General features: G+C 41.2%; 1 long non-coding RNA gene across 1 annotated transcript; it reads left to right on the top strand.

Annotated features, from left to right (window-relative positions):
- Positions 1-13,630: 13,630 nt before the first annotated feature.
- Positions 13,631-67,164, top strand: LOC108411064. The gene is made up of 3 exons (XR_001856540.1): positions 13,631-13,764; positions 49,912-50,066; positions 66,937-67,164. It is a non-coding gene; the product is annotated as an uncharacterized LOC108411064 (long non-coding RNA).
- The last annotated feature ends 4,925 nt before the right edge of the window (positions 67,165-72,089 follow it).

Genomic DNA, 72,089 nt, shown 5'->3' with positions numbered 1-72,089 from the left:
TGGTTTGGGGCTCTAATTTTGCACATAAAGCAACTATTGGGAATTTCACAATTTGTCTATTGATAAACATGTTGATGCAAGACTTCCCTGGAATTGATAGCTAAAGCGCCCCCTGCTGTTCCTCCTGCTTTTACGATCTTTAGCCTATATAATATTTTTAGCTTGTTTTTAGTAATAATAAGCTGATTCAACTTTAGAAAAAACACACATGAAATAACATTAAGTTTTACTTTTAGGTGATAAACTACAAACTCATTTCCTAAAAAAGTTCCAGATATAATGCAATGATGTGCCAATCATGTAAACCGTATTTTTAAAGGATAATACTACAAAGACAACATATCAAATGTTGAAACTGAGAATTTACTATTATTTTTTAAAAATATTTGCCCATTTTAAATTTGATGCCGGCAACATGTTCCAGTAAAGTTGGGACGGGGTCTGTTCACCGCTGAGCTTCATCTCCTCATCTTTAACAGCTCTGTCAGTGTTTGGGAACTGAGGAGACGCTGCTGCAGCTCTGACAGTGAAATGTTTTCTGTTCTGATCTGATTCAGGATTTCAGCTGATCATCAGTTTCAGGAGCTCCTTTGTCGTATTTTTCATTTCATAATGAGCCAGATGTTCTCAGTGGTGACTGGTCTGGACTGCAGGCAGGTCAGTTTAGCGCCCGGACTCTTAATACGGAGCAGTGCTGCTGTAATACAGTCAGAATGTGGTTTGACATCGTCTTGCTGAAATAATCAAGGCCTTCCCTGAAAAAGACGTCGTCTGGACGGCAGCAGATGTTGATAAAACATGTTTATATCATTCAGCTTTAATGGGGCCTTCACAGATGAGCAGGTCACCCAGGCCATGAGCACTAATGCCCCCTAAACCATCATGAATACTGGCTTTAGAACTGAGCACTGATAAGAAGCTGAGTGGTCTTCAGCCCGGAGGACACAGTGTCCATGATTTCCACAAAGAATTTCAAATGATTCGTCGGACCTCCGGACACTTTTCCACTTCCCCTCAGTCCATTTTAAATGAGCTCAGGCCCAGAGAAGGTGGCAGCGTTTCTGGATCCTGTTTATATTTGGGTTCTTCTTTGTGTTTTAGAGTTTAACAGCATTTGTGGATGCAGTGATGAACTGTGTTCACAGACAGTGGTTTTCAGAAGTGTTTCTGAGCCCATGCAGTGATTTCCACTACAGAATCATCCATCCATCCATCCATCCATCCATCCATCCATCCATCCATCCATCCATCCATCCATCCATTATCTTCCGCTTCTCCGGGGTTCAGGTCGCAGGGGCAGCATCCTAAGCAATGAGGCCCAGACCTCCCTTTCCCCAGCCACCTCCACTAGCTCCCTGGGGGGATTCCGAGGCGTTCCCAGGCCAGCTGGGCGATATAGTCACGCCAGCATGTCCTGGGTCTTCCCCGGGGTCTCCTCCCGTGTGGACTAACCCTAACCTCCCAAGGGAGGCGTCCAGGAGGCATCCTAACCAGATGCCCGAACCACCTCAGCTGGCTCTTCTCGATGTGGAGAAGCAGCGGCTCTACTCAGAGTCCCTCCCGGATGACCGAACTTCTCCCCCTATCTCTAAGGGAGAGTCCAGCCACCCTGCGGAGGAAACTCATTTCGGCCGCTTGTATTCGCGATCTCGTTCTTTCGGTCATTAACTACTACTTCACTACAGAATCATGTCTGTTTTTAATGCAGTGCTGCCTGAGGGCCCAAAATGATTTGTACATCATTACATTTTGTTTTTATTTACATTTTGCACAGCGTCCCAACTTTTTTGGAAATGGGCTTGTATTTAGACATTTTAACCATATGCCCACCCCTGCTGCTGTGGGCTTTCTTGCTCTGTAAGATGCCGAAAAAAACACTACTTGAGTGGTAATAGCGGCCGAACTATTTTAAAGACAATAAAGCATCTGTTAATTTCACAAAATGACCACTGAAATGCAACAGAATACCGAAATGACAAACGTGTTACGTGCTCAAGCAGTTTACTCAAAGCTTTGTCCGGTTGTGAAGTCAAAAGGCTGATCAGTTTTAAAAAGCCACGTATTTTGCCACTTCATTTTGTTGTTTCGGCTTTTTGATAATGAGGGTTTTTGGGTAATCCATTGAGAAATGTGTGAGGGTCTGCTGGGCCCCGTGATACTGCAGCCGCTGTGCTCAGGCTCTGTAGTGCTGAGTTGCACTGGTGGCCTCCTGATCACGACAGACTGTGAAAAACTGCGTCTTGGCTTTCATCACTCTCCATCAGCGCTGCCTCGACTCGAGGGCCGTCATTTCAGCCTCTTTCCGCTGTAAGACCTGTATGAATCTCTCTAACTCCGACACCCTGGTCCCCCCCCTCGGCCCTCCCCACCATTCCCACCTGCACTTTGGTGCTCTTCTGTCCTCTTCACTGCGGCCATAAAAGGTACTGATTGTCAAGCTAAGAGTGCACAGAGAGGAGAGCCCGGTGCTCACAGAGTCCATTTCCACCTGTTAGAGATGTGGAGGGTGTTGGTGTGATCACTCAGGGGAGAAGGAGATGAAAATCTCCAGTGAAGGACGTTTCCATCAGTCGTCAAAGTGCAGAGCACAGGCAATCTAAGACAATCAGCGCAAATGACTGTGTTCAGGGTATTAAATGTGCCTTTAATGTGCCCCTGGGAATGGTCTTATTGTCTGTAGGTGGGATGTGAAGGCAGATTAAAAGCTTTGTGCTCAGTGTAGGTGGCATTCAAAAGTTTGGAACCCGTTCTGAAAAACAGTTTTCACAGACATAAGTATAAAATGATTATCATGTGATTAATATTCCACAGGTTTGAAACAATCAGTAACATTAAACAATTAGTGATAAATTGTCAATGATGACTAGAGCTGTAAATGATTCCAGCTGCACAGCATTGAACCCCTTTTTCACAATATCCATAAAATGCTAACTCCAAATGTTTTGAAGGTCTTTCGTCCAAACTGTGCACTTGTTCACCTGACCTTCACACCTATATGAGCTTGTTGGACGTCTCATTCCAAAACCACAAGCATTAATGTGGAGTTGGTCCCCCTTTGCAGGTATAACAGCTTCCACTGTTCTGGGAAGCTTTCCACAGATTTTTAAAGTCAATTTCTGCCTATAGCAAACATGTTTAAGGGCTTGCATTTAGATAATAGACAAGAATCCTGTAGAAAGCTTCCCAGAAGAGTGGAAGCTAATGTATCTACAAAGGGGAGACCAGCTCCATATTAATGCCCGTGGTTTTGGAATGGGACGTCCAACCAGCTCATTTAGGTGTGATGATCAGGTGTCCACATACTTTTGGCCACGCAGTGTATCATTCTCTGCCCTATTGTGCTTTCTGCTCTATTTCTGATTATTTATTATGATGACCTCACCACCACCACCACCACCACCACCACTTCCTCTCCAACTTCTGTTCCTTTTGTCAGTGCCTCCCTCTACCACAGTACAGCACATGAAGCTTCTTAAGACAAATGCTTCATAAGAAGTTCATAAGGTTGGGCCTCGTTCTCCAACATCTTCCAGAGTTTGTCCTTAAGTGTGTTCTCGATGAAGGTCCTAAGAAAAAACTTAAGAGTTTCTCAAATATTCGCTTCAGAAAATCTTAATCACTTCCTTAAGATGTTCTTAAGAAAATCTTCAGTGTTCTGAAGGCTCTGTTGCATTTTACAGCTTACCATAAATGATGAGATACTTTTGTATTAACCGTTATTTCTGTTATTTAACTTAATCCACTTAGAGGACGGTGCAATGAAGAACTAGAGGTGATGGCGAAAGAATAAATTCTCCTTAGAAAATGCCGTAATTATGGGGAGACGGTGGAAAGCAAGAGACAAGGATGGGCAGGAGCAGCAGAGGCAGCGTCTGAGTTCAAATTGAGATGCTCGCCTCATCAACTCCATAAGGTTTATGTCAAAAGGTTTTGTCAAAGGGCAATGTGTTTAAGGGCCTGTATTTAGACGGCAGACAAAGATATTGCTGTTATCGTTTTGGCGTACAGTGTGTTTGTACACAGTCTTTCTAGAGTTGATCACATTCTGAATTTTATATTCTGAAATATATGGAATAATATATTGGTTGGATAGTGTAGTGGGTAACACCTCTGCCTTCTTCACCTGGGCAAACACCCTACACTACACCAATAAGAGTCCTTGGGCAAGACTCCTAACACCGCCTTGGCCTCCCTGTGTAAAATGATCAAATTGTAAGCCGCTCTGGAGAAGAGCGTCAGCCGAATGCCGTAAAAGTAATGCAATTACACTCTCTCTCTTTCTTTAAGCCAGACCTAAGTTTGCCCATTTTCTGGTTTTGGGGAGCATCAAAATATTAACTAATTACTTTTGCAGTCAAATAGTTTTATAGAGACAGGAAAAGTTATCTAAAACCCTGCCTGTACTTTGTTCTACCTCGAGTGGAACCTCGAGAATATTAAATGATTAAATTAAATATTAAATATATTAAATGATTGAGATCCATTGTTTTACAATTTTGTTCTAAATCTTTGAATTACATTCGTATCAAGGATTCATATTAATAAACGTTTTGTGTTAAACATTTCGACCAATAGACTTTTTTCTGGGTCAGTGCAGGTAAAGTGAATAATCCGTGTTTGGAGATGAAGCAAATAATACAAAAAATGTTGCTGTTACGATCAGAAAACAATGTCTAGTACAAAATCATAACAATTCTTGGTCTTTGGCATAATTATTATATTAACGGCACAAAAGAAAGTATGCATTACAGCTTTGATACAGCTTGGTATTGGAGGTATCTCACAAACTTAGGCCTTTTTCGCTCATTTGTTCGTCTACTAATACTGAAACTTTACTCATCGCTCCAGAGAACACGTCTCCAATGCTCCGTGATAAATTTTTGCCTTTTAGTGGCAATTTAGAAACCAAATTACTTTGACTTTTTGTGCTGAATATGCTGATTTTGAGATTAGAGACATCCTAATGCTGCACTACAATATATCTTAACTTCTGTATTAAAAAGATTATAGAGGAAAATCCCCCAGTAATCCCACCTAAGTCTATGTAATCACTTTTCTCATGTGGATTTTCTTCCTTTTCTAGTGATATGTCTTCTAATGAAATTCAAGATTAATCTCTCTTTTAACATAATCAAACATGTTTTGTGCAATTTCCTTAAGTTAACAGAAAACTGTACTGGGTTTAAAGCAGCCCCTTCAAGCCCACCTGTATTCCCAACAAGCCCAGATAGTGAGATGACCACCAAGAACAAAGACATCATTTTCCCATCAGAATGATAAATTACCAGGGTGGTCCCTTTGGTGCCTTTGTTTACAAACACCACTAACACTTGATATTATATTCAAATACATATGAACACACATGAGGCAGACTTGTTAAACTTTGGGTTCCGGTTTGGGTACCACTAACAAGGGTACACCCCCTCTAAACCCCTCCCCGACATTCTTCTAGTCCGTACTCCATCAACAACACAAGCAAAACAAGCTAGTTAGTGAAAGTTATCGATACCTAACAGAACCTATTTTCTCTTTAAGAGGTACTGTTCATTTTCACTGCATGCAATCTGCTCTCGGCACACATCTACTTCACATTACTTCACATCCATGCGCTAACGACTGGCTTATTATCAAACAATGTTGACTATCAACAAGTGCATCAGCGCCCCCTACTGTGAGCTCTGCCTTCACAAGGTGTTGGTGTCATCATTTAGTGCCATCAGGCTGCCGAACAGCCAGTAGTGCTGGTGTATCGGTCTAGAGGCCTGCCACTACGCCTTTGAGTCATCATCATGATGATCTCCATGGACAATCCACACCTCAATCAGAGTCAGTCTGATCTTACCGCACCTTCAATCCTACAAATCTGTACTTTCACATATAGACTGACATGCTGCACATCTTTTATCGATATCTTGTATCATTTGGAAGATTTCTATAGCAATATTCCATCCCCTGCATCTCACTTACACTCACTAGCCAGTTCAGTTCAGTTGCTTGTTTACACAAATAGCTGATCAGCCAATCACACGGCCGCAGCTCACTGCATTTAGGCGTGTAGAGGTGGTCAAGACGACTTGCTGAAGTGCAGACCGAGCATCAGAACGGGGAAGAAAGGGGCTTTAAGGGGCTTTGAACGTGGAGTGGTTGTTGGTGCCAGACGGGCTGGTCTGAGTATTTCAGAAACTGCTGATCTGCTGGGATTTTCACGCACAACCATCTCTAGGGTTCACAGAGAACGGTCCGAAAAAGAGGAAATATCCAGTGAGCGGTCAGTTGTGTGGACAAAAATGCCTTGTTGATGTGAGAGGTCAGAGGAGAACGGGCAGACTGGTTCCAGATGATAGAAAGACAGCAGGAACTCAAATAACCAACCAGAATCTCTGAGGAACGTTTCCAACACCTTGTTGAAAGTGTGCCATGAAGAATTAAGGCAGTTCTGAAGGCAAAAGGGGGTCCAACCTTTTACTAGCAAGGTACCTAGTAAAGTGGTCAGTGAGTGTAGAATGCAGATTGTGAGCCGGACCCTCTTGTCCAGCATCAGTGTCTGATCTCACAAAGGTCTTTCGACCAGATGGACACAAACTCCCACAGACACTCTCCAGCATCTTGTAGGAAGCTTCTCAGAAGAGTGGAAGCTGTTAGAGCCGCAAAGGGCACATATAAGTTACTCCATATGAATGCCTATAAGTTTTGGAATGAGACATCCAACAAGCTCATATAGGTGTGAAGATCAGGTGTCGATACCTAACAGAACTGGCCATTTTTGGCCACAAAGCGCATCGTTCTCTGCCCCTGTCATGCCTTCTGCTTTAAATATGATTACTCTGACCTCACCACCACTCTTTCCAACTTCCTTTTCTTCATCCAGTGCCTCCCTCACAGTACAGCATGTCCTGGCTCTGAAGCTTTGACCTAGTCGCTGCCCAGCATGGCTGCACTTAGAAAAGCATGTTTTTTCTGTCCTGCAGTCCTATTTGGATCGGCATGAGCAGAACATGCCTGCAGCCATCTGGAACACACACTCTCCGTCACCACTACAACCAATACCAAGAAAGCAACTCCGAGCTCCTCGGGCTGGCTACCTGTTTATGGCTTCAATATTTATCTGAGTTTGGGGACCTGCGACATGAGAAAGGACCTGCGGCGCTGACTCCCATCTTCAGCACAGAGCTCGGCACTGATCTTCGGGGACGCCGCAATTCATCGTTAATTTAGAATCACAAGCTGATGTGAAGCTCCAGAACTGCAGACACGACCTACATGAAAATCTGATGCATGGCTATACGGGTCGTTCCCCATTTGGAGTGGGAATTCAGGTGGGTACAATTTTTAACTCCTTCCTCCTAAAATCACCACTATTATCATTTTATTACTGATTTTAAAAGTTCACAAGGTCACCTGATCAGCCAACGACTCGGCCCATTTACAAAATCCTCAGTTTTAACCAGAATGTCACTGGAGTCACCGTCACTGGAGTCACCGTCACTGGAGTCACCGTCACTGGAGTCATCGTCACTGGAGTCATCGTCACTGGAGTCATCGTCACTGGAGTCACCGTCACTGGAGTCATCGTCACTGGAGTCACCGTCACTGGAGTCATCGTCACTGGAGTCACCGTCACTGGAGTCACCATCACTCGCATCACAGTCAGTGGAGTCACCGTCACTGGAGTCACTATCACTGGAGTCACTGTCACTGGAGTCACCATCATTAGAGTCACTGACACTGGAGTCACTATCACTGGAGTCACTGTCACTGGAGTCACCGTCACTGGAGTCACCATCATTGGAGTCACTGTCACTGGAGTCACCATCACTGATGTTAATGACACATTAAGGTTATTTAGTTTTGGGATGAAAGAAATTCAGAAATATCTCCTGATAAATGAAAAGTTTGTACACCGTGGCTGTTTAGACTGTAAATGAAATTAGTGTAGAGTTATTTCTGATGTTTACACTGCACAGTAACTGTTCATGTGTTTCAGATAGAGATATTTTCCATATGTAAATTATTATTAATATTAACTTTTCTGTATCAACGTGCACATTCATGTTCAGGATAAATGTTATATTAATGTTATATATATAAAGTCTTACATCAAAAGACTTTGTCTAAATGCATGCCTACACACGTTTGCCAGTACTTTACCAGTATTTTAATCAGTGAAATGTAGTGATTTGAGCTCTACACAAGCCTAATGTGTGTTCAGCAGTACGTCGCTGGTGTCGGAGGAAAATCTCATCACTCAAACCTCATCAAAATCTCCAAAATGGTAACTTTACAGGAGAAGGAACAATCCTTCCTAACTTTTAGTGTAAGTCTATGGAACCAGAGTTTTTTCCAAGTCATTTTGGGGCGTTTCTTTTGGTCCATTCATCATGAAATTTACACCTGATGTAAAGAGCACCAGGAATTTTCAAATTATGTCAAGAACTGAAAAACGACAAAAATGGAGATTTTCTTCCAACAGCAGCGAGATGATAAGATACACTGTACGTCCAAAAGTCTGGAGATTCCCTTCATTTTAAAAGAAACTCTGGAGTTTTTCATCTTTTGCTGCAGTAATGTCCTCTACTCTTCTAGGAAGGCTTTACTAGATGTTGAACACTGCTGTGAGGATTTGATTGAGCATTAATGAGGTCAGGTGCTAATGTTGGATGGTCATCCCAAAGGTACTGGATGGAGTTCCATCACTCCAGAGAAGACAGTTCCACTGCTCCACAGCCGAAATAGCTGCCGGGAATTTTGGACATGTCAGCATTCCATGTGTACGTACTTATATTGTATACATGAAAATCGTTTTTTCTCATGGTGACCATGCGGTTCTCCTCCTCTGGCTGATTGACTTGTCTCGTGGTTGTGAGTGTGGGTTAACACGGTCACATGTAAGCCTCCGCCTCTTCCAGAGGCCGAGAACAACGGTGGCTCATGGAGGCTAAATCGCTTTGCCAGCCTTTCAAACGAAGGTGTGAAATGGAAGTGACCACTTGCAGTGACCAATGCGAATTAGCCCATGGTGAAGCGTTCCCCGCCCACCCCCAACGTCCACCCACTCATCTGTCCTTTAGCGGCCGCTTTTCTGCTGAAGACGAGCACTTTTTCCTTGTATGTATTTTTTTCACAGCGCATTGTTTTGATGAGCCTACCACCGGCGCCTGGGGGGCTTCTGACACACAGCTCTCCAGCCTCCTTCAACCCCCTCACTTCACTTCAGAAAGAGAAAGAAGAAGAGATAGAGAGACTGTGACCATAATGGATCCCCACTATTCGTTAGTATTGCACAGAGCTGGTTAGTAACAGGATAGACAGGTGTTACATAATCAGGACACTGAAACATGTAACCGTAATTCCTTACAACTGCAGAAGAAAGGCAGCGATCAGCCTACAGGTCAGCTTGGTTTTCCTTATGGCGACATGAACTCACTCTACCAATCTCTGTTGTCTCTGTTACTGACATAGCAAGCTGAGCAGGTAGTTGGGTCCATTTATCAAACATCTAAACGCTTAGGGGTACGTTTAGATAAAAGTATCTCAAATCCGATTTTCTCACCAAATCTTTTAAATTTCAATTAACTTAAAATTAACTTTTAAATGTGATCTGTACGCGACACCAGTCTGAACAGATCAGCTCCTAAACTGACCCACATGACCAAAAGAACAGAGCTTCACGCGGCCAGTCGCTCCCGGAGGATCAGCTTCATCTTGACCAGCATCACAGGAGCATCATGAAGCTTCACTGACTGACAGCTGGGCTCATCACCCAGAATGTGTTCGAGCCGTAAAAAGGGCGCGGTCACTTCTTCGGTTCTCATCCTCGGATTCTTTAAACTTCACTTCCAGACTTTTAACTTTTCTTTGACGCCGCAGCCTCGATCTCCTGCGGCCGCGTTCGGACATTTCTCCAGGAATCTCTTCAGACACGGCGGGTTTTTTATGAGTCTCTTCTCATTTGTGTGCTGAAACGTTGAGTAAATGTTTTTGAGTCTCAGCAGCACGACAATATAATGAATATTGAGCTGGATTGATGTAAAAGTTGCATGAATTCTGATCTGGCTGATCAGACGGAGTTGAACTGCTGCAGATTGGATACGGATCGGATTTCAGCGCCACATATGAAAGCGTCTCAAATCGGAACTGAAAATGTCAGATTCAGGGTGTTTATCCGTTCACACTGACACACAGACGGACCTCTGAGTCACACACAAAGAAGATGATCAGAGTTGGGCTACTTTCATCTGCTGTGTGAACAAAGCCGAAACTCAGTTTCATCACATCTGGAGCATCTCCAAAATCAGCTCAAACAAGGCTACAGACATCAGAGCTGGTGAGTGTGATGCTTTCACTATTACAGAATGGAAAGTAGCTGAGTTTTCCAGGCCAAGGCATATCTATGGCTCTATCTATGACATTCTGTGGTTTATTTCTTTTTTATTGCACAAAAAACACCGTGTGCGTTGTTTTATGCCTTAAGCCTCTGTATTCTGAGGACATTTCCTCGATTTAACATGATCCTCATCTGTTTCATATCTAAACGCTCCGCTATCTTCATCACTACTTTCCAAACCCGCTGCAGCAGCTTCAGCAGCTGGAAACTCTCTGACGCTGTTTCACACGAGTCTCCGATGTGGACTGAATGAAGAACGAAGGGTTTCTGGCGTGACTGTCAGTCCTTAGGGATCTCCTGAGTGTCCATTGTGTTGTGAGCAGGGTATAAACTAAAATGAGCAGGGCAGGGGGTCCTCCAGGACCGGGGTTGGGAACCCCAGCGTGATTTGTTCTGCAGAAGTCAGCAGCCCGCCACACATCTGTGAGAGGCTGATCATACAATGTTTTCTGGCCCGCAGCAGGAAACATGTTGACATCTTGTATTATAAAAGCAAAATCTGTCCCTCGCTTTGCCCAGAAGTGAAAAATGGAAAGACTTTTGGAACATTTTTCCACACAACAGTGACCAGGAAAAAGACGGCAGCAGAACAAAAGGCTGTCAGGTAAGTTCTGACCTCATATTACTCACATGGTCCAACCATCTGAGACTGCATCATGCTGAGGGCGAGAATACTTGGAGAAAGTATGACCCTTCAAAGCATATTTCACAACCAAACACCCTCCCAGCACGACAGAAACTCCTCCCAGCATAATCGAAACTCAATCCAGTCTAGGTGAAACTCCTCCCAATTCAACCAAAACTCTTCTCAGTGCAACCAAAATCCCTCCCAGTACAACCACAACCTTTCTCAATGAAACCGAAATTCCTCCCAGTACAACCAAAACTCCTCCCAGTACAACCAAAACTCTTCTCAATGAAACCGAAATTCCTCCCAGTACAACCAAAACTCCTCTCAGTACAACCAAAATCCCTCCCAGTACAACCAAAAATCCTCCCAGTACAACCACAACCTTTCTCAATGAAACCGAAATCCCTCCCAGTACAACCAAAACCCCTCCCAGTACAACCACAACCTTTCTCAATGAAACCGAAATTCCTCCCAGTACAACCAAAACTCCTCTCAGTGCAACCAAAATCCCTGCCAGTACAGCCAAAACTCTTAGTGCAACTGAAATTCCTCCCAGTACAACCAAAACTCTTCTCAGTGCAACAAAATCCCCATTTAGTCATTATGAAACTGAACTGCTGAACAGTCTACACCTGAATAAATGGATGTTCTTCTCCTGGCTCTAAGAAATACTTTCTCAAAAGGTTTGGAATGGTTTTGCATTGTTTGCAGGTTCTTTAGACTTAAAATGTTCTTCACACTTGCAAATCTTACAAAACAGCTCTTTAAGGAAGTCTCCACTGAAAAGCCATTTTTCATCATCTCAGTTCCTTTGGAAGCCACTTTGTAATAAAGTCTGTTTTCTGGAAAGACTTTCATCCAGTCGTTCCTAGAAAAGAGTGGAAATGCGCTGGTGGAAGGTTCATTAAATCAGCGTGTCTCCTTGTCCATCGCATCTCAGTTAGAATCTCTTTGATATCTCTGTCCATTTAGTAAAAATAGCTGCTCTGAAGTGTTTGAGCGATATTAAACCCCTCCTCAGCTCTAATTCACATCACCACCCTACTGGATCCTTAAGGTGAAACATAAAGGATCCAATTTCCATGGTAATAGCACCACTCTGACTCTGATGTCAGCCATCATCTCTATTTCTAATTTATCTGGTGACATTTATCCCTTCTCTTATTCAGATTGTTCCACCGTCTCTCTCTCTCTCTCTCTCTCTCTCTCTCTCTCTCTCTCTCTCTCTCTGTGTAATGGCATGGAGTATGTGCTTGTGGACCCTCTCAGGGGAGTGTTTAGCACAAACAGATCCGGCGGAAGCCGAGAGAAGAGCGCGGGGAGCCTTAATCTCTTCCGCCGTAATGGCTCCCTCAAACATTACGACGTCACTCCGCATTCAAATTGCCCACATTAATCTGCTTCGCGGGGCTGAATGATTCGGGGAAAGAGTCTAACTGCAATGTTTCTGACCAATATTGAAACAGCGATTGTCTTCTATACATTGAGGTCGCGGCCTGTTTTGTTGGCCAACATGTTGTGCCAGACTGCCAGTTGAGGCTGTGTTGTCATTCATCCAGCATGTGGGTGTTCTGATCAGTGTAGCTCAGGGGTCGGCAACATGCGGCTCTTTTACTGCCCCCTTGTGGCTCCTCAGCTGAATCAGATCAGTAGGTAATAATAAAATAATCCTCCTCTACAGTAAAATAAAGCTCTGCTGATCCTTCAACACAGTTTAACAGTAAATGGTCTTAAACGCTGGAGTTAATGTAGAACTGCTGATCCACCCTTTAACCCTGAAGACCAGCGCAGACGGCTGGTCACCATAGCAACGCAGACGACAGTCTCGCCCAGCTAGTAGCTACGAAACGGCAAAGAGAGAGATTTAAGACGGACATCGATAATTTGGAGATGAATGGACTGATTAGTGTTTATAGCCACTCCAGCTGGTTTCCTGATACGTTTAATCTGCGACGAGAAACTGAAACACTAAAAAGTCACATCATCATCATCAATTTTCACATAACATAAAGTGCCTCTGCCAGTTTCACAGGATGGAGAGAAATCTGTTTTATCTGGGCGGTGATGAAATGGAAATAAGTGGAAATAAGTCCTCTGTAATCTCAGAACGTTGCATGCTAGAGACTTTTATTTTGCCTGGAAGGGTAGTACTGTTCCATCAACTCATTAGCACAACCTCTGATTGGTCACCAAGTCAGAAACACAACCTGTTCAATAAGCCTAGAATACAGCCTCTGATTGGTCAACAAGTCAGAAACACAACCTGTTCAATAAGCCTAGAATACAGCCTCTGATTGGTCAACAAGTCAGGAACACAATCTGTTCAATAAGCCTAGAATACAGCCTCTGATTGGTCAACAAGTCAGGAACACAGCAGCTGATTGGTCAACAATTCAGGAACACAGCCTCTGATTGGTCAAAAAGTGAGGAACACAGCCTCTGATTGGTAAAAAGTGAGGAACACAGCCTCTGATTGGTAAAAAGTCAGGAAAACAGTCTTTGGTCAAAAAGTGAGGAACACAGCCTCTGATTGGTCGACAGACTCAACCCAGGCATCACTGGATGGCTAAAAGCCATGTTAACAACAACAATCACTCTTTCAGTGGATAAATATTCACAGAAGACATTCAGTTGGATAGAGTGGAGTGTCTAAAGTTCAAGTCTGGATTACAAAGCTTCTGAAAGGGATATGACCGCACTGGAGCTCTCATTATTACGGCACAACACTGCCCTTACAGGAGAAGTGAAGGTAAGTCTCCAGCATGCAGCGTTCCCAAGATTTATTCCTTTATGTACGTCGTCCTTTGATACTGTATACAACAAAAAATAAAGCATAAAATGTAACCTGTGCAAAGTTTATACTCATTTTCACTTTTTGACCAGGGGCGTTCAAACCTTTGTACACAGCTGTACGTTCACGAGCTCCATGTTAAATTTCCCCACTTTTAAACATGCAAAGCCAACATTGATCATACAGGCTCTATTAAAACTGTAGCTCCTGCAGTTTGAATACTGCACTCACTCAAACTGTGGCTTCTATAAAACCACAATTAATCTGTCACTTCAGTCTGTACAGGTCTGACACTGACCACCTCTGAACCTGCCGCAGATAAGCTTAGACACCGAGAGGAAGGCCGGCTGTTAACACCTGTAGGGGTTATCTAATGCCATACAGTCAATTCTTCAATCTATCACCTTGATAGTCTTTGAAAAGGGCATTAAAGGGCACCTATTGTGAAAAAGGGCAGCCATTGTAAGGCTTTTATTTTTTATTTTTAAAACCGACATGCAGCGCCCTATTTTTCCCAAAGAGCACCTCTGTGGTACTTTGCATCAAGTCCCTGCCAAAGCAGCACGGCCAGTTATTTCTTTTCTTTTTCTGTTTCTTTATTTGTGCTGTTTTACTGTTGATGTGCTGACTGAACCAAAGCCTTCACCTCGTACCGTAAGGGGAGCTCCCCCAAAATTTCTCCGTGGTTCAGTGTTTGAAATGTAATCATAGTCGATACGAAGCCATTCTTTGTACAGACTCTGTCTTTCCAGTGGTGGTGATGGGAACCAGGCGTCGCCATGACTACAACACAGATATAGACACTTTATTTACCATCCAGAACCACCAGAGAACCTACACGAGTCTTCTGAGCTTATATGGAATCTGAATTAGAACTCCTTTATTTTGATAAGTGCGCCCCACATATGAGGAATTGGTCTTGGTGAGTCACACATGTGTGGCATTAACACTCTGGACAGACCAGACAAGCTCAGAAGCTGTTAATACGCATTAAACTATGATAGAAACACAATAAATAGAAAACAATAATAATAAAGGAGCTAAAGAGATGTGTGTGTGTGTGTGTGTGTGTGTGTGTGTGTGTGTGTAATACATTTCAGTCTGAGTAGAAATGTACTATAATAAACTTTTATATATAGAATGTTACAGAATTATTGGAGTATTTATAGAAGTGTAACATCTGTACAGCTGTGTAAACATGTATTCTGATCCAGAGGAGTTACTGTAACCCAGCGAGGAGGTTTCATGGTCAGTTTAACTGTGAAGTGTAAGTGTCCACTGTGGTTAATGACCTACAGCTCTGGGGGAAAAGCTGTTAGGCTCGCTGTGCTGGTTTTGATGGTCATGAATCTTCTACTAGAGTGGCGTGTCTGGAGGATTTGATGTCCAGGATGTACGATGGTGTTTTAGGGCCACTGTTAGTAAAAATAAAAATAGTAGACTTTAAGAATAAAGTCATAATATTTAGAGAAAAAAGTCATAGAATTATGACATTAAAGTGGCATTAATGCCAGGAAAGGCTGCAGTATTGTGATGGTGGAGCTGCACTTTCATATCGATTCACTCTCAGCCTCCCCGTCTCTCCTGCTCATCAGCACCAGCCTGGTATCAGTATAAGAACTGGCAGGAACGGCTGAGCAGGAACCTGTGTCTATCTAGAATAAAGAGCCGGACGGAGTCGGAGGAAACGGTGTTTATCTAGAATAAAGAGCCGGACGGAGTCGGAGGAAACCGCATTTATCTAGAATAAGCCACGGAGCTGTTGATGTTGAGGAGGGGTAAGGTGGGAGGGTTGTGCCTGAAGCCCACCACCACCATCTCCACAGTCTTTTCCCTGTTCAGCAGCTGCTGCACCAGGAAACCAGCTGCTCAACTTCCTTTCTGTAGGCAGCTTCATCACCTTTTGACTATAAGACACACCACAGTGGTTTCCTCTGCTTCAGGAGCCGAACTGCAGACGGCACCAAGAAAAGAACACAACAAAACTGCGCCTTCCACTTCACTGACCAGTAACCACTGACCAGTCACCACTGACCAGTAACCAGAAGTACGTGTGGCAGTGCCCTCAGACCCAGGGAACTAGACAGAGTGGACTTCTTCCTGGTGAGAATGTTTAGCCGCACCCCTTTTACCCGTTATAATCAAACAGTCTAAAATAAAATTAAAAGTAGGTGAAATACCAAATAAAGCACTTCCCCAACACACGAGACCAGCTCATACACCAAGTTAAAAGAAGTGCTGGTACTGTAGTCCATCTGTTTCTCTGATACTCTGTTACCCTGTTCTTCAGTGGTCAGGACCACCATGGACCCTCACAGAGCAGGTACTGTTTGGGTGGTGGGTCATTCTCAGCACTGCAGTAACACTGACGTGGTGGTAGTGTGTTAGTGTGTGTTGTGCTGGTCTGAGTGGATCAGACACAGCAGAGCTGCTGGAGATTTTAAACAACTCAGTGTTGCTGCTGGACTGAGAACAGGCCACCAACCAAAAATATCCAGCCGACAGCGTCCTGTGGGCGGCGTCCTGTGGGCGGCGTCCTGTGGGCGGCGTCCTGTGACCACTGATGAAGGACTAGAGGATGACCAGCACAAACTGTGCAGCAGCAGATGAGCTGTCGTCTCTGACTTTACATCTACAAGGTGGACCGACCAGGTAGGAGTGTCTACTAGAGTGGACAGTGAGTGGACACAGTGTTTAAACACTCCAGCAGCACTGCTGTGTCTGATCCACTCGCACCAGCACAGTGCTGACAATGATCCAACACACACATATACACTGACCACAAAATTACTTCACAGAAGTGAAAACATCTAGAAATACGTTCAGGAACCTTATAATAGTGGTAGAACCATCTCAGCATGAGAAATGTTAGCCATGTAGACCAGATTTCAGATTCGTTCTCCTGTGTTCTTCTCACCACGTTCCTGTGGACCAGCTCCATGCAGCATGCGTGTTTCAATAGCTGGTAAATCGAGTCTTATTCCAGGCCCATTCGTGAGTAAAATGAATATCTTTGGCCATCAAGGTTGGAACCAGTGATGGCAGGGCGTGATATCAGAACTCATTCAGGGCTAATGCCACGCGGCATTGGCGCTCAGCTGCGATGCTAGCGGCTGCAGTGGAAGCAGATCCTGCCCCTGCCTTTTACTGCAATCAATCTCAATCACTTCACTAGTCTTTCTTCTCTTCTGTCGCCCTCTTTGGCGGAAAATATGGATCCGCTACATTCATATGACTTCCTTGTGTGAGTTTCGCGCTCGCGGTACTCGCTGGAAAATATCATAAAGCCACTTTTCGGCCTGGCGGCACGAATATGTTGCTGATTACAGTAATGAAAACAAATGTGGCCGCGTGGCCCGCGCCAGCTGTAGAGGCTTTTGGGCCGCAGTGGTTTTGATTAGTGGTGGGCTGGCGTTTAACAGCGAGCGGCAGCATAACTCAGCCTGTAATTCCCCCCACCCGCCCCCCCCCCAGTCCCATTAATCATGCTTTTGTCGTCGGGCCGCATCCGCGCAAGAAGTTCTCCAGCGTCGTGGTGCCTGTGATGTGATAATTCTTATCTGGAAAACACAGAGAAGCACATCTACTGTTTCTAAACAGATGGTGAAAGAGGTTTGTTTCCAGATGTTAATTAAAAAAAACACAGTGGAACTCTTAACAATGAACTATCAGCAGTTTACAGCGAATAAATTACTGACAATACCTACGTATATCACAATACCTACATTTAGAGTCGGTTATTCATTCAGTCTAATGAGAAACTGTAGAACGGACTCGGTTTATATCACAATACCTACATTTAGAGCCGGTTATTCATTCAGCCTAATGAGAAACTGTAGAACGGACTCGGTTTATATCACAATACCTACATTTAGAGTCGGTTATTCATTCAGTCTAATGAGAAACTGTAGAACGGACTCGGTTTATATCACAATACCTACATTTAGAGTCGGTTATTCATTCAGTCTAATGAGAAACTGTAGAAGGGACTCGGTTTATATCACAATACCTACATTTAGAGCCGGTTATTCATTCAGCCTAATGAGAAACTGTAGAACGGACTCGGTTTATATCACAAAACCTACATTTAGAGTCGGTTATTCATTCAGCCTAATGAGAAACTGTAGGACGGACTCGGTTTATATCACAATACCTACATTTAGAGCCGGTTATTCATTCAGCCTAATGAGAAACTGTAGAACGGACTCGGTTTATATCACAATACCTACATTTAGAGTCGGTTATTCATTCAGCCTAATGAGAAACTGTAGAACGGACTCGGTTTATATCACAATACCTACATTTAGAGTCGGTTATTCATTCAGCCTAATGAGAAACTGTAGAACGGACTCGGTTTATATCACAATACCTACATTTGGAGTCGGTTATTCATTCAGCCTAATGAGAAACTGTAGAACGGACTCGGTTTATATCACAATACCTACATTTAGAGCCGGTTATTCATTCAGTCTAATGAGAAACTGTAGAACAGACTCAGTTTAAATCACAATACCTACATTTAGAGTCGGTTATTCATTCAGCCTAATGAGAAACTGTAGAACGGACTCGGTTTATATCACAATACCTACATTTAGAGTCGGTTATTCATTCAGTCTAATGAGAAACTGTAGAACGGACTCGGTTTATATCACAATACCTACATTTAGAGTCGGTTATTCATTCAGTCTAATGAGAAACTGTAGAACGGACTCAGTTTATATCACAATACCTACATTTAGAGCCGGTTATTCATTCAGCCTAATGAGAAACTGTAGAACGGACTCGGTTTATATCACAATACCTACATTTAGAGTCGGTTATTCATTCAGCCTAATGAGAAACTGTAGAACGGACTCGGTTTATATCACAATACCTACATTTAGAGTCGGCTATTCATTCAGCCTAATGAGAAACTGTAGAACGGACTCGGTTTATATCACAATACCTACATTTAGAGTCGGTTATTCATTCAGTCTAATGAGAAACTGTAGAACAGACTCGGTTTATATCACAATACCTACATTTAGAGTCGGTTATTCATTCAGCCTAATGAGAAACTGTAGAACGGACTCGGTTTATATCACAATACCTACATTTAGAGTCGGTTATTCATTCAGTCTAATGAGAAACTGTAGAACGGACTCGGTTTATATCACAATACCTACATTTAGAGTCGGTTATTCATTCAGCCTAATGAGAAACTGTAGAACAGACTCGGTTTATATCACAATACCTACATTTAGAGTCGGTTATTCATTCAGTCTAATGAGAAACTGTAGAACGGACTCGGTTTATATCACAATACCTACATTTAGAGCCGGTTATTCATTCAGCCTAACGAGAAACTGTAGAACAGACTCGGTTTATATCACAATACCTACATTTAGAGTCTGTTATTCATTCAGCCTAATGAGAAACTGTAGAACAGACTCGGTTTATATCACAATACCTACATTTAGAGTCGGTTATTCATTCAGTCTAATGAGAAACTGTAGAACGGACTCGGTTTATATCACAATACCTACATTTAGAGTCAGTTATTCATTCAGCCTAATGAGAAACTGTAGAACAGACTCGGTTTATATCACAATACCTACATTTAGAGTCGGTTATTCATTCAGTCTAATGAGAAACTGTAGAACGGACTCGGTTTATATCACAATACCTACATTTAGAGCCGGTTATTCATTCAGTCTAATGAGAAACTGTAGAACAGACTCGGTTTATATCACAATACCTACATTTAGAGTCAGTTATTCATTCAGCCTAATGAGAAACTGTAGAACAGACTCGGTTTATATCACAATACCTACATTTAGAGTCGGTTATTCATTCAGTCTAATGAGAAACTGTAGAACGGACTCGGTTTATATCACAATACCTATATTTAGAGTCGGTTATTCATTCAGTCTAATGAGAAACTGTAGAACGGACTCGGTTTATATCACAATACCTACATTTAGAGTCGGTTATTCATTCAGTCTAATGAGAAACTGTAGAACTGACTCGGTTTATATCACAATACCTACATTTAGAGTCGGTTATTCATTCAGTCTAATGAGACGTATGAGTTTATATCCATCAGCGAATCCGGGGACTTTTTGCAGCAGTCCCTAATGGTATATACCCTGAATATTTGCAAATTTATGAGGAGCATCTCCCACTCAGGTGCAAAATTAATTTGTCACATGCAGATTTGTGATGCGGAGGCTGAAAACTCAACAAACCCGCACACAAACACACACACTCAGGCATTGTTTGATGTCTGAGCGAGCACCTGAGTGATTGCAGGCTGAATTCCCTGTGCACCTGGGCAGAATTAGTTCATTAGCCGCTCCATTTGATTCCTCTGTCCTCCATTCTCGAGAGAGAGAGAGAGAGAGAGACAGACAGACAGACAGACGCAGACAGACAGACTTGTCAGAGCAGTTAGGACGCTGCTGCACCTCCAAGCTCGTTTCCTCTTTGTTTCATGATCAATAACTGTCGCTGTGATTGCTTGATCATGAGCCCAGGCCTCTACAGCCACTACAACCACTACAGCCAGTGCAGCCAGGCCACTTCATATACTGTGAGCAACGTCTGAGCGCTGAGTATGAATATACAATTACATGCAAAAGTTTTGGCACCCCCGGTCGAATGCCACGTCTTGCTGATTTTCCTACCAAAAGTAAGTTAACCTTGTCCTCCACGTAGTGCTGTTCATCTGCTCTCATCAGAAGTGCATCATGATTAACTGCTCACATGTACAAACCTGAGGGGTGCCTGAGGGGGGCGTGGTGTATTTTTATTTATTTATTTAGTTTAGTTAAAAATCTGGTGCGCACCTGATTCTGTCAAATGAGCGTCTGACCCTGTGCGGTGAGTACCAGATACTACATGTATATGGTGCTCTCTTGATAGTATCTGGTGCGCACCAGATTTTTTAACCCTAACCATAGCTCCACGTCCCTTCAGGGGCTCCGTACCTACTCGTCAGATGCTTGCGTGTTGAGAAAAATGTGATGGCTTTAATTATAGGAGATTTTTGGCAAATATGTGGTATAAAAACAGCCCAAAAACCAAAAGAGTAAATACGCATGGAGCTGAAGAGAGAAACCAGCCGGAGCCAAACGGAGAAAAATAAAAACCAGAAGGCAAAACTGAAAGGGACAAACCAGAGGCTGCGTTTGTTTTTGACTTGGCTTGACTTTGGCTGACTTGATGGTCAGTGTGAACTGCCAATGACTGCGGAGGTGTCAAGTCGGACCCGTTCTACTGCCCCTACTGAGCTCACAGCGACGGCTGATCTCGCTGCGCCTGCCTTCTTTTTGCGGGTGAGATTGAAGTGCTTGAACGTTTAACATTTGACTTTTGACGCATCAAATTAAATCAAAGTAATGTATTGTGTAAATATGCAGGATACAGCGTATGGGAAAATCACACATGGAATGCAGGGAAAATCACACATGGAATGCCTGCTGGTTATTTAAGAGATGTTTGTTTTTTCTTTTTCTATTTTATTGACAACAATATACTTAATAACAACAATACTACTACTACTACTACTACTACTACTACTAAGACTACTACTACTACTACTACTACTACTACTACTACTAATAATAATAATAATAATAATAATAATAATAATAATAATAATAATAAAATAATTATTTATATAGCACCTTTCATACATTATATTTCATACTTTCATAATAATACAGCTCAACAACTTCAGGAGAGAGAAAAAACATTATAAAACGTTCTTTAGAGCACCAAAAAGAGTTCTGCTGTGCTTAACGTCATAACAAAAGCAGAACCCCTTTTCAGAATGGTGCTATATAGAACCTTATACAACACATTCTCCATCAATCTGAAGAACCAGATCACCATACAAAAAGCCATATCTGGATGGGTGGATGGATGCTTTAGTGCCATCAATATAGACATGAAATCTAATTCTCTGGAGGTGGCTTTGGAGTAAATTGTGTGAAGTGTAATATATCGAAGGGAAAAAGTAACGGCCCTAAGACAGACCCCTGCGGAACTGTGATGTCAGCTCTGTTTGATGTGCGTTTTCCCAAGCTAACATAAAGCTCTCAGCTTTAAACTGTAGGATTTCAAGCATGAGAAGCCTGTCCTGCTTTAGGTCTGCCTATCAAAACGGTATGATTGACATCATCAAAAGCTGTTTTGAGGTCAAGGACATCAAAAATCAGCCTGAGCCACAGGTCAGCCTACTTGACCAAGGCCAGAGTCGGAATTTCTGATCTTTTATTTGTTGTTTTTTGTTTTTGTTTTTTTCTCTTATTCGGCTGAGTAAAAACAGTGAGTCATTTGCTTTAAAAGTGGACGTTTTTATACAGAATTCAAAGTACTAATAACATCTAGATTAGCTTTTATCTCGTAGTGCCTTCAGCAATTTGGAAAATCACTGGAGGGACAACTTTACACTGGCTACACTTCTATTTAAGCCTGCAGGCAAACTATCTAGAAGACAAAAGGAAGGTTTTACTAGCAAATTCACATGTAAACACATTATTAAAACACATCAGGAGAGTCTGTCTCATGTTCACTCAGTCAGCATTTCAGAGTTTCAGCTTCATAAAATTCAACATAAGCAGCCACAGTTAACTCGTTTTATGACGTCGGTCAAGTTTTTCTTTACGCTCTCAGAAATAAAGGTGCTAGACTGTCTCTGGGTCGGTTCCCCTCCTGTCTCTGGGGTGGAACCCTCACAGCTCCATCTCAGTACCTTCAGTCAGGGAACATAACTGAACCATAATCCTCTGAAATGATCTGTTCTGAGCTGGACTGACTCCACACACCCCGCCTCGCCTCGTCTCCAGGCTTTTACTCTACTGCTCTGTTTTAAATCATTCGGTTATGAAAAGGAACAAATACCAACTTTTCACCTGGAGAACCTGAATTAAGCTCCACTATCAGACCTTAGAACCACTGTAGAACCTCTGAGGGAACATCTACACTGTTCGTACCTTGAGGAATGAAAAATGAACCTGAACAGAACCTTCATTAATAACAGTGTAGATAGTGAAGAGGATTCTAACTTCTACAGGGTTCTTCAGAGTTTCAGCTTTGCAAATCTTGACGAACAGCTGCAGTTAAATCGTTTTACAATGAAAGTTCACAACTTTCTTTGTTAATCTAGGTTTAGATACTCAAGCTGTCATTAATCCTCGTGCATGTGCAGATAAAAGCATGATGTTTATTATGGATGACTAATCATGTTAAAAATGAGGTGTCGAGCATCTTATTAATCAAAAAGAAAAAGAAATCAGACCCCACAAATATATACAACGTCAAGTGTTTATTACAGCCGTGCTGTCTCCACTGCCACCGGGTACGTGCTAATGGGACTAATTCCTTATATCCATGTTTTGTCAGTCGCTGCTGTCGTATCTTCATTTTTGTCGTTTTCCAGTTTTTTACATAATTTGAAAATGCCTGTTGGACTTTATGTTGTCTGTAAATTTCATGAAGGATGGACCAAAAGAAACAGCCCAAAAGTACTTGGAAAAAGGTCTGGTTCCATTGACTTGCATTAAAAGTAAAGTAGGTTTTTTCGTGTTTTGGAGACACACGTTTTAATTCTTTGACGGTGGTGATTTTGCTTCCTTTAATGAAAACAGACATTTTTCACATCACAATGAAAAAAGTGAATCACAAAGGACCAGACTGAACCACATCCATCTGAACAATGTCCTTAATTGTTCAGAAGCTCAGCCCTGATTGGTCCAAGTGCAATATATGATCTGAAATCCCAATGTAACCAACCCTGGAGTGGGCTAGTTGTGCAGAACGAGTTCCTGATAAGATCCAGATGAACAGTCATACAGAGAAAATCAAGGTTACATTAAACACGCTTACGTTAGCTGGTTGAAGACGTCTTTACAGTGGGGGTGATGGGAACCAGGCGTCGCCATGACTACAACACAGATATAGACGCTTTATTTACCATCCAGAACCACCAGAGAACCTACACGAGTCTTCTGAGCTTATATGGAATTTTGATGATGGAAAATAGTGGAAAATCTGGAATAATGAGTTTTCTTTGGGGACTATTTTGCCGCACAGTGCCCTGCATGTCTCCCTCCACCATGAATGGAGTTGAAGTTCTCTAAACTCTCATAAAACAGCGTCTCAGTCATCAGGCAGTGAATTCAGAACCAGTTCATGTAGGAACTTTCTGTAGGAGCTTTTAGAGGGACGTCTGGTTCCCATCACCACCACTGTGAGTGGATCTGACTCTCAAAACCATTTAATTTGTAGACATTTTGAAAAGTCTGCAGAATTCTGCATTGAGCAAGAAATCCAGCGTAATGAGAGCGCCCCTTGGTCATATCTATTTGGACTGTGCTTTGTGTAATGATGATTATTTTATTCTCAACAAGCAGCCAATTTGTCACGCGGCTGCTGAAATGAATTGCAGAAGTGGTTATCGACTGGGGTGAATTTATCAAGCGATGAATGGTAGAAGGAAAGTAATTTGGCATTGTCCTTGTGTCCATTTGTCAGAGTAGAAAAATGAGTCTGCCTTGCTTTGCTTACAGCAGAGTTATAAATGAAAACGTGTTGTTTAAGAATTTCAAAGCACCTGCAATTGAGTTTCTCCGCACACGCCGTGACTTCTTTTAAACTGATGTATTGCTGCAGTTTTCAGAAGAGTTTGTATCTGGCTGGAGCGACAGTCATGTGACTCGAGTTTAGCGTTTAGTGCACAAGCAAGTTGTTAGAGAAGAGTGACAAAAGGGATAAAGAAAAATAGATCTGACGTTTAATAAAACATGTCTAAGCTGAGTTTATGCACACAGAGGAGGGGTGTTTTGTCACGGCTGAATTTCTAATAGGATATTTCTTTCCGCTCCACTGTGTTTTGCCTTGTTCAGAGGCAATCTATTGCTATAAGTTGGCACCAAACTCTGTGCAGGATAAACATGTTAAAAATGAGACAGACTGTGTCGACTATTAGAAGCTTACAGTCGCTTTTCTTTTCAGTATTAGCTCCTGGAGTGAGTGTTCCTCTTACTTGGGTGCTCTCCAGCGCTGCATGGCGACGCAAACTTTATGATGACGTCACGTTGGAGAAGAAGACAGATGTGCTATAATGTTGGGTCAGGTGAACAGACAGATGTGCTGTAACGTGTCAGATAACAAGACAGATGTACATTTTTACCAGTGAAGTAGTCAGATGTGCTAAAATATTGTGTCAGGTAGGTAGACATGTGTACTCCAAGATTACAGATACAGATGTGCTGGAACATTGTGTCACAAAGCGACAGATGTGCTGTAACGTGTCAGATAAAGAGACAGATGTGCTGTGACATTGGGTCAGATAAAGAGACAGATGTGCTGTGACATTGGGTCAGATAAAGAGACAGATGTGCTGTGACATTGGGTCAGATAAAGAGACAGATGTGCTGTAACGATGGGTCAGATAAAGAGACAGATGTGCTGGAACATTGGCTCAGATAAAGCGACAGATGTGCTGTGACGTTGGGTCAGATAAAGAGACAGATGTGCTGGAACATTGGGTCAGATAAAGAGACAGATGTGCTGGAACATTGGGTCAGATAAAGAGACAGATGTGCTGGAACATTGGGTCAGATAAAGAGACAGATGTGCTGTGACGTTGGGTCAGATAAAGAGACAGATGTGCTGGAGCATTGGGTCAGATAAAATGACAGATGTGCTGTGATGTTGGGTCAGATAAAGAGACAGATGTGCTATGACGTTGGGTCAGATAAAGAGACAGATGTGCTGGAACATTGTGTCAGATAAAGAGACAGATGTGCTGGAACATTGTGTCAGATAAAGAGACAGATGTGCTGGAACATTGGGTCAGATAAAGAGACAGATGTGCTGTGACGTTGGGTCAGATAAAGAGACAGATGTGCTGTGACGTTGGGTCAGATAAAGAGACAGATGTGCTGGAGCATTGGGTCAGATAAAATGACAGATGTGCTGTGATGTTGGGTCACATAAAGAGACAGATGTGCTATGACGTTGGGTCAGATAAAGAGACAGATGTGCTGGAACATTGTGTCAGATAAAGAGACAGATGTGCTGGAACATTGGGTCAGATAAAGAGACAGATGTGCTGTGACGTTGGGTCAGATAAAGAGACAGATGTGCTGGAACATTGGGTCAGATAAAGCGACAGATGTGCTGCAGGGTGTTGGGTGAGGAGACGATGTGCTGCAGGGTGTTGGGTGAGGAGACAGATGTGCTGCAGGGTGTTGGGTGAGGAGACAGATGTGCTGCAGGGTGTTGGGTGAGGAGACGATGTACTGTAAGGTGTTGGGTGAGGAGACAGATGTGCTGCAGGGTGTTGGGTGAGGAGACAGATGTGCTGCAGGGTGTTGGGTGAGGAGACAGATGTGCTGCAGGGTGTTGGGTGAGGAGACAGATGTGCTGCAGGGTGTTGGGTGAGGAGACAGATGTGCTGCAGGGTGTTGGGTGAGGAGACAGATGTGTCTGACTGGACAGTAATTTTTTATTTCACTCTTTTATACTAAACTTGTTCCAGTAGATGTAACTAATGCTGTATATCCTGAAAACGAAATAACAAAATAAATACCAACGGAGGGAACTTGATGCGTGAATGCGGCTGTCAGATGTGAGACACTGTACGAAGCCTTTCTCAAGGTTGTTTTTTCATTTTAAACGAACGTGTCTTCAAGTAACTACTCAACTAAAGCGAATACGTGTGAAAACCTTGGTGACTGATTTCATGCTTCATCACTTTATCTCGCACATTATACGTAGAGAAGGTGAGGACAGCTGTACCTTTCACAGGCACATTCTTTTCCACTTTTCACTGAAATTTCTGCAGAAAACCTGCTGCAGTCTTGAGCCCCTTAACAGAGAAGTAACTGATGAAAACACGGATGAAATCAAAGGCTCTAGACAAAAGCAGGTACTGTGAGTTGAAGACTCACAGAACACACTGTACAAAAGCACTACAGTGGTGCACTATTAAATGAGAGGGATGCAGTGTCATTAACCTTCTAGAGTGAAGTGTTGTCGCCTCATACCACACGGATCTGTGATTATAGGATGAATCTATGTCAGGATGCTCAGCTGGGACTCAGCGTTGGCTCTAATTCAGGATGTAGGATTGTATCTGAGATGCTCAGAGTACAGTTCAGTGTAAAAGCAGTACAGGGTGGATCATACAGGAAAGTCCAGACTCTAGATGTTTTCGTATTGTCCTAGTCTTGGTCTCGGCAGTGTTTGAACTGAGACTTGTATTAAACTCTATAGTAATTTTAGGGAGATGTGCCTTGGTCTCAGGAGCTTGTCATGGTCCATTATTTTGATTTCCATAATATTTGTACCTGGAATTTTCTCATATTTTACACCATTCCTTTTAGCCGTACTCTGAGTTGTCCTGGACTTTATAGTATTTGTACTCGTCTTGAATTTGATAGTATTTGTACTCTGAGTTGTGCTGGACTTTATAGTATTTGTACTCTTCTTGAATTTGATAGTATTTGTACTCTGAGTTGTGCTGGACTTTATAGTATTTGGACACTGACTCGTCTTGATCTTTGTAGACTTTGTAGATGTGTCTTAGACTCTGTACTATTTACTCTACAGTACTCAACAGTACTTGCTTTTGGTAGAATTTGTAATCTGTGCTGTTAAGCATTGTAGCCTGTCTGTAAAGCACTTTGAGTTCCGTATAAATGGTATAAAAACTCTATAATGTCTGTAAATAAAGATGATAAAAATAAACACATTTTTTGTCTTGACTTCAAAATGTCCTGATAGTTTTTGGCCTTGTATTAGGCCTTGTTTAGACTGCCAGCCCAAATCTGATTGCTAACATATCCAGATTGTATCCAGATTTTCACAACAAAAGAACACATGAAATCCAATATTTGCAAAGCAGATCCAAACTAAATTTGGAGGTGGTTTGAAATGCGACTCCAATCTGATTTTTCCAGCTGCATCTTGATGCTCTGGCAGCCCAAATCAGATTTCAAAGGCTTTTTTGTCACTCGCAACATGACAAACAGCGACTACGTCAAATCCAGAGTGATGAAGTGCTGGGATTCAATAAGAGCTCCAAAGATTCATGATTATGAAAAGAACTCTGAAGAGTTCGGAGGGCGAGATGATGCTCCTCCATCTGCATTTGAATTCTGCGTCACCAACGTAGCTGCGTAGTTACTGACGTTACCACGGCACATCTGTCTGCATGTCTGGACACACTAATCGAACCGGTCTTGGATTTGATAGTATTTGTATTTAAACTTGTCATGATCTGCATAGCATTTCAACTTGGACTTTGTGTCAATTGTACTTGTACCCAAACCTGACCTGGACTCGAGTATTTGTACTTGTTCTAGACTCTATAGTATTTGTACTAGTGGTAGACTCTATAGTATTTGTACTTGTTCTAGACTCTATAGTATTTGTACTAGTTCTAGACTCTATAGTATTTGTACTAGTGGTAGACTCTATAGTATTTGTACTTGTTCTAGACTCTATAGTATTTGTACTAGTTGTAGACTCTATAGTATTTGTACTAGTTCTAGACTCTATAGTATTTGTACTAGTTGTAGATTCTATAGTATTTGTACTAGTGGTAGACTCTATAGTAGTTGTACTAGTTGTAGACTCTATAGTATTTGTACTAGTTGTAGACTCTATAGTATTTGTACTAGTGGTAGACTCTATAGTATTTGTACTAGTGGTAGACTCTATAGTATTTGTACTAGTGGTAGACTCTATAGTATTTGTACTAGTGGTAGACTCTATAGTATTTGTACTAGTTGTAGACTCTATAGTATTTGTACTAGTTGTAGATTCTATAGTATTTGTACTAGTTGTAGACTCTATAGTATTTGTACTAGTTGTAGATTCTATAGTATTTGTACTAGTTCTAGACTCTATAGTATTTGTACTAGTTGTAGATTCTATAGTATTTGTACTAGTGGTAGACTCTATAGTATTTGTACTAGTGGTAGACTCTATAGTATTTGTACTAGTTGTAGACTCTATAGTATTTGTACTAGTTGTAGACTCTATAGTATTTGTACTAGTGGTAGACTCTATAGTATTTGTACTAGTGGTAGACTCTATAGTATTTGTACTAGTGGTAGACTCTATAGTATTTGTACTAGTGGTAGACTCTAGTATTTGTACTAGTTGTAGACTCTATAGAATTTGTACTTGTTCTAGACTCTATAGTATTTGTACTAGTGGTAGACTCTATAGTATTTGTACTAGTTGTAGACTCTATAGTATTTGTACTAGTGGTAGACTCTATAGTATTTGTACTAGTGGTAGACTCTATAGTAGTTGTACTAGTGGTAGACTCTATAGTAGTTGTACTAGTGGTAGACTCTAGTATTTGTACTAGTGGTAGATTCTATAGTATTTGTACTAGTTGTAGACTCTATAGTATTTGTACTAGTTGTAGACTCTATAGTATTTGTACTAGTGGTAGACTCTATAGTATTTGTACTAGTGGTAGACTCTAGTATTTGTACTAGTTGTAGACTCTATAGAATTTGTACTTGTTCTAGACTCTATAGTATTTGTACTAGTGGTAGACTCTATAGTATTTGTACTAGTTGTAGACTCTATAGTATTTGTACTAGTGGTAGACTCTATAGTATTTGTACTAGTGGTAGACTCTATAGTAGTTGTACTAGTGGTAGACTCTATAGTAGTTGTACTAGTGGTAGACTCTAGTATTTGTACTAGTGGTAGACTCTATAGTATTTGTACTAGTGGTAGACTCTATAGTATTTGTACTAGTGGTAGACTCTATAGTATTTGTACTAGTGGTAGACTCTATAGTATTTGTACTAGTGGTAGACTCTATAGTATTTGTACTAGTTGTAGACTCTATAGTATTTGTACTAGTGGTAGACTCTATAGTATTTGTACTAGTTGTAGACTCTATAGTATTTGTACTAGTGGTAGACTCTATAGTATTTGTACTAGTTGTAGACTCTATAGTATTTGTACTAGTGGTAGACTCTATAGTATTTGTACTAGTGGTAGACTCTATAGTAGTTGTACTAGTTGTAGATTCTATAGTATTTGTACTAGTTGTAGATTCTATAGTATTTGTACTAGTTGTAGACTCTATAGTATTTGTACTAGTTGTAGACTCTATAGTATTTGTACTAGTGGTAGACTCTATAGTATTTGTACTAGTGGTAGACTCTATAGTATTTGTACTAGTGGTAGACTCTATAGTATTTGTACTAGTGGTAGACTCTATAGTATTTGTACTAGTTGTAGACTCTATAGTATTTGTACTAGTGGTAGACTCTATAGTATTTGTACTAGTGGTAGACTCTATAGTATTTGTACTAGTGGTAGACTCTATAGTATTTGTACTAGTGGTAGACTCTATAGTATTTGTACTAGTGGTAGACTCTATAGTATTTGTACTAGTGGTAGATTCTATAGTATTTGTATTAGTGGTAGATTCTATAGTATTTGTACTAGTTGTAGACTCTATAGTATTTGTACTAGTGGTAGACTCTATAGTATTTGTACTAGTGGTAGACTCTATAGTATTTGTACTAGTGGTAGACTCTATAGTATTTGTACAAGTGGTAGACTCTATAGTATTTGTACTAGTTGTAGACTCTATAGTATTTGTACTAGTGGTAGACTCTATAGAATTTGTACTAGTGGTAGACTCTATAGTAGTTGTACTAGTGGTAGACTCTATAGTATTTGTACTAGTGGTAGACTCTATAGTATTTGTACTAGTTGTAGACTCTATAGTATTTGTACTAGTGGTAGATTCTATAGTATTTGTACTAGTGGTAGACTCTATAGTAGTTGTACTAGTGGTAGACTCTATAGTAGTTGTACTAGTGGTAGACTCTATAGTATTTGTACTAGTTGTAGACTCTATAGTATTTGTACTAGTGGTAGACTCTATAGTATTTGTACTAGTTGTAGACTCTATAGTATTTGTACTAGTGGTAGACTCTATAGTAGTTGTACTAGTGGTAGATTCTATAGTAGTTGTACTAGTGGTAGATTCTATAGTATTTGTACTAGTGGTAGACTCTATAGTATTTGTACTAGTTGTAGACTCTATAGTATTTGTACTAGTGGTAGACTCTATAGTATTTGTACTAGTTGTAGACTCTATAGTATTTGTACTAGTGGTAGACTCTATAGTATTTGTACTAGTGGTAGACTCTATAGTATTTGTACTAGTTGTAGACTCTATAGTATTTGTACTAGTGGTAGACTCTATAGTATTTGTACTAGTTGTAGACTCTATAGTATTTGTACTAGTGGTAGACTCTATAGTATTTGTACTAGTTGTAGACTCTATAGTATTTGTACTAGTGGTAGACTCTATAGTATTTGTACTAGTGGTAGACTCTATAGTATTTGTACTAGTTGTAGACTCTATAGTATTTGTACTAGTGGTAGACTCTATAGTATTTGTACTAGTTGTAGACTCTATAGTATTTGTACTAGTGGTAGACTCTATAGTATTTGTACTAGTGGTAGACTCTATAGTATTTGTACTAGTTGTAGACTCTATAGTATTTGTACTAGTGGTAGACTCTATAGTATTTGTACTAGTTGTAGACTCTATAGTATTTGTACTAGTGGTAGACTCTATAGTATTTGTACTAGTGGTAGACTCTATAGTATTTGTACTAGTGGTAGACTCTATAGTATTTGTACTAGTGGTAGACTCTATAGTATTTGTACTAGTTGTAGACTCTATAGTATTTGTACTAGTGGTAGACTCTATAGTATTTGTACTAGTGGTAGACTCTATAGTATTTGTACTAGTGGTAGACTCTATAGTATTTGTACTAATTGTAGACTCTATAGTATTTGTACTAGTGGTAGACTCTATAGTATTTGTACTAGTGGTAGACTCTATAGTATTTCTACTAGAGGTAGACTCTATAGTATTTCTACTAGTTGTAGACTCTACAGTATTTGTACTTGTTTTGCACTCTATAATGTTTGTGATTGTCTGGACTCTACAGTTTTTGTACCTGCCTTGGTTACAACATGAAGTAATTTATTTAGGTTGGACTGAAAAGCCATTTTTCACAGTGTACTGTCATATAAGGAAATATGAGCTTCCGGCATTCAATACCCGTCAAGGAATGGTTCCCCATCCACCCTCGAATTCAAGCATTCTTTCTTTTGTCATATTCTCCATTCCTTAATCCAATGGAGGCGATGGAACGTGTACAGCCGTAACCCTTTTGAGAAAGCTGGCTCACTTCAGGCAGTAGAAGAGGTTGTGATGTTGGCACAGACACTTGCCAAATGCGGATCTGCCATTCAAGGAGGTTTTTCTCCCACTGCTTGGCCAAAAAACACATCAGCTGTCAAGTAGATGAAAACCTGTGACCAAATGAACGTGACAGACAGGTCAATCTCAGAATCTTCTTTTTTCATAAATGTCTTCAGCAGTTTACTGGGGTTTTTGTTAATTTACAGAAAACATGTCAAATGTATATTCACAGTTTCTTGATTGCTTAGATGTTGCAGCTCCACGCTGACAGACAAACCTTCGAAGTTCAGGTGTCTTTTGCGTGTCTTACTGGCACAAAACTTTTAATACATTCAGTTTAAATTTGAGTGCTAATTCTTTAAAAACTGCTTGCAAAGAAAACGTATGCATTTGGAAATTAGTGACAGAATTCTGACTGTTCTAGGACAAATTTTAGCATTTGTCATTTTATCATTTTATCATTTATCATTTCTCTACACTTCTGAGTGCTACACTCTTAAAGCTGGTTCTTTAAGGTTCCTTTACTAAGAAAATGGTTTTATATAGAACCCTGAACACTTGAAAAACCCTCTGCATGATTAAAAGGTTCTTTTTATTGAGGGTTCTACTATAGAACCCTTTTCAAAACGGTTCTGTATATAACCGTCTACAGTACATCCTCAATCAATTTGAAGAACATGGAGCAAAGAACCGATTAATCATGGAAAGGGTTCTTTGTGTGTTCATGGTTCTATGTAGATTTTCCTACTATAGACCATTGAAGATCCAGCTTTTTAAATATTTAGGGAATGAGAAAATTGAAGAATTAGACGTTGGTTCTCATATAGAACTTGATGCAAAGACGTACAGATGGTGTAGAAAGTCTAATACATTCTTGATGATTTCCTTTTTGGAGAAACGAACACAATAATGCTTTATTTTGACTGTCAAAACTGATAAATCTCTGTTAAAATCTCCCAAGAGAACAAACAGGATCCCATGCTGTGATACTGTATCAAAGGGAATGACAGAACCGAATGGAATCCAAGGCTGGTTTTAATGAGAACTCAGTCAATAAGTTTTTATACCTTTTGGACCATCTCAAAAAAGGCAATATGCATGAACAGGATCAATAAAAATGAGAAACTTCACCAAACCTTCATCAGAAGAAAGCAAGCAAGCAAAATTTATTTATATGGCACTTTTTACAACAGGTGTTGTCACAAAGCAGTTCTATTGGATATGCAGTGTTAAGTCAGTGCCAGGCTAACAGTGGTGCACATTAACGGTGGTGCACATTAACAGTGGTGCACATTAACGGTGGTGCACATTAACGGTGGTGAACATTAACAGTGGTGCACATTAACGGTGGTGAACATTAACGGTGGTGCACATTAACGGTGGTGCACATTAACGGTGTTGAACATTAACGGTGGTGCACATTAACGGTGGTGAACATTGACAGTGGTGAACATTGACAGTGGTGAACATTAACAGTGGTGCACATTAACAGTGGTGAACATTAACAGTGGTGAACATTAACAGTGGTGCACATTAACAGTGGTGAATATTAACAGTGGTGAACATTAACAGTGGTGAACATTGACTTTCCCACATTGGGTGAAACTCTGATGTTGCTCTAGTTTAAACTCTGACATTTGAAGCCTGTAATGAGCTTATTGTGTTTTAGTGTTTCAGTAAATCCTTCAGTAAATTCTTCAACTTGAAGCCTCAGTCTGAACCCTGGAGGAGGCTTTAGTCCAGCACGCTCCACTTTACTCAGAGTGGACTAATACAGCTTATGAGCTCTTATAATGTGTTATGAACAGCACTTATAATGCACTATGTTAACAAGTCATAATGCATAATAAGTGTGGCTATAACATTTAATGCATTTTTACAAATATTTATAGCCATGTTTATAATGTCTTATGAATGCATTATAATGTGTTATGAAGGTGTTCATAGGTACTTATAAACAGAATATTTACAGAAAGTGTTACTGAAATTTCTTCTTAAAACCCGCTTGTGTTATGCACAGTGTTATGAAGATTCTTACTCGCCAGCGTTTTCTTATCTGGGAATCTGCACACACTCGAGCCCAGAGATGTGAGCGGTTCTGTGCTTCAAGAACACGTCACGAATCTGACAGAGACTTTTTCTTAGGACCTTTCTCAGGAACACATTTAAGAACAAACTTGGGGAGATAGTGGAGAAGGAGGGCCAGTCTTCTGTTTATATCATGGCATGCAGCATATTACTTTGCACCATGTTCCACCCAAAACTGTCCGATTGGAGGAGACGATCTGTCCTGTGAGCAAAATCAAAGACTATTATTATCTGATTTAGTTAGTGCTCTGAGTTTAACCACTGTGTCCAGGTTAACCAATATTTGTCCTTCAGATTGGCCTCTTTGAAAATAAGAGTGCAAATCACGTCTAAATAAAAAAGACTCGAACCTAATAAGACAGTTGTCTTTACAAGTCAGTAGCTCGTCAGCTTCCACCGGGCGTTTTTATCCAGTTGACATTTACTGTGGCGCTTTGTGCCTGTGTACGCATGGCATTCGGCCAGTGCCGATAAGCTTAAGAAATGCCTTCAAACAGCCTTCTAGCTGGAGTTCAGCGCACATCCTCCATTCAAGGCTCTTTATACATATAATCATCTCCTTCCCTCGGGAAGCTATGCTAATTAGTGCTGATATATACATCGCAGCGTGCTCCTGCTCTTTAATTAAAAAGGATGCTACTTAATCACTCAAACTGAAGATATGCTTGCCCTTATATTACTTAAAATATACATATTTGTGCATCTTTAACAATCGGATTTGAGACTGAAAACACGGCAGTGCTGAATGCATCTATTTTTACTTTCATCGGTTTTTATACGAGGAGGTGCAATAATGTGATTATTAGAGAGCATCTGTGATTTCGGACTGTCTAAATACATAATGTTGGTAACTTTTTACACATCATGCATTCTTGTATCTGTAAAAATGACAGCAGCTTTTATCCACCATTAAATAAGCACAAGAACCAACCACGTTCTGTTAATAACTGACATGTTGGTCATCCTTGATTTCCTCCAGCCTTCTTCTTCTTCTTCTTTCGGCCGCTCCCTTTAGGGGGCGCCACAGCGGATCATCTGCCTCCATCTTGCCCTATCCACTGCCTCCTCTACTTTCACACCAACCATCTCCATGTCCACCTTCACTACATCCATAAACCTTCTCTGAGGTCTACCTCTTCTCCTTCTACCCGGCAGCTCCATCTCCAACATTCTTTGCCCAATATATCCACTATTCCTCCTCAACACATGTCCAAACCATCTCAACCTGGCCTCTCTGGCTTTATCTCCAAACTGCTCCACCTTCACTGTCCCTCTGATCTGCTCATTTCTAATCTTGTCCATCCTGGTCACTCCCAACGAAAATCTCAGCATCGTTTTCCGTCAGCCTGATGGAATATTTACCTGCATTGCTTTCATTCTTTTGAAAAATGTAGTATTCGCTACATCTGTGGTTAACATGTTTATTTGCGTCCTGCAATCAAACAATAAATTGGCGTGTGAACTAAATTGAAGTATTTTACACATTTCCATTCAGTCACAAAGACACAGTTGCTGTAGCATAATGTTTAATTGTTGATGGAACAAAACGGGAACATCTAAGGTTTCATTGGAATGGATTTCCTTTGGATCAACAAAGTTTTCATTCACCAAAATGTACTAGATCACTGTATCAGTACCGTCACACTTCCATCACTGCGCTCACTTCCACTTATTATACATCATTTTTATTCATAAAATCACCAGCAATGCGGTGAGTCGCTATACTGTCACTATACTGAGTGGAGAGGAAATAAACTCCTCCATTCTAGACTCTGATACTCTGTCATTTAGACAATTATCTGAAAACCTTGTTTCCTTTCAAATGAGACTGAGATCATGACTGTAACCCGAAGTATGTGGGAACAGCGCCCCCTTTAACTTTGAGTATGCCATTTCAGGCGAAAATGGTGTGACGCCTAACATTTCAAATACTTGGAAAACACCTTCTGATGTATCTTGAATATGGAAAAGCTACAACTGCTTTGTGGTGGAGTTTTGGGGCTGTTTTTAAGTTTTAATTTGCTGATGAAAGCAGAAGAAGCCATGCAACTGTAATAACTATCTTCAGATCATCGTTACACTGGAGAGAGTGGACTATTCAAACCACAGAAACCAATCTTCAGATGAGGAGGATTACAAGCACAAAGGTCATCAAGCTTGCTGGCTATCTAGATACTTTTCCTCAGTCTGGCTTCTGTTGGCTCCGGTTGAAAGTGTAAAAAAAACATTTTGTTTGGAATAAAGATAAAATTGCTGTCTTCATTATTGTTTTGGTTGACTGTGAAGGTAGGAGTTACACGGACGCTAAAACTGTGGTATTTATTAGTCTATAGCTCATAGCCAAGCTAGCAGTCAGGATTCGTGGAAACCACAGAGAGGTTTTGTATGTTTGAGCTTCCTAAGCTTCTTATTATTTCATCAGCGTAGAGTAAAACACAGGCAGGCCATGATTCCATCACGACATGTGCTCCTTATTAAACACCAGGGCAGAAGGCTCATTTAACACTCTCAACTCATGAGAGAGGTCACCACCGGCCACAAGCCTCACCCTGATGGTAGACCAACCCCCAACACAAAACACACCCACAACACACGTCCCCCGACACAGAACAACACATTGAACACACACCACATACCTTTACCTGAGTCCCTTTTCCGTAGGGGCTGCAAGGTGGTAGCGCTGTCGCCTCACAGCAAGAAGGGTCTGGGTTCGATTCCCCGGCCGGGCGACCAGAGTCCTCTCTGTGTGGAGTCTGCATGTTCTCCCCGTGTCTGCGTGGGTTTCCTCTGGGTTCTCCGGTTTCCTCCCACAGTCCAAAGACGTGCAGTCAGGCCAATTGGACGTGCTAAATTGCCCCTAGGTGTGAGTGAATGTGTCTGTCTGTCTGCCCTGCGATGGACTGCGGACCTGTCCAGGGTGTATCCTGCCTTCCGCGCAATGACAGCTGGGATAGGCTCGAGCACCCCTGTGACCCCATTTCCGTAGGATGCACACCTACCATGATCCTCCTGCTGTGGTCATCAGCAAGGCCATGCCTCACAAGTATCTAGAGGCCATCACCAGCCAGTAGTGGGTCAGTACAGTATTAGGCATGGAACTTTACTGGTGTGGCGACAATGCATAAAACACGTAGGCATGCAGTTGCATATAATTTACACAGAGCTCTGTTATCCTGTGTAAATTTGTCCTAATCATTGCAGTCGTCCTGTGATAACTTTACCACATTGACTGAAATGACTTCGATTTTTTTCTTCTATTTCTTCTTTATCAAGATTGACCTTCTGGGGTTGGTGAATGTGCCAACACCTCAAATCAGATGTTCCTATTGATATCTTTGTGATGATCCAGCTCAGAAATCCAGTTCAAACCCTTCCTGAATCCGTAGAGCTGCCCTTTCCGTTTCATCTCATCACGAGATCTTTGAAAAGTAGTGATTAGGAAAATGTTTAGCTGCTGTTTTATTCATACTTTTTATTACATTTGTGAAGCAAACACATTGTTAAACCCACTTAAAGCACCAAAACAGTAAAATATTATGATTTTCTAAAACTGGATTTTATATTTCAGCTTTCAGGCCCAGTTATCTCTGTACGCAGCGCTCAAGGTCAAAGAGCCTCATTACAGAGAGAGCAGAGATTGTTCTGATTTTGTTTTGATGTATAATATCTGGGTATGATGTCGTACGCAAGTGCCTTTAAAGGACACATGCAAAAGTCGAGAAGATGCCCTCAGACTCCAGAGGGTTAATTAAAATATTAATACTTGGGCTTTTCTTGCAAGCAAAAGGCTAAGATTGGGGTGAACGGGGAACAGGAATGTCTTCTGAAACCAAAGAGCCCTGACTGTTCTTACAATGTATGCTTATTGGACCTTGGTTCCACTGGTGCCAATTTGTAAGCTGGGGGGCGTGACGGGGATGGGGGGACATGCCATTCTCACTTTTTCAAACTGTGTGAGGTAATTTAGGGAATCATGAGGGAAAAAAAACTACATGGCTGAGTTGCAACAGAGCCGTCGGATAACATTTTCGCTGCTGTCGGAATAAAACCTCGTATCTCCATTTTTGCCGTTTTTTCAGTTTTTGACATAATTTGAAAATACCCCTAGTCCTATAGAAATGACCTAAAATTACTTGGAAAAACGTCTGGTTCCATTGACTTACATTAAAAGTAGAGTATGTTTTTACCTCGTCCTGTAAAGTTACAATTTTGGGGATACGAGGTTTTGATCCCACAATAGGGATTCACTGCACAGCTGTTAATTACAGATTAAAACTCTAATTAAACCCAAAGTTGATTGCTTGTTTCATTCTTGCCAGTAGCAGCAGACGTTTTCATCGCTTCTGTGCTGTGATCACATGTTGACTCAGGCCAAACAGTTATTATGAGTCTTCCTATATTTCATCACACCTTTTCATACGTCTTATTAACATATTCATCGTTTTTGGGGTATTTAGTTGAAATATTTACATACAGATAGAACAAATGCTGCTGTAATGGACAACACAAGTCTCTGTACTGAATATGTGATGATATTATAGCAGGTGCTGTTTCCACCAAGTATAATAACAGTATATTTTGGTTTGTCCATCTGAATTTTCGTGACCAAATCGTATGGCAAATTATTCAGTAACTGCATGAAATAAATTTACATTTTTATTTATTTATTTATTTATTATTTTGTAAAAGCTCCTCAAAATAACAGAACGTGTGTTTTCTGATCTCCACATATCACTACACGCTCACAATTTACTGCTGAAAGCCAAAAATCTCCGCCGCTCTTTGTGTTGTTCTCTAAAAGTGATGTTTCCAGAGCAGATCACTGAAGAGACGCCGTCTGTTTATAGTTTAGAGCCCAGATTTGGGGAAAAACGGGTCGACTTTCAGTAGAAAAACAAACTGAGTTCAGCTTCTTTTATTATAAGGGTTTAAAATGACGTCACCGTCTATTAGACTGGAGAGAATAGCTACAGCCTCACACGACGCCCAGCTTCTGAATGGAGCTTATGGAATATGAACGTTATGGAGAACATGACCAGGTGCGGTTTGGAACCGCCGGTGGTCTCGAGGAGCTGAAGAGGTTCATTATAATAAGAGCATCTGTTATTTAAACTAATAGCAAGTTGGGACATTGTGCTCTTTACACTAAGCTTGAGTAAAATTCCAGATGCAAATCGTGATTCATCCATCTTCCAAGCTGCTTCTCCCTCAGGGTCGCGGGGGGGTGCTGGAGCCTATCCCAGTGGTCATCGGGCGGAAGGCAGGATACACCCTGGACAGGTCGCCAGTCCATCGCAGGGCAGACAGACAGACACAGACAGTCACTCACACCCAGGGGCAGTTTAGCACGTCCAATCGGCCTGACTGCATGTCTTTGGACTGTGGGAGGAAACCGGAGAACCTGGAGGAACCCCACACAGCCACGGGGAGAACATGCAAACTCCACACAGAGAGGACCCCGGTCACCCGGCCGGGGAATCGAACCCAGACCCTCCTCGCTGTGATGTGACAGCGCTACGCAGCGCATCACCGTGCCGCCCCAAATCGTGATTGTAGATCATATTTATTTTTGAGGAATATAAAGGACCAACTGGGTGAGCCAGTCTGCTACAGCGCCACCCTGAGGCAGAGCAGCGCTGCAGCTCTAGGTAGTTAAGAACCCCAGAGACAGAAGCAGATTGTGGGTGAAGCAGATAAAGAATGAGCTTCACTGAATCTGGATTTCAGCATCTATTCTACTCTGACGGACAGCCTAACGTCATAATAAGTTCACTTTCAGGGCAGAATTTTAATTTTGAGATATTCAGGTGGCTCAAGACGTTAACTAAGGGGTCCCTGATTCACACCTTGGTAACATTACCACGTAGTATCTGTGATTTTTATATTAATTACTTAATTATATTCATTCAGCCACATTGAAGTATCTTCTATATATGTCAAATTTGGAAATCTATTGGTGTTTCCAGGCATTTGACTAAGGTGGATTACAAATAGCCAGACTGTGATTTATACTTGATTATATTATTTGTTTTTGGGTTTTAATATTGATACATAAAGCATGACATATCAATATAAGTCAAATTGTAGATAGTAGAATTGTATTTAAATTGCTCTATATAGGCTTTAGCCCATTGAATCTGGCCTTTTCCACCTGTCAGACCAAATATGAGCCCTGCTTGGTCCATGCTCGGAGGCATTTAAGGACATTTAAGGATTTATGCGAGATATTTTTGCATTTCAGAGCTTTTTTTCCTAATTCCCAAATACCAAAATCAGTGCCATCAGTAATTAAATGGAATTGAATCTAGCCAGCTGTGTGCATTTGCCTTGCAGATTGCATTTGAGCAGATTTCATCTGGCTTCAAAGTTCAAACCATTTTCTGACAGCATTGGGTCCATCACAGCCATGCACCACCAATCTACCGCTTTCAGCCTTTCTTTTCATATAAAAGCCAATTGTGGTCTTTGAAGCTAAATCCCCAGCAAAGTCTATTATGTCGCCGTACGGTCAGCTGCATCATTTCACTCTCATGGGAAATATCGGGCATTTTTCTTCCCTGATTTCTCTCCATTTCTCACCATTAGTCCTCGCTGTGTCACCAACGAGCGATAGCACAGTGTTAGCCAAATCGTACACGCTGAATGAATCTGTGAAAAGGTTAGTGTCGTGTGTAACAAGCCAACTAATTGAAAGTGGATTCTCAAGGTGCTCGGAGAAAAGGTTAAACTCCATCTGCTGGCTGTGAGACACTCGACGGGGAAGTTCGACCCAGAGCGGACATATTCATGGATAAATAAGAGCGTTTGGAGTAACTTTATTATGTTGTGAGCTTTTTGGTCACCGAGTTTGGCACATACACTTCGGTTCTGATGCTGTACGCCAGTGGAGAACCGTCACTATTAGAGTTGTGCCTTCAGTTCATCCCATAAACACCAAAACCACATCTACACTCTTCAAAAAGATGGTTCTATACCTAAAAGATGGTTCTTCAAGGGTTCTGTAGTAAGGAGAATAGTTCTATATAGGACCATGAATACTCCAACAACCCTTTGGATCATTAAACAGTTCTCTGTAGGGTGAGTTGGTTCTTCTGATTGATGGGAAATATGCCGATGGTTCTACATATTCTTCTACTGTTATGAGCTCGGCATCGTCACAACTGAAGAACCCTTTTTAGTGCTATGCGGAACCATTTTTTAAAACGTTCTAACACATTTTCTATCAGTTTTATGCTGCAAAGAACGATTTAAGCATCAAAAAGTTTCTTAGTTGTGTTCGACCCAGGCCTTCGGTCCAGCTCCTGAAGTCTTAGCCAATGGGAGAGCTCGCTTGGCTGGATCTACCTGGATACCATAGAGAAATCAGTCCATTTTTTAAAATGGATGAAAAAATTGAGCCATTTATTTCCAACCAAAACTTAGAACCAAACTAAAGAAATAAGAGTTTTTCAACTTGAGTTTAAATACAACAACAAAAAAAAGGATTATATGAAATCAAAATTCCCATTTCTCACTTCTTATTCTCTGAAGCTCCAGGCGGCCCCCAGGGCTTCGTTCCAGTAAGCTGCTTCGATGTTAACGTACCTCACAATCTTCCTTTTCGGCTTGCAGACGAATATTTTGCATTCGAGACTTTTTGAAAGTTTCGTTTAAGTGAAAGTAAAGCCTGCGATCGTTAAGGCTCAGAACAGCTGTTCTGGAAACAGATGTGCCGGCAGCTTGCAGTGAGTGTGATTTATGTTACACAGATTTGTTTATGATGTCAGTCTTTGCTAACAAAGTACGCTTTTAAAACCCATTTAGCCGATTTTGTGAAAAACAATCACACTCGCTGCTGTAAAACATCGAGTAAGCATATCATTTCATCTGTCACAGGATGAGTCTGGCGACGACTCACAGCTGCCAGGACTTTTTCCTGTTAAATTACTTTAAAAAGCTCATACAGCACATTTTTCTCGTAATTCATTTGGTTCCCCCGAGGCCTGCTTCTAATGTTTGTGTGGGTTTATATACCAAAACCAGACCTTTTTCCAATCTCTCTTTATCCTTATTTTGTTGCTTTAACCCCTTGAAATCACAGGCAACTTACACATTAAGGCTTATTATTCAGTAACAGGGCAGTCGTGGGCTGGAGGTTAGGGACCGGAAGGTCGCTGGGTTGATCCCCAGAGCCGACAGTCCATGACTGAGGTGTCCTTGAGCAAGACACCTAACCCCCAACTGCTCCCTGGGCGCCGTGGATAGGGCTGCCCACCTCTGGGCGAGTGTGCTCACTGCCCCCTAGTGTGTGTGTTCACTAGTGTGTATGTGGTGTTTCACTTCATGGGTGGGTTAAATGCGGAGGTGGAATTTCCCCGTTGTGGGATTAATAAGGGTCACTTTATTTATTAATTATTTATTTATGCCATTCTACACCTGTTTTACTGAACCCAGCATCTCGTTCATATGCTAAATACATTCACATGGCAGTCTGTAGAGATGTATCAAGAAATGTGACCCCCCCCCCCCAATCCCCCCCCCACTCCAAACTTTTACACCATGGTTGTCAACAAAAAATAAAGTAATACCAAAACCAGCTGCAAAGTTTGGACGCTGTAAAATGCTGCATGCAGTAAAAATAGATTCATAAATATTGATACAGCCATGAATGTATCAATACAGGATCAATATCGCCATGAGCTTATCCGTGATCTGTTGCTGTATACGTATTTTAAACACTGCCCTGGTCACAGCCAGAGTTTGCATACATACATCAAACTGTTTACTGCACAGAAAGGCCAGGAAAATTCAGTTTTCCATGATGTGGGACTTTTTGATATTCCGAGGAGCGTAAGCTTGCCTTAAAATGTTTATACAAGTCAGAAAGTCAATGTCATTTTTCTATCACTCTCACGCAACAACATCCTCTCCCTGCAAACCTGCGGTTCAGCTCGGCCCTCGCCGAGGTTGAGGTCGATCCCATTTCTCTCCGTTCCATTCAAATTTTGATTGAATTTTGCATGGAATGAATGGAGGGTGAATTGACTGCGACCCCAGCCCTGGGATTTTCCCTTTCAGGGAAGCAGGTGATTCAGCTTGTGTTGATTGCTGGAGTGTTTGGACTGGATCTGCCCAGGTGGCCGGGGGTGCGTATCTCAGGACTGTAGTGTGACTCAGTGTAGTGACAGCTCCCTGCAGAGGATGTCTGGTCACGGTAGGTCAGTCTGAGTGTAGACTCTTGCCTGGACAGCTAGCAACCCTGGAGGCACCGGTGCCCTATAGAAGGTCAGGTTGATCCTGGCAGTAGAGCAATGTGATGGTTCCAGTACCAAATTACTTTCATTTCCCAGAGAGAGGCTGGTCATATCAGCCTCCACATACAGAGCAGAACAAGCCTTCTCTGCAGCTCAGTGATAGTGTTTGTTCTCAGCAAAGAACCTTCAGCTTAATGTTTTCACAAGCTTGAAAGGAGCCTGCAGGTCAGAAAGCTCTGGTGAATGTGTGTGAATAATGTGTGGTCAGCAGCTTAGGCACTGTCCAGTTTAATTCAGTGAAACAACCCAGTGCATCCGTTGTAATGCCTCACAATGCCTGAAATAAATGTCCTGCCTGTTTTGGTTTCCTCAGTTGAAAGTATTTTTCTTTAACGACATTCGTCTTCGGAGGCGAGAGAGCAAGTCAACATTTAGAGAAGTGCTTCTGTTGTGTTTAAATGCGGTTTGTTTATTGTGTCAGTTGTACAGGATTTTTTTGGGGAAGCCAAATTTTGATAGACATTGAACATAGTGGTGGAATGGTCACTAGGCAGCCAGCAGAAAGAGATCAGTAGACTAAACAAAAAGAAAGCAAGAAAAGGCAACTTCACCATATTCTGGCCTTTACAATGTGACCATATTTCCACATGTGCTACTAGAAATGAATTATTAATCATGCATTTACATTTACATTCACAGCATTTAGCAGACGCTCTTATCCAGATACAAAATAAATACATTTTTTGCACAAATACGAAACAGATTAAAGTTCAGCCTGAGCAATAAAACCTTGTTCGGTGTGTGTTTATCCATTCAAATATTAGTTGAGACCTTCTGCTCATGGTAAGTGTGGTTGATTATGTCATTTGTGAATTATTCCCACTGCATGGCTCGTGCCACATCAAACATTTCTCCACCACTCACCTTCTCCTCTCATTTACATGCACTTAATAATCCAGACATAATTGGATTATTAAGTGGTTGTGTAAACAGCATACTCCCATTTCTTAGATCAGATTAAGGTCTATAAATTTGAATAAGAAGGCTGATGAAGAGGATTTGAGCTCAGTAAGATTTGAGCTTATCTTCTGATGATGTTTATTCACATTTTCATATTTAAAGCGGTACAATATTTTACAAAAGCCGTGCCGAGTTTGAGTTTTATGTATATGTCACATCATATTCTGTGACTTTACTGGCAGGTTGTAAAGCAGAAATCCAATTACTGTCTGACTCGAGAAAACCTGGAATTTCAGACTCAGGTTGTTAAGTGCATGTAAACACACTGAACCAGTTACTGACACAATCTGATTTTCTACAGTTATCAGATTATTGAGTGTAAACACACTGAACAAGTTACTGACACAATCTGATTTACTGCAGTTATCAGATTATTAAGTGTAAACACACTGAACCAGTTACTGACACAATCTGATTTTCTGCAGTTATCAGATTATTAAGTGTAAACACACTGAACCAGTTACTGACACAATCTGTTTTACTGCAGTTATCAGATTATTAAGTGTAAACACACTGAACCAGTTACTGACACAGTCTGATTTTCTGATGTTATCAGATTATTAAGTGTAAACATGCTGAACCAGTTACTGACACAATCTGATTTTCTACAGTTATCAGATTATTGAGTGTAAACACACTGAACCAGTTACTGACACAGTCTGATTTTCTGATGTTATCAGATTATTAAGTGTAAACACACTGAACCAGTTACTGACACAATCTGATTTTCTACAGTTATCAGATTATTGAGTGTAAACACACTGAACAAGTTACTGACACAATCTGATTTTCTGCAGTTATCAGATTATTGAGTGTAAACACACTGAAGCAGTAACTGACACAGTCTGATTTTCTGCAGTTATCAGATTATTAAGTGTAAACACACTGAACCAGTTACTGACACAATCTGATTTTCTGCAGTTATCAGATTATTAAGTGTGAACACACTGAACCAGTTACTGACACAGTCTGATTATCTGCACTTATCAGATTATTAAGTATAAACACACTGAACCAGTTACTGACACAATCTGATTTTCTGTAGTTATCAGATTATTGAGTGTAAACACACTGAACCAGTTACTGACCCGATCTGATTTTCTGCAGTTATCAGATTATTAAGTGTAAACACACTGAACCAGTTACTGACCCGATCTGATTTTCTGCAGTTATCAGATTATTAAGTGTAAACACACTGAACCAGTTACTGACCCGATCTGATTTTCTGCAGTTATCAGATTATTAAGTGTAAACACACTGAACCGGTTACTGACACAATCTGATTTTCTGCAGTTATCAGATTATTAAGTGTAAACACACTGAACCGGTTACTGACCCGATCTGATTTTCTGCAGTTATCAGATTATTAAGTGTAAACACACTGAACCGGTTACTGACACAATCTGATTTTCTGCAGTTATCAGATTATTAAGTGTAATCACACTGAACCAGTTACTGACACAGTCTGATTTTCTGCAGTTATCAGATTATTGAGTGTAAACACACTGAACCAGTTACTGACACAATCTGATTTTCTGCAGTTATCAGATTATTAAGTGTAAACACACTTAACCAGTTACTGACACAGTCTGATTTTCTACAGTTATCAGATTATTGAGTGTAAACACATTGAACCAGTTACTGACACAATCTGATTTTCTGCAGTTATCAGATTATTAAGTATAAACACACTGAACCAGTTACTGACACAATCTGATTTTCTGTAGTTATCAGATTATTGAGTGTAAACACACTGAACCAGTTACTGACCCGATCTGATTTTCTGCAGTTATCAGATTATTAAGTGTAAACACACTGAACCAGTTACTGACCCGATCTGATTTTCTGCAGTTATCAGATTATTAAGTGTAAACACACTGAACCAGTTACTGACCCGATCTGATTTTCTGCAGTTATCAGATTATTAAGTGTAAACACACTGAACCGGTTACTGACACAGTCTGATTTTCTGCAGTTATCAGATTATTAAGTGTAAACACACTGAACCAGTTACTGACACAATCTGATTTACTACAGTTATCAGATTATTGAGTGTAAACACACTGAACCAGTTACTGACACAGTCTGATTTTCTGCAGTTATCAGATTATTAAATGTAAACACACTGAACCAGTTACTGACCCAATCTGATTTTCTGCAGTTATCAGATTATTAAGTGTAAACACACTGAACAAGTTACTGACCCAATCTGATTTTCTGCAGTTATCAGATTATTAAGTGTAAACACACTGAACCAGTTACTGACACAATCTGATTTTCTGCAGTTATCAGATTATTAAGTGTAAACACACTGAACCAGTTACTGACACAGTCTGATTTTCTGCAGTTATCAGATTATTAAGTGTAAACACACTGAACCAGTTACTGACACAGTCTGATTTTCTACAGTTATCAGATTATTAAGTGTAAACACACTGAACCAGTTACTGACACAATCTGATTTTCTGCAGTTATCAGATTATTAAGTGTAAACACACTGAACCAGTTACTGACCCAATCTGATTTTCTGCAGTTATCAGATTATTAAGTGTAAACACACTGAACCAGTTACTGACACAATCTGATTTTCTGCAGTTATCAGATTATTAAGTGTAAACACACTGAACCAGTTACTGACCCAGTCTGATTTTCTGCAGTTATCAGATTATTAAGTGTAAACACACTGAACCAGTTACTGACACCATCTGATTTTCTGCAGTTTATATATCTTGGAGGAAGCCTGTGTTTGCCTTCGCCCTCCTAGCACTGGTGGTATCATGTGACTGGGGGAGTCCTAAGTGGAATTGGAGACGACTAAATTGGGAATAAAATTGGGAGAAAAGTTGCTGTTTAGGGTGGTGCTATAAATTGATATGTGCTGCTGCTGTGGTTACTGTTTGCTCTTTAGCCTGCAACCTTTTTAGGAATAAACTGATTAGAACAAGCCTATTCATGCATCAAATATTATGTACCTTATTTTTCATATTTATTATTTTGAGATTATGGCTGAAAAAGTTTCTGGGAAAATGGGTCCGGTTTGTGGCTGTACTGCAGCCGAGTGAAGCCACAAGCATGACCTCTCGAGAAAGTGCAGAGCTTCAAAGCTCATACTAACATGCCTTCATAATCTCTGCTTATTATTTCAGCACTGGTTTAAAATAAACCTAATCAAATGAACAGACTTCTACATGAAACGTTGCTATGAAACTGCTGCTTTTTGGTTTTGTGCCTGTTCTTGTCCGTGCAAACAAAATTTAAAACGTTGAAATGGATTTTTTAGAGTGAGTTGCTGTTGCAGGCTATGAATAGGATCCTCTGCCTAAAGCGCTCCTGACGTAGGTTCAGATTTATGTTGTCAGATTAATTACAAACATCAGCACAAAAGCACTGAAGCCTCCCAACAATAAAGATTAACGTGTTTAACGTGTGGTCCGCTTACATTGGTTGGATGTTCTGTCCGTAAACGGATCACAGCATCCTGGGGCACAGGAACGAGGACACATCACATATTTAACACTGCGCCTTCATTTAATGTCATGAAATATTTCTCATTATTTAGACGCATGACAGCAACCACATTATGATTCCGAGATACAGGTAGCAGCATTTGTACTTGGACTGCTTTACTTGTTAACTATCACAGCATTTTTGGCTGAAACTTCATTCCCAAAGTAAAAGAGGAAACATTCTCAAATTTTCAGAATAACTGTATGAATTAGAGACACCGAGTGACAGACTTTAGAGGAGGTGTTGTTTTCATGATCAGATTTGCTAGAATTTGCTGATTTGGGGTTTATTCTAATCAATATGTGTATGTGTGTGTGTGTGTGTGTGTGTGTGTGTGTATACATATATATATATATATATATATATACACACTCACCTGCCACTTTATTAGGTACCCTTGCTAGTAAAAGGCTGGACCCCCTTTTTCCTTCAGAACTGTCTTAATTCTTCGTGTCAGACTTTCAACAAGGTGTTGGAAACGTTCCTCAGAGATTCTGGTTGGTTATTTGAGTTCCTGTTGCCTTTCTATCATCTGGAACCAGTCTGCCCGTTCTCCTCTGACCTCTCACATCAACAAGGCATTTTCGTCCACACAACTGACCGCTCACTGGATATTTCCTCTTTTTCGGACCGTTCTCTGTAAACCCTAGAGATGGTTGAGCGTGAAAATCCCAGCAGATCAGCAGTTTCTGAAATACTCAGACCAGCCCGTCTGGCACCAACAACCACGCCACGTTCAAAGCCCCTTAAATCCCCTTTCTTCCCCGTTCTGATGCTCGGTCTGCACTTCAGCAAGTCGTCCTGACCACCTCTACATGCCTAAATGCAGTGAGCTGCAGCCGTGTGATTGGCTGATCAGCTATTTTTGTTAACAAGCAACTGATACATATACAGTACTGTGTGAAGGAATCTATTTATTTGTGTTATTTGTGTAGATATATGTGCTGTTTTGTTTACCCATTTCCAAGCCTCTCCTCCTCGAGGAAGTCCAGTATTATATGTACTTAAAAAGCAGCTCCTGGTTTGACCAATCAGTGCTCAGTAAATTGAGCTCATGATGTCATTGATGATATTAACGAGTCTCTGTGGCGGCTGTGAAGGTGTCCAGGAAAAATATGGACCCGAGAAATTCTTGTTACTGTTTATAGTTTTTCTGTTTATCTGAATTATGAATACGACTTTATTCTGATGTATATTGTGATAAACTCACTGCTGAGGGAAACTGGTTAAACATTTGCTGAGATGCCTAAAACTTTCACACAGCGCTGTGTGTGTGTGTGTGTGTGTGTGTGTGTGTGTGTGTGTGTGTGTGTGTGTATGTATGTATGTATGTATATATATATATATTATACACACACACAATATTTCCAGAAGTATTCACTCACTGATGGTAATGTGAACAAAGCCTTTAATGTAAATGAGATGATTACAGTTGTAAATAATTAAGGCAACACTTTATTTGGACGGTCCACTGTAGATGTAAATGCTCAGTCTGTAAGTAACATTCAACTAAATATCCATTAACTTCAACTGAGCTTCAAGTTCAGTATGAAAGATTTTATTAAATCTGTTCCTAAGCCTAAACCTAAGCCTAAACCTACCCCTCACCTCAACCTCAAGGCAAAACCCACCCCTTCTCCTGACCTTCACCATTCTGTTGTTGATAATCAACTGAACATCACCAGAAAGTTTGCTGGTGATTTAAGTCTCTGTAGAGCGTCGATAGGGGACCACCCAAATGAAGCGTGACCATAGCTGATCATAAAATGGTTTGAAGGTTCGATTCCTATTCTAAAATATTGCATTATGAGTCGCTGAATGATTTGATGCATAAAATGATGGATAAAAAAACAGGTGCCGGTACCGATACAGCGACCTAGACAAGCGTTCAAACCTCGTAATTCCGAGGAAAGTATGTAGAACCACACACATCAACTTCGGAACATTTGGTTTAGCCCAGACTGAGATTTTCAAACGCTCCCATCGTTTTCTCCATAGGGAAAACAGCATTCCTAATATGGGCAAGACACCGACTGCGGACTGATGCCAACACCTCGCAGGTCTACAGTGGGTTTTAACTCATCAGCACTTTACTGGTCTCTCCGGTGGGGCTGATGTTGGGATGCGGGATGACTGATGGCCCGAGGAGACAGGTGAGCCAATCGTTTCACAGTTTATCAAACAAACATGTAGAATGGGAAATGAAAAGTGACAGTGTTCCTCCCTGTACTCCCCATTAAAACTATGATTGGCTGGAGAAATATTCATTTAAAGGCATTGATTTATGTGCCGAGGGGGGGGTTCAATCTCTTTTGCATCACTTCTCACACACTGGGACAGATTTGAGATGCCCGAGTCCCTTCAGGATTAGATATTCAATCATGAAAGCAATTTAAAATCTCATTTTGTACAAAAGATCAATTCACCATGCCATATTCATTATTCATATGACTCGGTTCATATTTTACAGTTTATCGAATGGAAAAGCAACAACCAAGTTATAGTGAAACACAGATTCATTATTTCCTCTCTCGCTGTTCTACACGATAAGAGATGGCGTGACGGCTGACGTGACGTTAATGTATTTATTGTGTATTTTTCTAATACTTTGCAAACAACTACTTTATCTCAAGGCTGCTCTGCCATGCATACATTTCAGAACATCACCAAACTCAACCAGCAGCGTTTGCTTTGTGAACGCAGTCATTCATTTAAATTCCAGAAGGATTTTCTATTCATATCATAATTTTGAGTGACCAGCAGAGCGAGGCCGTCAGATTGGGACAAAAATATCAAAACCTGACAAAATTAAAAGAGAAATAACCCAGATTTGTCATCATTTCCATCGTTTTTTTGGCCTTGTAGACTAAACTCTGGTACTCCAGAGAGGCCAGTAGTGAGTAGCGCTAGTTATGATTTTGTGGACTGTTATCTTGAGATCACAACATAATTCTTTTGGGATTTAAATAAAAGAGAACTTGTTTTCTCAATATTGTAACTTTATTTGTCCTGCGATTTCAAGATTTTATTTTTTTTTGGAAGATTGTCAAGACAACATTAAATTATCACGAGAAAACGTTTATTTATCTTGAGATCACAAGTCAAATAAGTCATGATCTCAAGGAAACAGTGCGAAAATATCTAAACTACCAAACGGCCTCTCTGGATTTCTGTAATAAACACACAAATATATTAATGCGCGTAATAACAGACCTTGTTTTTCCCATTCTAACAACTGACTGACACCTGCAGGCACACTTAACAAAGCTGGTTCTTCAAGGGTTCTTAGGAAATAAAATGGTTCTGTATAGAACCATGAACACTGAAAGAACCCTTCGCATGATTAAATGGTTCTTTGCATGGTGAACGTGTTCTTTGGACTGATGGAGAACGTGCTGTAGATGTTTCTTTATAGCACCTTTTGAAAAAAGCTCTATATAGCACCACAAATAGTTCTCCTATTGTTATGATGTCAAGCTTGTAACAGTAGAAGAACTCTTTATGGTGCTGTCTAGAACCCTTTCCAAAAAGCTTCAATATACAACCACCTACAACAGATTCTCCATCAATCTAAAGAACCATTTCACCATGCAAAGAACCCTATAAGCATGCAAAGGGTTCTTTGAGTGTTCATTGCGTCTCCTGAAGTCCTAACCAATGGAAAAGCTTCAGGAGACAGACTGAACACTCAAAGAACCCTTTACATGCTTAAATGGTTCTGTGCATTGTGAAATGTTCTTCAGATTGATGGACAATGTGCTGAGTATGGTTCTATATAGAACCCTTATGAAAAGAGATCTATATAGAACCTTGCTTGGCTGTATCTACATAGATACCACAGAGACAACAAGCCTGACTGGACAATTTTCTTTGGCCCGTTAAAAATTTTGACCCATTTATTTCCATTTAATAAAGCAGAGGGTTGTTTGAACGTTCATGGTTCTATATAGAACCATTTTCTTTACTAAAGAACCCTTGAGAAACCATCTAACCTCTTACTCTCCAGGGTATATTTTTGGTTTGTTCATCTGAGTTTTCGTGACCAAGTCGTAAGGCTGATTATTCAGTAATTTGCATGAAATTTCTACTTTCAGTAGAAAAACAAACTGGGTTCAGCTTCTTTTATTATAAGGGTTTAAAATGACGTCACCGTCTATTAGACTGGAGAGAAGAGCTACAGCCTCACATGACGCCCAGCTTCTGAATGGAGCTTATGGAATATGAACGTTATGGAGAACATGACCGAGTGCGGTTTGGAATTTAAGTTGGAGTTGAAGAGGCTACGAGTGCAGCTGTAGACAGTCATGCCATCAGATCATCTTGGTTAAAAGCTGGACACCTCTCTCCCCTATTATTGCTATTATTATTATTATTATTATTATTATTAATATTATTATTATTGAATTAGTGCCATTGAGTCATTTCCATCTCCTGGTGATCATATGTTCTGTGTATCTCCAGAATGTCCTGGCTTCTGAATCACCGGTTCATGGTTCCTCTGATTGTTTCCATCCGTCTTGTACCTTGTCGTCCTCTTTATCTTCAACTCTTTCCAGCATAATTGTCTTTTCTAATGAATAGATTCTTATCAGAATTTGTCCAAAATAAGATCTTCAGTTTGGTGATCTGGGCTCTGAGCGAGAGGTGAGGCCTGATTTGATCAAGGACCTGTCGGTTTGTTTTCTTTTCCATCCAAGATTCTCTCAGAGATCTTCAGCAAAGTTCAAAGCCATCTATTTTTCCCTGTCTCGCTTGTTTGTGTGTTCAGCTTTCATGTCCATGAAGAACCACAGTGGAGACCACAGCCTGGACACTCATCTTTGCGGAGACAAATCGTTGCATTTGAAAATCTTTTCAAGCTCCTTCATTCTTGTTCTGCCGATTCTCTGTTGTTAATAATTGATCGGCGTAAACAAAAGCTGCCCACCGTCTCCACATCTTCTCCATTAGTGGTGAACTCAGCATCTGTCTTCTTCTCATAACCTCCGTGTTCAGCATATCGAGCTGAAATCCCTTCTTTACACTCTCTTCTTTAGCCTTCCTTATGATGGCCTTCAGATCTTCTGCTGTGGGTGTTGTATCATCCACATGTCGAAGGTTATTGATGGTTCTTCTTCCAATCCTGAATCCTCGATCTGTTCCTCCAGTCCTGCTTCTCCCATTCTCCCCATACGGTTTCACAATGTCTCCCTTTTCTGTGCAGGATACCTTGGTGAAGGGCTTTGACCTTCTGGGGTCTGATTCATTCTCTCAATATCTTCTTAAACTCTCCTCTAAAGGTTCTTCATAGAACCTGATCCTCATGTGTTTCATATCTAAACGCTCCGTTATCTTCATCACTACTTTCCAAACCCGCTGCAGCAGCTTCAGCAGCTGGAAACTCTCTGACGCCGCTTCACACGAGTCTCCGATGTGGACTGAATGAAGAATGAAGGGTTTCCGGCGTGATGGTCAGTCCTTAGTGATCTCCTGAGTGTCCGTCGGTCAGTTTCTATAAGACACATATGACCATAAATGTGTAGGAATTTGGTGTAAATCATTAAAATGACATCATCAGTCTTAACAAGGCTTATGTTCATCTACACTCCAAAAAAAGTGGTTCTTCAAAGGTTCTTTAGTAGAGAAGATGGTTCTATATAGAACCATGGCCACTCAAAGAACCCATTGCATGATTAAAGGCTTCTTTGCATTGCTAAGCTGTTCTTCTTCAGATCGATGGAGAATGGACTGTAGATGGTTTGATATAAAACCTTTTTGAAAACGGTTCTATACAGCACCAAAAAAGGATATTAAAAAGATTGTTCTTTAATGGTTTTTAAGTAAGGAAAATGGTTCTAAATAGAACCATTAACACTCAGAGAACCCTTTGCATGCCTAAAGAGTTCTTTGCATTATGAAATGGTTCTTCAGAATGATGGAGAATGTACTTTAGATGGTTCTACAAAGAATATTTTTGAAAAAGGTTCTATATAGCACAAAGGGTTCTTCTGTTGTTCCAATGTTGAGTTTGTACCAACAGAAGAACCCTTTTGGGTGCTATATAGATGCCATTATAAAAGGGTTCTATGTTGAACCATCTATAGCACATTCATGCCCATAAATCTTTTTTTTTTTTTTTTTTTTTTTTTTGCCCATAAATCTAAAAAAACCCTTTCACATCTTTTTAAAAATTGGAGCTTGACGTCGTGACAACAGAAGAACCCTTTTTGGTGCTATATGGAACCCTTTTCATAACCATGACTGACTGACCCAAAACACAGACGAACCCCAAGATCCAAACAAAGAAAGCAGCCAAGCTCCACACCTGGTGAAGCTATTTACCCCCGATGACGTTGTAACCGTCGTGACTGCAGCAGGTCTGGAGTATGAGCTAGAACGAGTGGTGATGAGTTAAAAACAGTGGCACAGGCTAAACAGCACCAATATATGAAGTAGAGCGTAACACTAGTTTGAAGAGCAAGGTATAGTTCCAGGTTTATTCCTCGATGCCCCCAGCCACTTCATAGATTTCCTAAATCCCATCACCGGCACACAGAGTTCATTTAATGGAGTATTGAATAAGCCAAACCAGGTACTGGATAGTGACTCGTGGACTCCCAGCTATTCCTACTACTAATACTACTGCTATTAATATTAGTAGTATAATAACTCTGTAGGTAGTCTGACCAGAGGAGGACGGGTCCCCCCTGGTGAGCCTTGGTTCCTCCCAAGGTTTCTTCCTCAGCTCTGAGGGAGGTTCTCCTGGCCACTGTTGCCCCCTGGCTTGGTCACCTGGGGGTTTTACATTCATGTTGAAACTTCGTCTTTACTGGAATTCTGTGAAGCTGCTTTGTGACGACATCCGTTGTAAAGCGCTCCAATTTTAAAATTTGACTTGATTTGACATCGAAAGAACCTTCATTCTGCACTTCCTAGCGCTACGTGGCCACTGCAAACAGTTGTCATGGTTACCAAGGTCTTGAGAAAAACAGATGATTACCCGAAGAGAGTTTAGCGGGGTAGACTGTTTATTTACAGTGGGAAGTGTCAGGAAGACGCTCTGCGCTCTTTAATTGTTAATGTACAGTATTGGGTTCATCTGGAATTCACGTCTGCTTTATTCCACCTCCGCTGTTGATGACAAACTTTGGGAAAACTGAACTTTTGACGGTCGTTACGATCAACCGCTGTGGCTGTGGACCGTCGCCGTTTGTGGTGACGGAATTTCCCGTCACGGCTCCAACGAAAACAATGGAAAATCTGGTTTGTTGTCGTGGAAATGGTTAAACAAACACAGTGAAATGCATAAACATATTTTCTTTTTTAATTTTAATCTGATATCGTACACTGTCATCCCGCATTTCTTTTTATTTATTCAAATAAATGAAGTCTGTTGTGCATAAAACTCAGCATACCCCACAAATTGCTCAACAATTTTAAGCATTTTTTTTTCTATTTAGTTGAGCCCGTTGCCATGGCAGCTTTGAAAGAACACATTAAAAATGACGACATTTCTGTTGGTTTTAATCATCTCTTTCTCATTAAAGTCGCTGAACAAATCTGTGACACTGAATGAAACTGTGTAAACTGTAAAATACAGTTGCATTTTGTTTTGTTAAGATGATCTTATTGGATAAAACATAGTTCTTTCCCATTGGCTCCTGGCTCCATCTATTTGCATATTGGGTATTTCTTTCCATTTGTTTTACTCACCGTCCGTGAGCGGTGAGGGTTCGTGCTGGCCAGTGACCACGTTCACACTAAAAGTCAAGGCAGGGGGGGGGGGGCGCTGGAGCCTATCCCAGCAGTCTTCGGGCGGAAGGCAGGATACGCCCTGGACAGGTCACCAGTCCATCACAGGCTGATGTATATAGTAATGTGTAATGAAAACTTGAGTTATAATAACTATATTTGTGTTGGGTCAATGAGGAAACCTGCTTTTAAGAAAACCGGTTTCCTCATTTTTAAAAAGTAAATAAAACTTATACAGGCTTACGTAACGTATATCATGACTGAACCATGGTTATAAACAAGAACTGACAAAAACAAGATCTGGCAACCAAGACTGAAAAAGTGGAGAAGCCAAAAGGCAAAGCCGAAAATACGATCAGAGACACAAGCAGGTAAAACAGATCTACCAGAACGCTCAGTAGCTCTACCAGGAGAAGCGATCCATCTCGAAGTAACTAGACTAAAGCCCAGGCTCAACTAGATCTAGTCACGTGGTAAACATAACAGGTGAGACAGATTGGTACTCATGTGGTTGCTGGATTGTGCAGGTTCCACTGTCACACGGTCTCCCAAGGAGTTCTGGGAAATGAAGTCTTTGGGAATGTCGGAGCCGGAGGGATGCATGACGGACGTCAATGTTTTTCTCAGTAAATAAATAAATAAATCGCTTTTTAATCGTTACTTTCTCAGCCGCCTAAAACTTGTGCACAGAACAGTAAAACAGCCTGAACTTCATAATCAGAAGCTGCTTGATGTTTCAAACCATCCTGCCAACCCTTAGATGCTTGGCTTTAAAGTTGGGAGGTTAGCGCTGCCCTGCATCTTAAACAGCAGCCCCTGCTGACCACATCAGCTCCCCCCCCACCAGCGCCCTGCGGTGAAGAGCCACTGCACAAAACTGATCAATAACATTCCCTCCACCCTCCACAGTGGAGCTGCACGTCGCTGTGTGAATGTTCCGTGTGGAGTATTGAGGCAGGACTGGGTGACATTGAAGCAATAAAGCCAGTGCGTTAGTGATTCTGCCCTCTTAAAACGATGGTTCTTCAAGGGTTCTTTAGTACTATAGTATAGAGTATAGTTCCATTTTGAGCCCTGAATTCCATACGGGACCATTTCCTACTGGGTTGGTTCTTCTCATGGTGAAATGGTTCTTCAGATTGATGGAGAATGTGTTGTAAATGGTTCTGTACAGCACCAAAAAGGGTGTCAATGGATGTAAAGCTTGTAATAATAGATGAACGCTTATTGATGTTATGGAGAACCAGAACCATGTACAATGTGGCAATCAGTGTCAAGAACCATGTCACATGAAATGGTTCTAAAAAGAGCTTAGGGCTCGTAAAAGGACCATTTTCCATTTTCTAAGAAAACCTTGTGTCTCCAAAACGGAAACTTTACAGGGGAAGGAGGAAAGGTACTTTAGTTCTAATGTAGGTCAATGGAACCAGAATTATTTCCAAGTCATTTTGGGCCGTTTCTTTTGGTCCATTCATTGTGAAATGTATCCACAATGTAAAGAATAACAGGCATCAAAATCCGAAAAAACAACAAAAATGGAAATTTTCTTCCGACAGCAGTGACTGAAGTGAAAAGCACTTTTTAAATTCTTCCCCAGGGTTAATATAAATAAATATCTCTTCCAGGATGACTGAATTGGAATATTGTCTGTATTCATTATCGTGAATCGTGGTGCAGGTTACTGAACTGTTTAGATGGGATCTTACAGGCATGTAAACGTTCTCTTCTAAACTAATGAACCCGCTGAGATGATCGGGGAGATGACGGCAAGTCTTTCTTTGCCTTATTATTAAATCATAAGCTGGACTTTATTATCAATAGCGAATGCCTGTTGTCCACCCTGGTGGACATCATGCATTCATCGTCACCTTAGCTGACCCTCAAATGAGACCAGAGCAAGGAGTTTCGTGTGGAAAATTCAGGAGAATTCACACATGAATTTATTCTCTTATTGGGTTTATTTGTGTGGCAAATAGACACAAATCAGCTTTTCAGTGAGGAGCGCGCCCCGGGCAAGAGTGGAAATAAAGCCCTCTGTGAGGAAAGAACCTCAAACGGAGAACCCTTCCTCCTCTGGGCTTCAAAGTTATTGGCAAAGGAGGCATGAATGAAATTTACATAAGCAGGATTAAAGAAATAGAGGCATTTGAATTGGAAATGGAGAATCTTGTGAGATAATCTGATATCCAGTATTAAAAGTCACTAAGAGGGACTGTTGTTGGATAATGCAGTGAAATATTCTAAGAAGCTAAGTTTGATTGAGTCGGAGAGGAACCATTCAGCCTGTGAAAGGTCCAATTAGTCACGTCTAAATGAACACAAAAGGCTGAAAAGCTGAGAAGATGATTAGAAGAGCTGCATGAAAATGATAGGCCCATTAACATACACACCAGCTTGGTATGACAACAGCCTCTAATAACTGTGTAGTTACACATTAACGACACATGCAACAACAATGTAACTACTAGGGATGCGTTCACTTTCACAAATGGATTACAGGTAATGCAGCTAATGTAATTAACCTAATGTGATTGCATGTTTGTCTTCAGGTTTTCAGTGTCTCTTGGTAGTTGCAACAACATATTTACTGCTATGTAATTACACATGTGTAATAAGGTCAGAGTAATCGCCTGTATGTGGGTTCCAAGTTGTGCAGTGTCTAATAACTGTGTAGTTACACATTAACCATATGCAACAACACTGCAGCTCCTGGGGACGCATTCACTGTTAGGTGGATTGTAGTGTTCCAGCCTGTGGAAACACATCCCTCCGCTCTTCCAGCTCTCCGACTGGCTGGTTTTTGAATAACTCATTGGGCAAATCGCTGACCGCCTCACGCAGCAGGACTCGTGGACGTTTTATCATAAATATCAAATGTTATATAATACCGGAGGGTCTTTTATCACTCCAGAGTTCGATTGGAGGGCTAAAGGTTCACTGGTTCTCCTCTCACACCACTAGATCATCTGCATTGTCAGTTACAGGTGGTGAAAATTTGGCACAAGGGGCAAACTGGGCTCAAAATTGGGCCAAACACTGTGTGGTGTAGGTCCAACCTAAGAAATGCTGCATCACGAGGCAGAGCCCTGGATCTAGAACGAGCATCACATCACCAGCTGCAATCAGCCACAAGACACAAGTATCCGTTTATGAACGCTATAATTCAGCTTGTGGTAGCTGCTGCCATCATTAGCTGTCAAGAAGGAAGACTCACCACAAATCCTGACTAGGGTCCCCAGAAGACCACAGTGAGCCCTGGGAGTGATGCTTAAAGAGGCTTGTTCGGAATGCCATTATGGGAGATACTGACACTCCTAGAACGGATGTGGGCCAAACACACTGCGAGGTCGGCGCTCTCTGTGGAACTGACCTGGCCTCTAAAACCAAATCTGAAATCTTGCTGTTCTTACAGACTTGAAGATTTTATATGGAAGCATTCAACAAAATAACCCTCATGTCGTGATCAAAGGTTTGGTGTCCCAACAAGATCCATGCTTTTATCTCCTGTAGCGTAGACGACCGTAATGGGCTCTTAGCCGGACCGGAGCTCGTTCGTAATGCTGCTGCTAGAGTTTTAACCAGGACAGATTACTGCAGCTCTGAAATCTTGGCTTCCAGTTACTTACAGATTAGAGTTCAAAGTGCTGCAAATCCATGAATCAGTGAATAGTCTCAGCCCAGATTACATCTCTGATGTGTTTAAAGAATATAAAGCAAGTCGTCCTCTTAAATCCACGGACTCGGGTCAGCTGTCTGAGCCTAACTCTAGACTGAGCACAGTGAAGAAGCATTTAGCTGTTATGAACTGCCAGAAGATCTTAGATGAGCTCCAAATGTAGCAGTTTTTCCTGTGATTGTAATAATTCTATTACTACTATAAATGACTCATTATATAAATATTTATACCTGTATTTATTTAAAACCTACTTTTTTTTATAACTGTTGTTTTTACAGAATTTTTGAAAAATCCAACTGCCCTTTACAACATGCTAATATTTCATGATAGAAAAGCTCCAAAACGACTTGTTTTCCTTCTGCTGTAATGTTACCATTTTGGAGATATGAGTTTTTTTTCTGACGGCAGCAAAATAAATATAGAATGATGTCGTACTGAGGAGCTCAGTGACTTTAAACGTGGCTCTGTCATAGGATCCTGCCTCTACCACAAGTGAGTTTGTGAAATGTCTGTGCTGCTAGATCTGCCCCAGACAACTGTAAGTGCTATTATAGTGAAATGGAAGCATCTAGGAGCAACTACAGCCACAAAGTGGTAGACCCTGCAAACTCATGTGCTGAAGTGCACATGCCCTATCCTCTGTTGAATCATCACTACAGAGTTCCAAACTGCCTCTGGAAGCAACATCAGCACAAGATCAGAGGTTTTTATGAAATGGGTCTCCATGGCTGAGCAACTGCTCACAAGCGTAAGATCAAAATGTACAAAGCCAAATGCCAGCTGGAGTGGAGTAAAGCGACACCACTGGACTCTGAAGAAGTGGAAACGTATTCTATGGATGACCAACCAGCTTCTATATCTACCAGTCTGATGGACGAGTCTGGGTTTGGCGAATGCCAGGAGGACGTTCCCTGCCTGGCTGCACTGTGCCAGCTGTAAAGTTTGGTGGAGGTGGGATGATGATATGAGGCTGTTTAAAAGGGATTGGTCTAGAACCCTTAGGTCCAGTGATGTACACTTCCAGCTTTGTGGGAACAGTTTGGGGAAGAACGTTTCGTGTTCCAGCAGGACTGAGCCCCAGAGACCAAAAGCAGCTCCATAAAGGCCTGGCTGGCTGAGTTTGGTGTGGAAGAACTTGACTGACCCTCACAGAGCCCTCATCTCAACCCCATCCAGCACCTTTGGGATGAACTAGAATGGAGATTGTGAGCAAGACCTTCTCGTCCAACATCAGCGTCTGACCTCCAAACTCCAAAATCTTGTAGAAAGATTCCCAGAAGAGTGGAAGCTGTTAGAGCTGCACAGCGGTGGATGAAGTACACAAACATTTACATTCATGGCATTTGGCTGACGCTCTTATCCAGAGCGACTTACAATTTGATCATTTTACACAGGGAGGCCAAGGTAGTGTTAGGAGTCTTGCCCAAGGACTCTTATTGGTGTAGTGTAGGGTGTTTGCCCTGGTGGGGGATTGAACCCCAGTCTATAGTGTGAAAGGCAAAGGTGTTAACCACTACACTAACCAACCCTGTACTTGAGTTAATGTAGAGACACCCAGGGTAAAATATTCCTCCAGTAAAGTAGAAGTTCCTCCCTTTAGACCTCCACTTGAGTAAAAGTACTAAAGTATTTCCCTTCAAATGTACTTAAGTATAAAGTAAAAGTACTAAAAGAGTAATTCTGGCTCTGATGTCCTGTTATCATTTTTATAACCAGACTGGCTTCATGAACTCATTTCAGGTGAAAGTCCTCCAGCGTCTCTCTTGGTAAACCAGTCTTTTAATAGAAGGTCATTAATTAGTGACGCTGACGTCTATTAAAATGATCAGAAGCACAAAACACTGAAGGTAAACAGTTTCCATCAGGGAGAACCGAGTGGCTCTGAAATCACTTTTTACACACAAGCAAAGTTTCAGTTTCAGATTTATTTACAACTTAGTTCCAAGTTTAAGTTGAATAAAAACTGGCTTTAAACTCAGGATCACAGATGAGCTCCTTTACTATGTTGATCTGTAGGCGTCTGTTCATAAACATAAACCAGCCCAAACTCATTTACTATAAAATGAAATGGTGTTTGTAGAAATTCAGAAAAAAGCCGCGTCAGTCTCGACTGCATATGTGGACATATTTCTATATTGTGCTCTATTTACACAAAGTTAGGTTAGTTCATCATTTATGTTGAACAGACTCTCCCAAAGTTTTACGCTGCTGCGCTGACGTTGAACCGCGTGCTGCACTGGGTCGGTATGACCAACAGGTCAAAACCAGCTCTAAACAAAGTGACCGCTGGGCCCTGATTGGTGCTCTGGCTTTGCGCTTCTTTTGTTTTGACATGTGACGTTTTTATACACACAGAAACCAAAAGGAACGACAGATTTCTCAAAATGTAGGAGGAAAAAGTCGGATATTAGACTCTGAAATGTAGTGGAGTGAAAGGAAAAAGACGCCCAGAACGGAGAAACTTCAGTACAGATACACCAAAAAATACTAAAGTACAGAAACTAATTACATTTACTCAGGTACTCAGGTACTCAGGTACTCAGTTACTCAGTTACTGTCCACCACCGCTTATTAATGCTCATGGATTTAGAATGGAGTGTCATTAAAGCGTAATTGTGGGTGTCCCAATATTTTTGTCCATTTATTGTGCATGCATAAATATATCACTTTCCTTTATTCCCTGTTAAACACTTTTCCACTTCTTTACTGTCTTTATTTTTCCTGTTTGATATTCCTGTTTGCTTTTATTTACATGAAGCACATTGAACTGCCTTTGTGAATAAAATGTGTCAGATAAATAACCTTGCCTTGCTTATAATGGGCATCATTTATGTCTGAGTATTGACTGATGTTTCAGTCCTCTCCACTTTTCACAGATTAATGTCAAAAAGAAATTGGCACTGCTCACAAAAACATCAGAGTTTGAGCACCTTGTGAAGAGTTTCTAACAGATGTGTTAGGTTTTCAGTACAGAAGGTTAAACACACAGCAGCGCTAATGAAGCCAAACCCCACAATTCCTCATTTCGAATAGCACAAACCGCGGCACTGTTGCTGGGAAAGAGCAGACGCAGTTATATTACATTTTCCAGATCAGTTATTCAAAAGTGTAGAGACAAATTAATTTGCTCATTTCTGCCAAGTTAGATGTGTATTTTGCAAAAGACTTCAATTAAAAGACTGTAAATTGGATTTCAGAGCGAAACATGATGAAAATCTCTGCCATCTCGCACCAGCTCTGTTAATTTGTGCTCCCACGAACTCCGGGTTGAAACTACTTTTCATTTATTTGATATGAAATTATGCGGGAGTTCAGTGGCGTGCAGGAGAAATGTCTGTGAAACCTTGTCCTCTGTTAATTGGAGTAAACAGAGCGCTGGTTTAAAAGTTTCATGTTTTTCTCTTAGGACAGTAAAAAAGTCATATTTTTCTCTGCTGTTGTTTCCAGGGAAGTGACAGACTCCCGGCACGCCATTCGAATGCCTCGGGGAGAGCCGGTGTTTATGTGCTCTCTTAAAAATAAAAGATTCTTTAGAGCAGCACTAAGAGAGAACTGCCGCTGGTTACCTAAAGAACCCATCAGTGCATGAGTCGCTGAATGGAAATGGAATACGTGAGTGTGAAGAACCTTTTTAAAGTGTAAAGAAGCTCGACACAATGGAAAGGATTTGGATTTGCCCAGATTTGTCAGCAGGGCACTGAAAGGGAAAGACTGTAGTTTTGTTTTAGTGAATTTTAAGTGTAATCAAAGATTCATAAATAACAAGGTTCACTTAATTACAGTTTTCTGTACAGTGGCAGCATCTTTCACTCTCTCACACTCAGTCTAAATATACAAACCTGGATTAATCACAGTCTGAATATACAAACCTGGATTATTCACAGTCTGAATATACAAACCTGGATTAATCACAGTCTGAATATACAAACCTGGATTATTCACAGTCTGAATATACAAACCTGGATTAATCACAGTCTAAATATACAAACCTGGATTAATCACAGTCTGAATATACAAACCTGGATTATTCACAGTCTGAATATACAAACCTGGATTAATCACAGTCTGAATATATAAACCTGGATTAATCACAGTCTGAATATATAAACCTGGATTATTCACAGTCTGAATATACAAACCTGGATTAATCACAGTCTGAATATACAAACCTGGATTAATCACAGTCTGAATATATAAACCTGGATTAATCACAGTCTGAATATATAAACCTGGATTATTCACAGTCTGAATATACAAACCTGGATTAATCACAGTCTGAATATACAAACCTGGATTAATCACAGTCTGAATATATAAACCTGGATTATTCACAGTCTGAATATATAAACCTGGATTATTCACAGTCTGAATATATAAACCTGGATTAATCACAGTCTGAATATACAAACCTGGATTAATCACAGTCTGAATATATAAACCTGGATTAATCACAGTCTGAATATATAAACCTGGATTATTCACAGTCTGAATATATAAACCTGGATTAATCACAGTCTGAATATACAAACCTGGATTAATCACAGTCTGAATATATAAACCTGGATTATTCACAGTCTGAATATACAAACCTGGATTAATCACAGTCTGAATATATAAACCTGGATTAATCACAGCCTGAATATATAAACCTGGATCAACTGCAGTCTGAGTACCTAAACCTGGATTAACCACAATCTGAGTATTTAAAACCTGGATTAACCACAGTTTTTTTGGATCAAGTTTCATTCTCAGCACAGCAGTAACTATATTTATATGCACAGTAATGTCTTATTATTATTCTGGCTAAGACTTCTAGTCTAACATGTGATCAGTTTGATAGTCATTGTCTCACTGAAGACCTAGCCTGATAGTGATATTATAATAATATATAATATCCCTGGACGTCATATGATGATCATCATCATACTTGGACTGCTGTATGGAGACTAGAATAGCGCGATGCCGGACATTGGAGCACATCTTTGTGATCTGAGATCCCCAATGCAGGGGCCCAATAGGAGACTAATGATTATTACAGAGGCAGACTGGCTCTAATGTCCTCTGTGACTAATGCCGACACATTCCGCTCATATCCCGCACGCACTGTGTGAAAGGAAAATCTTCTGCTTCCCTCATTCACACGCATTTCTGTCTTTTCATGGGTGAGAGGTCCTACGGCTGCCTCACTCTCACGGTGAACTCAGCAGCTCCGGAGAGGCACCGTTGTTTTGGTGCTGTATTAAAGCTGTAGAGCATTTTCTTTACGGTGTAATCACTTTCCGGAATGAGCTACGATCGTTCAGCGCTTCTCAAATCATTATCACCGTGGCTGCATGGAGAACTGTAATGCTCCTGGTGTGAATTGCTTGGAGGCGCCTGAACCTGAAGTAAGCTCACCCTGTGAAATCTTCCTTTTTTTGACATTGTTATGTGTTAAGACGTGTTAGTGCCTGTGCATGTGTGTGTTTGTTTTTTCTCCCTGCTCTGTTGCTGTCTTGACTGTCTCTTTTGCTCATAGGTTGCCCGGGGTGCCAATCACCCGGGGTGCCGATCACCCGGGGTGTCAATCGCCATTTGGCCAATCAGCCTACAGATTTGTTAAGTGTTAAGTTATACTTTATTAGTCCCACAGACGGGGAAGTTCCACCTCCACATTTAACCCATCCGTGAAGAGAAACACCACATACACACTAGTGAATAGACACACACACACTAGGGGGCAGTGAGCACACTTGCCCGGAACGGAGAGCAGTTGGGGGTTAGGCGTCTTGCTCAAGGACACCTCAGTCATGTGCTGTCGGCCCTGGGGATTGAACCGGCGACCTTCCGGTCACCGGGCCAGTTGAGCCTGAGGAGGTGGAGCTTGAACTTTGAAAGCAGTGTGGCAGAGTTTGTCATCAGCCCTGAGCCTCATGTGACCTGTGTCTCAACTCTTGGCTCACTTGTCTGGTTTCTGGCCTGCTGTCGTCTTGGCTCTCTCAGCCTTTGGCTTTAAAGTCTCTAAAACTGGTACTTTTCTCCCGGGAGGAAGGGCAGGTTAGACTTTACCTACATTCACACCAGCAGGTCTACGATTGTCTCAGCACACTAGAATAGAGCCAGGTACCACTCCCTGTATGTTTTAGTAGCTTAGTATGAGGTGGTAGCTGGAGCTCTTTAGCTCGTGGTTTGGACTAGATCCTCTTTATTTCCTCTGATACTGTCTGCCGTCCCCTCCTGGGTAGAATGCCCAGCTTGCCAGTCCCAGTACGACAACTTTAATAACAGTACGGTGTTATTTATAACTTAACGTGTCTGTGTGTTTTGTTTATTCGTCTCTATAATTAAACTGTTAAGGCTCTAGCTGCTTCATTCTGGTCTCTGTACCGCTTTACTGTGCTCCTCCATCCTTCAGTCACTGTCCCTCCCTCCACCTAGACCTGAGCCTATGGTTGGGACGTAACAGACATACATGTGGACATATCAAGTCAAGGCAAAGTTTATGTTGTCACGAAGCAGCTTTACTGAAAATATGGGTCTGAGTCCCTGTTAGTGTCACCAATGACAGTGGCAAAAAACTTCCACTTTATATTAAGTGTCTAATAACTGTGTAGTTACACATGAATAACATACTGCATTAACACTCACTACTGATGATTTAGTCACTGTTACAGACGGATTACAGCAGTACAGCCTGTGTAATTACGCAGGCGTATCTACTTCAGTTTTGTCTTACACGTCTATCTTCTACACTGGAAATGTGTTTAGTGTAGTGTTGAAGTCACACTGTAAAGTAAGTGGGCAGCTCCTGTGTAGTCTTTAGTACAGGTCCTGTGTAAAAATGATGTAGTAAAAAAAAATACTTCTGAAAAAAACTGCTCCAGTCTGACCACGACGCCGATCACATTTAGGTAACTACCCTCGTGTAATTACTTGAGAGATAATAGGCTGTTACAACTATGTCAGATACACTTGTGTAATTACATGAGGTGCACTTATGTAATCCGTCTGTTACTGTGACGAAATCATTAGTAGTGACACTGTTGTTACTACACAGTTATTAGAGACACTTAATATAAAGTGGGAACTCCCTATGAGCAAGAGGAGGAAACCCTGAGAGGAACTAAGACTCAAAAGGGAAACCCATCCTCCTCTGATCCTCTTGGGGGCAGTCATGGGCTGGAGGTTTGGCCTTGTGACCGGAAGGTCGCCGGTTCGATCCCCAGAGCTGACAGTACATGACCGAGGTGTCCTTGAGCAAGACACCTAACCCCCAACTGCTCCCCAGGCGACGCGGATAGGGCTGCCCATCGCTCTGGTCAAGTGTGCTCACTGCCCCCTAGTGTGTGTGCTCACTAGTGTATATGTGATGCTTCACTTCATGGATGCGGAGATGAGATTTGTCCACTGTGGGTCAGTTAATCTGAGGCAAAGATAAGACAGCTGCATAATCTGGCCATGATTGAAAAACAATTACACGGGGATTTTTAGGTAAACAGTATGTAAAGAATGTCCAACGAATCTCCTCGTAATGCTTCCGAGAGACTGCATCTAAAGCGTCCTCATATCTGATCATGTTTTTCTGATTCATTCTGATCAATTTTACTATTTGGCTTTTGGTCTCCATCCACCTGCAGGGCTGTATCTGCAGTAACGGTGATGAGATGAGCTCCATCAGACCTCAGCTCAACCACCAACGTGGAGACAGGGTCTTAATGATGCAGTCAAATACTAGAGTTACAACGTGGGAATCCCATTTAAATGAAGGGCTGCTATTGCTACTGACCATCTACAGGCCTTTAACACCTCCATGGGTGAAACCAGGGGTGCCAATATCTTCGATGCATTGTCAGAAGTAGCAGTCGTAGCCCCAACAGTCTGGGGCTCTGGCTGGACAACAGCTCTGGACCTTTGTGGCACACCATTTGTCAACTTAAGTAAATAAATAAAAGGTCTTTTGGCAAAACATATTGTTTCTGTCTGTTGCTTTTTATGGTGAACCAATCACAATCTAATTGGTTCAGATGTTCGCACTGTGTTTTAGATTTTCTTCACCACAACTATTCCTGTAAGGTCTATTGTCCACCATCTGAGCTCGGGATGAGGACCAGAGTCCCAGTGGAGTCCCTGAAACACTTGCATGACTCAGATCCACAGCCGACTTCGCTCAGACTTCCTTTTCTTCTAACGTCTGACTCATACGTCTGACAGATTCCGATAAATGGTCTTTTAAAATTCAATCAGGCCTGTCTGCCTGTCACTGTGAGCAAGAACTTTGTGCTGTTGTTGCTTTAAAAAGCCACCAAGTATTGATCCCAAGTCTGGCCTCACTTGTCTCAGAGCTGATTTCTTGCTGACTCAGGTCCTGTCCATCCCTGAAATTAGCATCCGTCTGGAGCGATCCGCTCACAAGTGGACGCTGAGAACGTCTGTTAATGTTAAGTGCGATGGTAATGTAAGGACTGAAAACAGTGCAGTGTGAGTTTGGTTAATGCAGGGATGTTCTGGTCTCATCAGACTTAAAGTTCTATGACTGTCAAAAGGTTTTCGAACCTGATCCGATCGGGCTTGTGAGCCTGTATTTCAGTGTGGCTTTACACAGCTTGCAGAACTTAAACCGGTTCTCTCCTCCTGCCTGTCCATTGCTGTTTGTCAGGCACTGTCCTCAACTAGATGCCTGCTGCCTACAGCGCCCACTAGTGGATTAAGAAGTTGACAGGTCCATGCTGGTTCTAGGGTGGCCAGAAGGAGTTTTTGGTCCCCTGAAAACTTTATGCATGGTCACTCCTAGTTCCCTCAGCAGAACCTCTCATAGCAAGACTACATTTCAGTATACTGTTTAGATGATTCTACTGAACTGGTTTAAAGTCAGAGTCAAAAACACAGTCAGGAGTTTCTACTGATCTTGGACATGAATCTTGAAGTAACTTCATTATGTTTATTTTTTTATTCCATTCCATTTTCTCACTACTGAAACAGTCATAACTACCCAAACCGTACCAAATGCTTCAGTCGTGACTGTTTCAGTGACATTTTTGGCTCATATTGAGCTCAGAAACTCAGCAGTTCATGACTGGTGAATACAGCGTTGAACAGCTGTTCACACAGAAAATCATATTTTACATTAAAACACTAAAAAAGTGATGAACTCCAGAAAATATGATGATTCTTAATGTTCCTCACTGACTTTCAGACTTTGGGACACATTTACAGACTGGGATCTAACTGCTCACCATGTGGCCATGAGGGGCAGGGATGCAGCCTCACTTGTTTGGGGCGTGGCTAAAATAAGGCTCCGCCTCTTGGCTAAATCTCTTTGTTTTTCCATAATGACATTAGAAGTATTTGAGTTTTTTATTCAAAAATTTACATCAAATTGAAAATTGTCAGTGTCAGTTCAAGAGAAATCAACCAGATCTTAAAATGCACACAACATATATAAAAGTGTAACAAAAACCTTGTATATCCATTTTTGTCAATTTTCAGTTTTTGACCTAATTTGAAAACACCTGCTGTTTTACACATTGTGTGTAAATTTCTTAAGGAACAGACCAACAGAAACGGCCCAAAATTATTTGGAAAAAAGTCCGGTTCCATTGACTTACATTAAAAGTGACGTATCCTTTTCCTTCTCCTGTAAAGTTCCCATTTTAGAGATACGAGGTTTTGACCCGACAGCAGCGATATATTTAGCTTATTACTATCTCTAGTAATGCCTTCAGTCTAAATAGATCCGAACACAGTCCTTGTGAATGTCTAAGATGTGAATTATTTATGTATTTATGTTTTTTTACTGGGGGCCTGCAGTTTGAACTAAATCGGTGGAGACGTCTGTATATAGCTGATCAACATTTTGAGATGCTTCTCAACTGGACTGGTTTTGACAGTATAGGACAGATCTATTATTCAAAGCCCACTAAAATATCCACAAGCGTTCATCCAGCTATAGATCATGAAATTCATTCGAGGAATGATGGGGATGCCTTGGCTTTACTCAGGCTGGAAGACGGAAGTCTACTGAGCCTTCACTTTCAACTTAACCTCTTACATTTCAGTGGTCGAGAGAACATGACGATATAACACACAACAGAGAATATGCTGCACTAATGATTTATGAGGGAAATCACTGTAAATTTGCGGTGGTTTAGAGCACAAGCTTTCTTTCTGTCTACAGCTCCAGTGTATCTTCATAACCCAATTCCCCTCACTTTTGCAATTTTAAAAGCCTGGCAGCCTTTCCGGGCATCTTCCTTTGATTTTTAAACATATAAACATAAAGAGATGTCGCAAAATGGTCATGTGGAAATGAATTGTGACTGTTTTTGGTTCATAAATGTCATAAAAGGACCTCAGGTGAAAAAAATAGATAAAACCTTTGACCTCTGTAGATGATCAAGGCACTCTTAACAGATTATCAGTAGTGAAGCATCTGAATACATTGAAGTAAACGTCCCACAGATGTTAAAACATTAAGTAGATGTATTTTGAATGTTACAGCCGTTATGCAAAAATCTGACCTTACCAACCTTACCCACAACCTAACCCTAAACCTAATCCTAAACTTCACCTCAACCCAAAACCTATACTAACCCCCAGGCTTCTAGGCTTCTAATACTAACCTTAATCTCAATCCAAAAAACCTAATCATAACCCTCCCTCTGGCCCTAATCATAACCCTCACACTGGCCCTAATCATAACCCTCCCTCTGGCCCTAATCATAACCCTCCCTCTGGCCCTAGTCCTTACTCTAACCTTAACCTGAACCCAAAACCTAATCCTAAACCTCACTCTGGCCCTAATCCTAATGATAACTTTAACCTCAACCCAAAACCTAATACTAACCCTCAGCCTGGCCTTAATCCTAACCCTAACCTCAATTTAAAACCTAATTCTAACCCTTGCTCTAATCCTGGCCCTAACTTTAACCTCAACACAAAGCCTAAACTTAACCCTCACCCTGGCCCTAATCTTAATCGTAATCTCAACCCAAAACCTAATCTTAATCCTCAACCTAAAACCTAATCCTCATCCTCATCCTGGCCCTAATCCTAATCCTAACCTCAATCTAAAACCTATTCCTAACCCTCTACCTGGCCCTAATCCTAACCCTAACCTCAATCTCAACCTAAAAGCTAACCCTCATCCTCACCCTGGCCCTAATCCTAAACCTAACCTCAGTCTAAAACCTAACCCTCATCCTCTCCCTGGCCCTAATCCTAACCCTTACCTCAATCTCAATCTAAAACCTAAACCTCATCCTCACCCTGGCCCTAATCCTAATCCTAACCTCAATCTAAAACCTAATCCTAACCCTCTCCCTGGGCCTAATCCTAACCCTAACCTCAGTCTAAAACCTAATCCTCATTCTCATCCTGGCCCTAATCCTAACCTCAATCTAAAACCTAATCCTAACCCTCTCCCTGGCCTAATCCTAACCCTAACCTCTGTCTAAAACCTAATCCTCATTCTCACCCTGGTCCTAATCCTAACCTCAATCTAAAACCTAATCCTAACCCTCTCCCTGGCCCTAATCCTAACCCTAACCTCAGTCTAAAACCTAATCCTCATTCTCACCCTGGCCCTAATCCTAACCTCAATCTAAAACCTAATCCTAAGCCTCTCCCTGGGCCTAATCCTAATCCTAACCTCAGTCTAAAACCTAATCCTAACCCTCTCCCTGGGCCTAATCCTAACCCTAACCTCAGTCTAAAACCTAATCCCCACCCTCGTATGTTTCTGAAATCTTACTGAGAGTCAGTTGAGTGAAGGACGCGTTTGGGGCCACTGTGTGACCAGATTGACCTCAGGAGCACATTAAAAGGAAATCTTCTAATTAGGAAGTATGAATGAAAGTGGAAGCAGCAGCCGAACCGCATGTCAGCTTTGAAAGTGGGAGAATGTAATATTATTGATTTAAAGCGCTCCATAAGGCCTGTTTCACCACTCGACCATTTTCCCAGCGTACAGAACCTTTTCCCCATCGCGGAGATGGAGCCCAGTGGATGTGAAGCTGCAGATGAAAAGCCTCTCACCAGGAGATGAGTGAGAACGCCGCCATCTCTCTTCGCTCCCTCTCTGCTCACTAGCTTAGAACAGGGACAGGAGTCGGCCTGTGGACACAAGCCAAAGTAATTTCACACAGATTACTCCCTCCTCCTGCGTCGAGAAAAACGCCCAGCCGAGGACGAGTCTGCAGACGCAGGACGGGAGGAGAAGAGAATAATAACAAACAGGAAACAACAACCGCAGAGACGTCACATGGAGAGACAGAGAGAGAGACAACAGCGAGCTGTTGGGCACGTTTTGATTTGCGGGCTTCTCTCCGTCAGCAGGACACGTGTTGAAATGAGGTGTAAACACTAAAGAGCTGGACTGGGCTGGACTGCAGGCGCAGGGTGGGTGAAGATCTTACAGCACAGGGTTCAGGTCGTGCCACGCTTGACTGAGCCTGGATGAATTTCAGCTGTTAACTACAGTCTTAAAAACAACCAGATACGTTCTTTGCTGGAACAGGTGCCTTTATTTGATATAGGAGTTCCATTACATGGAAGTTCTATAAACTTTAAAAAACGTTCTCCACGTTTACAGAGACGAAGGTTTGTAAACCAAAACTATACTGGACTTTTCTCGATCATGTGAAGTCATATTGGCTTCTCAAAGATGCACAGAAAGAGTGATCTTTCACCTTCGCCACCTTTAATAGCGTACAGGCCACTCTGTGTGTGATTTAGGACATTTTTATATGAATCAGCCTCAGTGCGTGAAATCAAGCGCCAGCCTACCAGCACC

Source organism: Pygocentrus nattereri, chromosome 1, assembly GCF_015220715.1.
Source record: "Pygocentrus nattereri isolate fPygNat1 chromosome 1, fPygNat1.pri, whole genome shotgun sequence".
Lineage (NCBI taxonomy): Eukaryota > Metazoa > Chordata > Actinopteri > Characiformes > Serrasalmidae > Pygocentrus > Pygocentrus nattereri.
Note: the sequence above shows the minus strand (reverse complement) of the source record. Positions and strands in the feature narration are given on the sequence as shown.